Source organism: Pezoporus wallicus, unplaced genomic scaffold, assembly GCF_028554395.1.
Source record: "Pezoporus wallicus isolate ANWC-B61680 ecotype Strahan unplaced genomic scaffold, APGP_CSIRO_Pwel_v1 contig_4264, whole genome shotgun sequence".
Taxonomy (NCBI): domain Eukaryota; kingdom Metazoa; phylum Chordata; class Aves; order Psittaciformes; family Psittacidae; genus Pezoporus; species Pezoporus wallicus.
In genome coordinates, this window is record NW_026637102.1 from 589468 (window position 1) to 646506 (window position 57039).

General features: G+C 47.3%; 3 protein-coding genes across 3 annotated transcripts; 2 read left to right on the top strand and 1 right to left on the bottom strand.

Moving 5' to 3' along the window:
• Positions 1-361: 361 nt before the first annotated feature.
• On the bottom strand, positions 362-11224 carry TACR2 (tachykinin receptor 2). The gene is made up of 5 exons (XM_057403291.1): positions 9980-11224; positions 5968-6162; positions 2680-2836; positions 1868-2064; positions 362-557 (listed from the first exon to the last, which is right to left on the bottom strand). The coding sequence occupies exons 1-5, from the start codon at positions 10381-10383 to the stop codon at positions 362-364; spliced, it is 1149 nt and encodes a 382-aa protein (XP_057259274.1). The 5' UTR covers positions 10384-11224.
• Positions 11225-15172: 3948 nt separating this feature from the next.
• On the top strand, positions 15173-34009 carry TSPAN15 (tetraspanin 15). Its single transcript, XM_057403292.1, has 8 exons — positions 15173-15443; positions 20716-20901; positions 23103-23177; positions 25584-25679; positions 27246-27362; positions 31084-31131; positions 32476-32592; positions 33074-34009. The coding sequence occupies exons 1-8, from the start codon at positions 15348-15350 to the stop codon at positions 33224-33226; spliced, it is 888 nt and encodes a 295-aa protein (XP_057259275.1). The 5' UTR covers positions 15173-15347; the 3' UTR covers positions 33227-34009.
• Positions 34010-45246: 11237 nt separating this feature from the next.
• On the top strand, positions 45247-46076 carry NEUROG3 (neurogenin 3). The gene has a single exon (XM_057403222.1). The coding sequence runs from the start codon at positions 45269-45271 to the stop codon at positions 45809-45811; it is 543 nt and encodes a 180-aa protein (XP_057259205.1). The 5' UTR covers positions 45247-45268; the 3' UTR covers positions 45812-46076.
• The last annotated feature ends 10963 nt before the right edge of the window (positions 46077-57039 follow it).

The following is a 57039-nucleotide window of genomic DNA, read 5'->3' on the forward strand; positions in this document are numbered from 1 at the left end:
GATTTAAGTGTCTTGGTGGAACAGAAAGGAGGTCGCCATCTGGAAGAAAATAATTGATCATTCTAGTGATTGGCAGTGCCTCAGGTCTGCTTTGCTGCTTCTTTTGACCTCACGGGCAAGCTCTCTGTGTTCTGTATTGCAGTTGGTGGTGTAGGAGAGAGCTGAACCTGTATCCATAGCTGGGTGATATTTGGGCCCATGTGGATATAAGCATTATCAGTAGGGTGCTTTCAATGCTGATGGCATATAAAAACATCCTGACAGAAACACTTGCTCCAGAAAAAAGACCAGTTTCAGGCTTCTACAAATCTGCTGCCTTGGAATTCTGAATTAGGATAGAGCCAGAAACAGGAGGAGAAAATCAGAGTGTTAGCTGGGTGGGGGTAAATGATGTCTTCTCCTTCTCATTCAGTTGAGTTTCTGTATCAAAACTTGTTGTTCTTGACTTCCTGTGGGTTGTCTGGTAAAGAGATGGGGACGTGAGTTTGAGTTTGTCTTTCTCAGTTGCTTTTATGCATGGACACCACCGGAAGGCTAATTTGAAGCCAGAACGAAACCTGTACATGCAAGAAAAGAAATGAAATGGTGAATTCATCTTTTTAATTGCACAGAGGAAGAGCAAATGCATGACTTGGTTTTACCTCTGAATGTCCATGCAAATAAAATATTTCTATTGAAATCAAAGAAGTGAGATGAAACGCTAAATGTATAAAACCATGGAGGAGGAGTGCAATAGTTCATGATCAGATTTCCTTATATTTTAAGTAAATATATATGATCAGTGGAATGGCAGGATGTCTGATGTGCTCAGTAGACGGTGATGACCATGCTGATAGCAGCGTTTGTGAGAAGTGTAGAATCTGAGGAAAATACGTGTGCTTTCCCACTGGAAGCTTTTTTAAAAATCATGAATAATTAAATGAGGAAGCTCTCTGCTTTCTGAGAGGAGAAGGATGTGTTTGGATGTTTGGCCTTAAGTGCAGATCGGCTGAATGGGCTGCAAAGCTTCCGCCTTTTGTGAGTTTATGGGCAGGATGCTGTTAGAAATGCTCCTAAGGACTGAGCTTCCTTGCATCACCCTGCAGTTAGGCGTTTTTTCCGGTGAAAACGCGGTGAAACTGCACTGGAGGTGCTGGATAAGGTGTATAATAAATACCCTTAAAGCTCACTGCTCACTGCCCACGCAGCTAAGCTAAAGAGAGATGCAGATTAGGGAGAGGTCTGTCAGTAGGATGCGCAGGCAGGATCTCGCATGGAGATCCGCAGGGCAGCCAGAGCAGCTCCCCACACTCGACTTCCTGCCGCGCCAGCGCCCCGGGAGCAGCCCGTCCTTAGCACGGAGCAAGAGGGACATCTCTTGGCACAACGGGGTTGTGCTCTCCCAGCCCCTCGCTCGCGGCAGCATGCCGGGATGGGACTCCAGGCAGGTCACCCGTGGGCTGCTCCTTTGCCCACAGGAGTGAGCCCAGGCCCTGTGTGAGGGGCACAGGGCTGTGCTGGGAGGGCGGTGGTCTGGGAGGAATGGTTGGCCAACCCAGCCCAGCGTTAGGTCAGCAGATGCGTGGCAGGGGTTACAGATTCCTCACTCCTTCCTTGGAAATAAGGGAGTCTGTGTGTGGAAATGTGTACAACAGTGGCTGTGCTGATCATATGCCTGCTGCCTGTGCTTTGTTCGGAGGCTGAAAATCTTAAGGGTTGAGTTAAAATCTCATGGTGTGGCTCATCTCACATTATTAGCAGAGTATAAATTGTCTGTTTAGCCTATGTACTGCAGTTGAAAATCACAGTTGTTCTCACCTCCAGAGATTTTTGCTTTTTCAGATTGAGATTTTTGTTTTCTCTGCTCACTCACATGCACACTACTCACCTTTGGTTAAGACAGCAGTATATGATGGGGTTGTACATTGTTGAACTCATGGCAAGGAGAAAGACTGCAAGATAAACCTGTTGAATGTATTTCTGCTGGTAGATGTCTTCCTTGAAGCTTCCCAGGATGAAGTATATGTGATAGGGCAGCCAGCAGACAGCAAAAATGATCACAACTACCACCATGGTCTTCACAAACTAGAAAAACAAAACCACTGTGTTATTCCTGGGCCTCTGGGTGATCATATGAGCCTTCTGGGAAAATGGGAAATGCTGCATTTGGGTTGGGTCTGTTTTCTACTGCTGAAGTGCTGCATATGGTATGTAGACCTGAGCTGATAGGGCAAAAAACCCCAGCACTGATGGTGGAAACTAGGAACAGCCTGAGAGTTAGAGCAAATGATTCCTGGTGCACCGAGTGGACTTTCTGCAGAGGAACTGCTTGCAGCTACATCAGAGAGCTATAGTAGGAAAATGAGATAACTGCTGTTGAATTGAAACCTCTCCCACCCTGTCCAGAGTTTTGCCCTGGTTTATCCTGCACTGTGTGGCTTCATTCTCTAAGGACTGCTGGGAACTGGCCTCCTGCCTACTGATGTGAGCCTTTCTTCCTTGGATGATAGCTGGCACATGTAGATCACAATTTCTTTTCATACTTGCTGGGTGATGCCCTTTACCCCCAGCCCAAAACACTTTGTCAGCCTTTCATGCCCAGTCCCACAAGAGTTTGTATCAAACGCAAGCTTCATTTTGGAGTTGGAGCCAGCAGCACTGGTGTGTTGAGGGTAATTATTTTTAAGTTTCACTTCTGACCTTTTTTTTGGCATTAACTTGGTGTTCATAGCGGGCTCTGTTAAGGTGGTTGCCTGGAACTGCACTGCTCCACAGAGTAATTCCTATAATGCTGTACGCAACAAACATCACCAGTAAAGGCAGTAAATAAATCAGCACGATCACTGCAATGTGATACCTGAAAAAGAAGAACAAGCACGTTTTCATAGTCAGTACGTCTCTTGAAGGGCTCTCAGAAATTGCCATTTGGACATGTAAGCCTGGCTCCCATTAACTTCAACCTCAAAGCATAAAGAAGCAGAAATTTTGTCTACAAACATCATTACAGGGACTTCTGTAAAGAGCAGAAGCTCATCTCTCTTGTGTTGTAACGATTAGTGCTTGGACTGGGTTCATTGTTCTTTCAAGATGAAGTAATATGGTTTATTTTTTACCAGAGAGCACTGAACTTTGCTATCCCTCTGCAGTCGAGAAAGAGACACATCTGAGACTTGTGCTGTAAAGATATGAACCTTTAAATGACAGATACTGAAAAGGGATATTCTGAAAACCACAGAGTAACTTGACAAATGCAATGGTGTCAACAGCTCAATTTGGCAACAGTGGAAATACCTGGATCGGGGACTGCAAGACGTAGCTGGCTGCTAACAGCGTGCACAAAGCCATCAGGTGAGACTCTGCAGATAGCAAGGAAGGAATATTGCCTGCTTACAGCATGCAGAAAGTGAATGGCAGTTATTGCTGTATTTGTGTTGCTGGCTGGTTTTGTTTGTGTGTGTGCACAAAATTACGTATCACCAACAGGCTACTTACTCAGTTACTGCTCCAGCCAAAAGTGCTGGCACCTCCTTTGGCTGTGTTTTAGCTCAGCCCTTCTTAGCCTTCCACGTTACCCTGCAAGCTTCTGCTGATTCCTTCATGCTGGGGGTCAATTATTTTAAGCAACCACCATTTATAGGGAGGGAACAACCTGCTCACTCAGTTACAGCAGCTGTCAAATTAACATAAACAGTGTAAAAACTAGGATTAGGCAGGAGGGCTCTGGCATACGCTGCTGGCAATGGCCACAAAAGGCTGGGTGCAAATGGTCTTTCTCAGCATGACAACACCCTGGAGTTACTTGCTGCCTTAGCGAGCGGGGTCCACTGCTTTGCTGAGGGCTGTCGAAATGGGTGTTGGGGTGCACGGAGGTGTTTGTTGCTTGGAATGTTTGCAGATATCAAAGTGATGGCTGCATATAGAAAAGTATTGTATCTGTGAAACATGGCAAGTCCCTGCCTGTTTTCCACCTCTCCCAACTGTCCTCAGAGCAGTACCTCTTTTGAAGGTCTAATCAGCAAAGCCCTGTTAGAGTTCCCATCCTGTGAGGAGCAGGATGAGATAGGAGCCTAAGTGGCACATGACACAAAGAACTTTTAGTGTTGTAATTGTGCTGCTTTGCTGCAAAATTAACCTGTCACGAGTTAAAAATAATCCTCTTGTGGTTAAAGTTCTTTATTTTGGTTAAAGTTCTACAGATTCAGTCCCTTTGCATCCAGTATTTCTCAGGCACTGGCAGTCACAGCAGTACATTGTTTGGGTCTTTTTTTACCTGTTTCTATCATACTTATACACATTTTTCCTGCAGAAAAGGATTTTCCTTTGTTTGGAAGTCTAGAAATCTTGAAGGCTGCTTTTACTCAACTATGAAGGATTTTGAGAACCCACAGTCAACAGAGGAACCCAGTTCTCCACTTCTGATTTTTTTTTTTTTTTTGGGTTTCTTAATATTTCTTTCCCTCTGTATTTGGACTAGCACATGAATGGCATATGGCTTTTTTTCTCAGTGGTCTATATTGCAGGCATCTGTCCCAACAGCTCCATCACTCAAGATGATTTCTGGGGAGCACTGCTTCCAACTTCCTCTTTAGGAGAACTACTGCAACCTGCAAATCTGAGGCTGTTCAGGGAGAGTAAGCTGGTGAATGAAGTCATGTTCTGCGTTCAGGAACTGCTGCTCCTAAGCTGGGGATCCCAGAAAGAACCTGCCCCATTATTCACATTCAGGACCAGCCTTTCCAATTTGCAGAGGTTTTGTCACTATACTGGGAAATTCTTGTTTCAAACCATGGCTGTGGGAGAAATAAACCCCACACTAAGTTTCATCTAAATGAAAGAGTCATCAGTGACTTACATAAAAGCAATCGGCTATTACCCCTCCTTCTTAATCGACAGGAGCTTGCACACTGTGTTCCCCAGCATGTGCCATGGGCTACCAGCCAAGGACCCCTGAGAGGAGCATCACCCAACATGACATGAGCCTGATTTTACTCTTTATTCTTCTGTGACTCTGGCAACTGGGGACAACTGGGCACCAGTGGCTGAATTTGCTGCAAGTTACCCAAACTTACATAGAGCTCCTGAAACTTGGCACATGTTAGTGTGAAAAACAGTTGATTTGGTAATAACTAACCATAGGAGGCATCCAGCTGTCTGCCAGAAATGAAGACTGAGAAGGGAAAAATGTCCCTGGTACATGCAGCTGGGCAAAAGCAGTTCACAGTGAAGAACAGGCACGGGGGGTTTAGAACTTTGTTTTGGTTTGAAAAATTGTTTCCATTTTGTTAATGGATTTGTTTCTTTTCTGCAGTTCTTCCATTACTTCTTAGTATAAATATGTTTTGCTTGATAAATTTCTCAAACTACTCTGTGTATCATGTGCTTTGAATAATAATTAATCACAGCACATCCCCTAAAATGCAAGGTATGGCTTGTTCCATGTGTCTGAACAATCACGTTTTAAAGCAGGAGGAAATTGCTGTGAGGGTCAGGAGCTTTTGGGAGCACAGATGTGTGCCCAGATAAGTCGATCTATAAAACCTTAGGATGTTTGAAACATGCTCCTCTTTCCCACCCCTCCCCTAACCCAAAGAGCAGCCTGATTTTTAAGCTACACATTTGTGTGGCTTTTCAGCATTAAAGATACCCAGTTTCTTCCTGCCTGATGGAGGGAGAAAATCCAAAATCCTTGGAACCAGGCTGTGCTGGTTTCTCTTAAATCCACCGAGCCCTGTATCTGGGGTTTCTAGATCTTATAACCAGTTTTCAGAGCAGGGGAGGATAGATCACCCTTCCCTGCCCTGAGCTGTGATCACCTGGCAGCTTTTTCCACAGCAGGCTTTAACTGAGCTTAGATTGCCTGCCTCACACCCACATTCCCCTGCTGTGTGGTTCCACCCTGCCCGCTCTCCCTGTAGCCAACGGTTTGGAGAAGAAATGAATTTCCTACTTAACATTCGCATGAATTAGGAGTTTTCTCATTTCTCTTACGTGAGCTGGTGTTTTGAGCCGACATCATCAGGCCAGACAACGATGCATTTTATTGTTCCATTGTCCATCATGATCTCAGCGTAGAAGCACTGTGGGAAGGCAAGCCCAAATGCCACCAGCCAGATTATCCCTATGATGACTCTGGTGCTTCCTGCAGAGAGCCTGGGCTTGAAGGGATGAATTATTGCCACGTACCTGCAAGAAAAACAGGTAATGCTTTTACAGTCGCATTGGTAATCTATACAACAAATACAGTGTAAGCAAGTGTGAAAACTCACCAGAATGGTGTAGTGGGCTTTATTTATAGAGAGATTTTGATAGGTTCCATGCTATAAATAATTTGAAGGGCCTAAATATCTTCTGAAGAGAACAGCTGCAAGTCTTGGGGAATAGTTTAAGGTATGAGGAGGAAGCAGCCATCTATGCCTTCTGGATATGGTCTTCGTAAGTATTCGCCTTTCTTGGAGTTTTTAATTTTTTTTTTAATTAATTTTTCAAATGTTTTATGTGCTTGGTCTGGAATTTCATGCTGTGAACTGTTAATATTAGTTTAGTGATATGTAGTGTTTAAAACTGTGCCATGTCTCCCTCCTCTACCAAAAAAAAAAGGCCCAAGTGCTCTTTTTTTCCCCAAAATTACGTCAACCTCCTGTGATGCCCCATGTTATCGCAACAGCAGACTGGGGTCTTGAGTATCCTTTACCCTGAATTATTCCCCACTGATTCTTAGCCGTGCAAAACTCTTGTGCCACCCACCTCTGCCTGTAAATGCTCAAGTGCTTGTGCTCGCAGAGGAAAGGAAAGGCTGACCCTTTTATCCCACACCTGCTCAGAGCCCTCATGGCACATCTGACTATTGGATTACATGCAAGCCTGCGGCGCTCTCTGGTTTTAAGTTCCCTGTGTAGAAATGCATGGTATCGTAATGACTACATAATCAAGTACGCATTTCTTGTCATGCTCTCTGTACGCTTTGACATGGTTGTTACAAAGGCAAAACAAAGTGGAAAATGCCAATTGCCTTCTTGTTTTCATAGCAAAAATCTGACAAATTCTGTGCTGTCTCTTGGCCAGGTCACTGGGAGGGAGCTCTGCCTGGCTGCTGGTGCAGGATAGAGGGCGGCTGCATGGACAGGCAGCACAGTAAGTAAGCCAGAGCTGCCTGGCAGCAGAGCCTTTTTTAGCTATAAAATTTTCATGTTGCCTTGCTTTTCTTTAGCTCATCGTAGGCAGTATTATACAGTGCTCAAATCTGGTCAGGGATGAATCAAGTGGTGAATATTCTCTAGAATTGATTTGTGGCTCTCAGTGAAACAAATCCTGGGTATAAACGATGCCACCCACTGTGCTTCTGAAGCAGCCTGAGTTGCAGGTTCTGAAGGTGTTACCTGGGCTGCTGGATGGAAGCTTTCCTATTCAGCCAGGGGTGCATCCCAAGGAGAGTTGGGCAAGCTCCTGCCCGCTGGAGTTGGATTTACTGAATCTGCTGAGGTCTTCTGGCCACTCTTGTGTGGCAGGGCTGCCTTTGCCCCCTACTGCTCATGCTCCCTCTACCCTCTCTCCAAGCCCTGCTCCCAGGAAGGCCAATAGTATCCTGGGATGCATTAGGAAGAATGTGGCTAGCAGGTCGAGGGAGGTGATCATCTGCTCTGCCCTGGTGAGGCCACACCTGGAGGACTGTGTCCAGTGCTGGGCTCCTCAGTACAAGAAAGATAAGGAGGTACTGGAGAGGGTACAGCAGAGGGCTACAGAGATAAACAGGGGTCTGGAGCATCCCTCTTACAAGGAAAGGCTGAGAGAGTTGGGTCTGTTTAGCCTGGAGAAGAAACAACTGAGAGGGGATCATATCAATGCATACAGATATGCTCAGTGGTGGGTGTCAGATCCTGGTCAGGATGGGGCCAGACTCTTTTCAGTGGTGTCCAGTGACAGGGTGAGGGGCAATGGGCACAAACTGAGACACAGGAAGTGCCATCTAAATATGAGGGAAAATTTATTTACACTGAGGGTAGCAGAGTAGTGGAACAGGCTGCACAGAGAGGTTGTGGAGTCTCCTCTGGAGAGATTCAAAGCCCATCTGGTTGTGATCCTGTGCAACCTTCTCTAGGTGAGCCTGCTTTAGCAGGGGGCTTGGATAATCTCCAGAAGTCCTTTCTGAACCCAGCCATTCCATCTTCTGTAAACCCAACAGTGAGCAATATAGCTAGGGCCTTTCCCACAGCAGACAAGGATGACTTACAGAGCTGTCACTTCTTAGCCTTCTTCCTTACAAGAAACCGCTTCAAAACACATTGTTTTAGCAAAGTTAAACAACGGAGCCCAAGTGGACGCAAGTTCTCATAACAATAAATGGAAGCCGTGAGTTTCCAGGAGACAGTGTCAGGATCTATTTTAAGGCTAAGCAAAGAATAGCTAAATATGGTTTGCAGCGAGATGCCAAGTTTTTGTTCTGATCCGTGCCATATGACTGTAAAGGTACTTTCACCAAAAGTCCACAAGGAATGAGAGTAGGGAGACATGAGGACAGGCTGAAACGGATTTTGTTTTGTTTTTTAAATATTTTTTGGCAGGCCACGTGTATAAAATAGCAGTTACCAGGAACTCATTACTAAAAGGAACAGCAAAAGAGTAGTTGAGTCTGAAACTGAGCTGTCATTACTTCTAAACGGGGATTTGCTTTCATCTGGACAACTGCAGGCTGATAAACGTATCACTCATCCCTGTTCTTATTAGCAATCCTTCCAGTAACCACAGAAGCCACTACTCTGTGCTGTGCCATATCCCCAGCTCCAGTGTGGGTCGCAGTAGGTGTCACAGGCACACAGGGCAAAGCCACCTTTCTCCTGCTAGTTTGTTTATCTGGTTTGATTTGTCTATCGATTGCTTCCTGCAGCTGGGCGTGCCGGGGTGAGCCAAGCTGTGAGCAGGACAGAAGTTACGAACGTGACCCCAATGACTCACGGAGCAACGCTTTTTGCATAGCTCCAGAGGGATGCTGGCTCTGCTCCTGAGGGAGCCTGGAGGGCCTTCTGTGGTTCACATCCTTGATAAGGAATGGGGGAAACCTGAAGAAAACTGCAAAGTCAACAGGAGGGCTTGATAAAGGACTGACAAGTTTTCTAGATTCAGGATTAGGCTGCCCCAGGGAAGACCTTTGCTGTCAGGTTAAGCAGAGACATAGGATGGGAAAGATACAGATGTTTCCAGCATCAGGCAGAGAGTGGAAGTAATGGACAGACAGGAAGGATAAGGGGAAGGAGGGCAGAGAGCCTAGAAGGGAGCTTAACCTCCTCAACTTCTTTCACATGCCATTGCCTTTAAAAGAGGAAATTCCCATGGACTTTTGGCCTCTTTCTAGTAAAAAGAAAAACAGCATCAGGCTGCTTAACAATGGACTGTAAACACATTCAGACTCCACAAATTTAAGCTTGAGTAAAACAGACTTGGCAGATGTAAAAGAGCGTGATGAAAATGCCAAATTACTTCAGAAGTCAAACAAAATCATTGTAATTACTTTCCTCCCTCTTGGAATAAGTCATTCTTGTGAACTCTTGGAGCAGACTGACATTTCAGATCCAATTCCCATTATTTCTGGTGGTTTGCTGGACTCACAAGCAGAATCTTGGATGCTGATACATTCAGCACTCTAATATATTCCTATCACTCCAGCTCTGTCCAAATGATGGGTCCTTCTCATGGTTTAAAAAAAAAATAAATAAAATGGTTTGCAGGATGACTGGGAAACAATTTGTGATCATAATGTGGGAACAACAAAACACCATCCACTTCCACTTGTTACGCATTTGGGTGTGATTCAGACCAGGGACAAACCAGAAGAGCCTGCCTTTCACACCATAACTAGGATCTAACCCCCCAGTCTGTTTGCTTGGCCCTCCTCCCACCTTGTTGATAAGGCACCTGATAGAGTAGGACAATTGCACAAAGTATTGTGAGAATTTTTTACAGCTTACAGTGGATTTTTTGAATCTTATCTTCTCCATTCGCCTCTTACCTCTCTGCAGCCACGGCTGTCATGGAATAAATGCTCACAAACATTGCGGTGATGGGAAACCAGTTCTGAAACCTGCAGAATTCCTCACCAAAATACCAGACGTTGTGACTGGCATAAATAAAGTTGAAGATGGTATTGAAAGTGGACATCAGCAAATCCGAAAGAGCCAAATTAACAATAAAGTAATTGGTAGCGGTCCTCATTCTCCTGTGTGCAAGAATAATCCAGATGATGGTGATGTTGCCAACGATGGATGTGATGACAATGAAGGAATAGGTGATAGCCCACAAAGCAATTCGCCAGCCTGGCTGGGTAAACTGGGTTACTGCTGTCCAATTGCTGCTGTCCTCAAGGGAGTCAGCTTGTGACATGTTGCTAGCATTTAAAATGGAAAATGTGCTCATGTTTTTTTTTTTCTTCAGCTAAGCATAAAATGAAATCTTCCGGCATCTGCTCATTTTCTTGCAGTAGACGCTGGTATTATGAACCCCCGTGCATATGACCTAAGTGCCATTAAACAGACATTGGGATGAGATGTCTCATGTCCTCTCGTCCTGTTTTCCAAATGATGCAATGTAGTTTCAGGAGATGAGTGGTACCGAGGGACTCTTCCTTGCCTGGCATTTTAACCTATGCTTGAAGAGCAAAAACTAAAGAACAGCTCTCTTCCTTTAGATTATTTGTAGGGCCAAGAAAATGTAAAAGGAAATATCAAGCCAGAAAAAACTTCAATCCAAGTGGAAATCCTTCTTTTTGAGAGCAGTGGTTTTCCAAGGCACCAGGTATTTGATCCTCTTCAGCGGGACGGAGGACATTTGGTTTTCTTTGCCGATCTAACTGTTACGGGTGAGGCAGGAGCTGTGCTGGGATAAATTCTCTGCAGGGTTTAAGGGGACTTTTGAAAGGAGGTGGAGTCTCTTGCAGGCTAAAACTAAACAACTGATTTGACATCAAATGAAACATGGCAAAATGGTACTTAAAGCTTCCCTCTCCTCCCCTCCCTCCCCCCAGCTTGTTTTGAAATAACCTCTGAAATGGACATGCTGCTCTGCCAGGATTTTACAGACTTAAATGCAAGGGTAGGTACTTTGCCAGGTTTATCAGTCCTGCAATCCTTGTATTTCCATGACCCTGGCTTCCTGCAAGCTCTCTGCACACCTAAGAATGAAACAAAATACATTCAGCACAGTTTTAGCAAGATGGTCTTGCTGTCTGCAATGAGTTGGAGGCTTATTCATATTTTTAATAGATTTTGCTTAATGGCGACTGCCTTAGGTCTCGACCAGCCATAATTTAATTTATTTTTACAGCAACAGTAGATTTGGTATGATTTAATTTATTTTCACCAAAAGCTCCAGAAATCCTTCTCCAGTTGCTGTCCAGCATAGAAACATCCAGAGAAGCCTCAGCTCCCAGACTCCATGCCCTGTGTTGCTGAGGGGCTTAATAAGGGGCATTGCCCCTTCATACCACTCCATCCCCTTTCCAGGACTGTGCTGTAGAAACTTACTGACCTCATGCATGCAAGAAGGAGTATCTGATCCTCATGGGAAAGTGGAACCCCTGGCTCCCTTCTCTGCTCAGAGCACAGTGCTCTTGCTTGCTGTCAGCTTCGCAGTAAAGAACATAAATATAAGCAACACGTCAAGGCTGAGATTTCAAAGAGTACTTGGCACCGGCTTGTGCCTGCTCTGCTGGAAGCTGAAAATGTTTCAGATATTAAAACCTGTTTTCAGGATTCAGAAAGTAACATAAATGAAAAACTCCCCCTGTGTGCACTGCCCTTGGATGGCAGTAGTTTTCCAGCTCTGGTAGTTGCTGGCGCTGCAGCTGTGCCAGGCACCCCAGCAGCAGGGCAGTATTTATCAGTTCAGGATCTTTTCCACCAGCTCAGCCTGGACTCTTTCCTTGCTTCATTAATTTCTGGAGGCAGTCTTCAGTTAACCCACCACCTAACTCTGCAACTCTTTAAAGCAGATCTTCTCTGATACTGTATTACCCCAGCTTTGGTTTTTAGAAATTAATACCTGTAGTACTACATACAGTATCTCCTTCTCATCACGATGGACTTCCTTGCAGGTAATCCCAACCCACTTCCCTACCCAGAAACTGCAAAAATACCCTTGTACGTGTCTTCTCATATGCACTGCAAAGAGTTTCAGGCTCTTTTTGAAAGTCTTCCACTGACACCTCATTAAACAGCTTATGAACCTTCCATTTTCTGTATACAGTCCAGGAGAGCTGTTCATGATTTGCAATACAAATTTAACATCTAATAGTGTTCTTCAGATTATTATATTTTTTTAATCTCTCTCAAATCTCTTCAAGTTCCAAGGAGAATATGAGCAAAAGCATCCAGCTGTTTAGCTGAGAATGCAGCTAAAGTGCTTTATCAGTCTTCGTTATAGAAAGTGGGACATTAGCAAGTGCTTAGAAAAACAGCTGTACTTTTTGATGTTTCAGTGGTGAAACACAACCTCTCTCAGCTGACTCTGAAGATGATCAGGATGCCCCTGTTTCCTAGGAACCTTCAACCCAACTGTCTGCCCTGGTCAATGATCTGTTACTTGGGTGTTAGTCGGAGAGCAGGCACCCTTTGGTCAACATTTCCTCATATAAGTCAGCAGAGACTTGCTTTTGTTTATACACACCCACACCTTTTATTCATTTGCTGGTTGTGCATTAGCAAGGTTATCATCCTGGAGCCAGGCCAGCAGTTTAGCGTGTGCTGTTGGCCTTTTCACTTGCAAAATGAAATGATTTTTCACAAAAGCAGGCTACAAATACCTCAGAAAAGCCACACTTGCCTGGGACTATTGCAAAACTTGCCTCTCCAATGATTTTGGAGTTATACCAGGGAAAGGGACTATCTGAGAGCAGTGGTTGGGTTTGGCTGGTTTCACTGTTCTTGTTACTGGCAGGATTGTTTGAGGCCATGCTGAGTCACTGATCCCAGTACCGGGCACAGGGTGAGAGATGCAAACAAAAGATGCAGGTCTGGAAGGTCAGGAGGGCGCATAAAGTGCATTTTGTGTTTTGGAAAAACAATACAAGGTAACTCGGGCAGTAGAGGCTTTAACAGTATTGCATGCTGGGCTCTGCTTTGGGAGGAAGGATCTTTGTCTAAGGAACAGATCTGAGAAAGGGATGTGAGGACCATCAGCGTTCACCTTGGGTGGGGCAATGCGCAGCCAGACTGCAGCTTGATCAGCCAGGCTTGGGATGGAAGAAAGCAGCAAAAATGCTGCTGGCTGCTCTAAAATGCACAGGGTCATCCTGATACTCTTTGGTGCAGGGCTAGCTGCAGGTTCACTTTTCTGCAGATTTCCTAAAGACCGGGGCCAAGTGCTCTGCAGACTCTGCTTTTGTTCATGGGATCTACCAAGCCTTGTACACACTTGCAACAACCAAGCAATGGAATTCCAAGCCATGGAATTTGAGCCATTGGATGGTCTTGGGATCATGTAATACATGATCTGTCTGGATGCTGGTAGAGATGCCATACTCTTGGTTGGAAAACTGCAGCTCTGTGCTGCTTGGGGCTGAGGTGGAGAGGACCACCAGCACTGCAGGCAATTCATAACATCTCACTTTAAACAGCTCTTTGCTGCTAAACTATACTAATTGTGTCCAGAAATCTTGCCATTTCACTGTCTAGACAAAATCTGGGATTCAGGCAAAGGATTGTTCAATTATATTCATATGGCTTTGTAACAGGAACCTGTTTTTATGTATTGCCTCAGTTCAGAGTGACAATATCAGGAAAATGGACACTCCTTTTAATCGACTTCTGCATCCAGCTGGTTTTACCCTGAAATTTTATTTGCAGAAATCACAGCACAAATGACAAGGTGAAACATTAGGAAAATCAAACCAAAACTATTAACTTAGTTAAATGCATAAACAAGGAAAATGCATAAATGACAGGAACACACTTGGATGTGAACAACGCCCAAGAGACATAAAGAATGCGCAGCGGACACTAATTCCCTGCACTTAAGTGATGTGATTTCCAGCCTGCATGCTACTGGTAGATATTTGCAAATTTGTCTGAAAATTTAAGTTGTTGATATTTTAGAAGATGAATGCCCTAGGACATTGTATCATGCGTTATTGCCCGAAACCTAAGAGGTGAGGAGCTGTTCTGTTGCGGGCAGGGCCCTGGGCGGGATTCTTTTTTTCCCAGAAGCAGAATTTAGCACCACATGCAAAAGCAATGGCACTTTTTGTAACAGAATTATCTAGGAATATACTTTAGGCTTTATAAGAGAGGTTTTGGCACCAACTGCTATTATATGATACGTACCTAATGAAATGTTGTGTGACTGACCACTTTTACATATACAGCTCTGAGGTTTTCCACAATCTCTTTGCCGAGTAATTTAAGAATAAATGCTGCTGCACTTCATCTTCTCAGATACCAGACACTGATTTTCAATGCTGTCTGTCTGCTCTGGGCCAGGATGCAACAACCAACTCTGTGACAGTTGTCTGCCACTTTGAATGAGACTTTTTTTTCCCTGAGGAAAATAGCCCTTTGTGGGGCAGGAGTGCAGCACTGCCAGCTTGAAAGGGGTTATTTCATCTCGTAGGCATGAATGGTGTTTGCAGTTCATGATCGCTGTGTAAGACCCAACACTGGCCCACTGTCACGGCAGAGGCATGTGGATAAACGCCGGCATAGGCAGAAAATGGGGCCAGCCCGATATGCCCATTAACTGTTGCACTTCTGCTGTGTTACTTGCAGGATGGGACCCTCATTGCACACGCAATTGCCTGGGTGTTGTAATTAAAGGTAAACGCTCTGGTACTGCTTAATCGTGCCCCTGTAAAGTGTAGGGATTCTGCTTTGCACTGTTTATGTACGCTTAACCAAAAACCCAGCCTCTGTGTTTCTGTCCACGCGGTTTTCCCTGGCAATTGCCGAGGTCTCTGGATGCGTGAGCCGCTCCGGCAGCACTGTGAGGTGGCCGTTTGCGTAGCGATACAATTTTTTATGACGACTCCGGCTGTGGGGTTAGTCCCGAAGCCGCAGCCCCTCGGCAGAGCGGCGTTTGCCAAGGGAACGGCTAAACAAAGAAAAGAAAAAATAAAAAGCCGCAGCCGGGAGCGCTCCGGAGCTTTTCATTCAGCTTCCGACATCCTCCCTCTCCCCCCCGCCCCGTGTTCTTTGTGTTTCTCGGCCGTGCGCTCTGCTACCACCCTCCGCATCCCCAGGCACTCATCCCCACAGCCCCCGAGCCGGTCCCGCTCCCGGAAGCAGCGGCGCCCCCGGACCCGCCCGACGGGGCGGCCGCTCCCTTCCGCCGGGCACGGGCCGCCGGGAAGGGGAGGGGACGGGCGGCGGCAGGTGCGGCGGGGCGGGAGGATGGCGGCGGGCGACGCGGAGCAAGTGCGGTACTGCGGGAGGCTGTCCTACCTCTGCCTCAAGCTCACCCTCATCACCTACTCCACCACCTTCTGGGTGAGAGCGGCGGCTGCCCAGGCGGGGGTTGCGTCTGTGTGTGCGGCGGGAGGAGAGCGGCTGCCGCCCCCGGTTTGGGGTTGTGCAAGCTTGCGGTGGTCCCGGGGCGTCCGTGGGGAGCAGCCGTAGGTCCCGTGCTCGGCTTTCGCGGGAGCGCGGAGTCCTTCGGGGTCCCTCCTGCGCAAGGCACCGGGGTTTTGCAATAATTAATGGTTCCGTCGCGGAGCCGCGGGTGGCACACCTGTGTATGTGGGTGCAGCTCCTCGGCCTTCCCGAGGCACCGGCAAACTAGTTTTGGCGGATGGGGACCTGTAAGGGTTGAAAGTTTGGCTGATAAAAATTGTTTATGCGTGTATTAAATACTGCTTTTCGCCCCAGGGGAGCTGGGCAAATAAAGCCTTTGCCCTACACAGCCGGTGATCAGTGTACAGAGTAATTCCTTTTCCGAGATACTGTAATGCTTTAAAACTTAAAGGTGTGGCACACTTGTTGTCCTTAGCCAGGTGTGCTAAAAGCCATGTGCTGTCTCCTAAAAGTAACAAAGTCTCGGAGGATGGGTCCGTGCTGTCACTGCTGACGCCTCAAATAACGGCAGATTCACCCTAACCAGGCACCCCCTGTGCTGGAAGGAGCTCCTGGGGCTCTTTGTAAGGACTGTGTGATTCTAAAACGTGGTTTTTCAGGCTCCGGGATAGTAGCGTGATGCTGTCTGGCTATGTTGGCTCCAGGCTGTACCGATGTATGAGATGCTCTTAAGCTCGTTTTGCTGGGCTGTGTTTCTGCCTTAGTAGACACCGTGTTTATAAGGTAGGAACATAAAGCTTTTGGCATGTTTGCGTGGCAGAAGAGGTTTAGATCCACCAGGTTTGATAGTAGGTGTCTGATTAAAGCTATGATTTAAGGATGAAGAAAAATTGAAAAGCAAAGTGCTTGGGTGTAATTCAGACTTTTTTGGATCCTGGGAATCTTATATTTTTTTTTAGCAGACTAATCAATTGGTTTAGGTTCCCGAAGTTTCCTCTGTTACTCCATAGCAGCTATTCCACAGGTGCAATTTTTGGAAAAGGGAAATTTGTTGCATTATCTTTCAAACCCTTTTCTTGCAGCATATCATTGTGAAGGGCTGTGCATATTGCCTACCCCGCATTTTCCGTTGGCAAGGGCCCTTGCCGGTGGGATGCAATCATTAATCTGGTACGAGAAAAAGAGCCCTTCTGATATGTTTCTCTGAGTGTCCGTGGAGGACAAAGCCCCTTTTCAAGCAGCCTGAGGATTTTATTTACTCTTTGTAGTTGCTCGCTCTGGATTTTCAATGCGCTGCCCTTGTTTATAGCCAAGGGCTTCTGTTTGTCAGCTCTGCTGGGGAGATGGTTTGCTCAGGGAGGGAGAGAGGGCGGTAAGCAGGACGGAGGCTATGGGAAGGGGAAGGATGGGAGCTGATGGCGTTTGCTCTCAGGAAGGCTGGCACTGGGCAGTGTGCTCCTGGTATTCCGGCTGAACACATGCTGTATTGTGTGGGGAACGGCGAGTGGGTTTCTCTCTCGGAATTTTCTTTTATTCTGGCTTAGCAAAGCAGATCTCATCAGCCATGAATGTCAGTGGTGTGGTGGTTTGCCAGCTGTGTTTTTTACTTAAAATAATTAAAAAATACTGTAAATGGAAGTAAAGTTTGGCCGTGGAGTGTTGGCCCGCTTAAATTTTGGGTGATTTGTGTTCCTTTGCTGCTTTTTTGGGTTTTGATGTACAGGATGCTGCAGTCATTCGTTTCCTCCCTGATGTGCTGTTCCTCTGGTACATCTGTGATGATGAACACTCGGATTCAATTACCCAGGATTGCTTAAAATCACCAGGAACCAAATATCAGCCTTACCCAAAAGCAGAAAGGAAATGAAAGCATCGCTGGGAGTGCCGGAGGGGGTGTTTGCTGCAGGCCCAGTCCTTGCTGTGTCTTCCCATGTCACCTGGGGCTTTTTAGAAAACTTCTCCAGGCAGCTGTTTTGCTGGTGAATGGGGCTGTAATGTGGTTTTTCTTGCCTGGCTGAAACAACATCCAGCGTTTTAAACAGAAGGTGCTGTTGTTGAGCAGGCACTGTATTTAGGTATTGTAAGTACAGGGTTACGGCCACTGCTTATAAAGAAATGGATTTCCTTTCTCTTGGGAAAGCAATTTCTGTGCATGGAAAAGCCCCAGAGAAAGTCCCTGGTATTTGCTGGTGGATACTCATTTAATGTGAGTCAAGGCCAGTTAATTTTTCCCGTGTGAATTGCCAAACTGGGAGCTGTTGTGAGGGATGCAGGATGTAAACAGCATGTATATTGGTGGGCTGCCTACGTAAAAGTTGTGTTTCCTCCCCTAGTCACAGGAAAGGAGAGTACAGTCCCGGAGAAGAGACTCGGGTGGCATGGTTCCCAAGTCAGCACATCTGCTTGGTGTAGCTAATTGCTGCTGTTGGTTTGACCATCCTAAAGGTTTCAAATATCTTTATGAAATGCTTATAAAGAGAGGATAATAAAAGCATGAATCTTGATTGTAAAGAGTGAGGGTTTTAATGGTGTACTTAGCTGAGCTTTTTCCCCCTGTAGTAGATTTTATGTTTCAAAATGGTGTAAAACTTGGAATTCCCGTGTGTCTATTAGATGATAGGTTGATCAGAGATTTTTATTCATTAGCTGATGCTTTTTCCCTGGCATAGCAACTGAGCTGCTGAATGCAGCGTGAAGCGTTTCTGTGGCATGTGCCCTCTGCATGCCGGTTTGCAGAACTGTTAATTTGGGATTGCTTGAGGGAGTTTTATTGTATGGGCATTTGTTGTAGTCCTCTTCCTCGGGAGTAAACTCAGTTGTCATGTGTGAAACCTTCCAGAACAAGTGGCTTGGTGCACCTCTAGAAGAGATCAGAGGGATGGTGAGAAATCCCCCGTGGGTCACAAGATAGCTTTAATCCTGTCATTTGTCTGGGATGTGACATTAACCACCGTGGTCCTTGGGACACTAAAAGCTGTAGTGGAGGGGAATTTGATGAGGGGAATTGGGGCTTTTTTGGGGACCAAGCTGGTGTCAGAAAACAGAAAGCATGAAGTTTCTTGTACGTTTAGAATACTAGAAGTGGCCTTGGATGATGTGTGAGCAAAAATCCCAATAGAAAGGGGTGAAGATGCATATGTATATGAGGATCACTGTATGTGTCTATATATCTGAAGCTCTTAAAGTGGGAATGTGTCTTGTATTTCTACACACAGGCATCTTTGAATCTTTAAAGCAGAAAAAAAAATCTTACATTGAATGTTTTGATGAGAAAACTAGGGCTAAGAAAAAGATGTCAGTAAAATGTTCTAGTCTTGAAACCACACATTTCTGAAATTCAAATAATCCCTGTCAAATCTGAATTCCTTTGGTTTATGTCCAGATGGTGGTTTGTGTTTTGTTTTTTTTTTCTTTATTATTTTGGGGGTTTATTTTAATTTTTTATTTTTTTTAAATTTATTTTCTAAGCAAGGAAACTGCCAAACAAATGTTGACGTTGTTAAATGCTCCCTTAGCATGTTGTTAAATGCATGAGAGCCTGTCTTTAAGTTGTATATCTGCTGCTTTCCAAGCAGGGTAAATGCAGTTGGGACACGAAGGTATCAAGTTTCTATTTTATTTTTATATTATTGCAATTCTCTTCATCATCAAAGTAGAACTCCTGAATCACGTGTACGTGTGTGATCACTAGTTTTATAAACTGTAATTGTTTTGTATGGTTCTGAGATTTCTTTCCTCGATTGCTGTAGCATACTTAAACATTTCTGAGTTGTTTATGTTGTCCCCTGCTTGAAAAGACGTTTATAATTTGTTACCCAAATAACTGATTTTTTTTAAGGACTAAAGCTAACACTACAAATCAACCATTTGGTAATAAAAAACTGTAATTACAGTTTTACAGTAGAAGTGTACAAGTGGTAAATTTGGGTACCTGTTGATTGTCCGCTGTGTTTTCTTTTCTGTAACCTTACAGCACAGTTTCTGAATTTTTCAGAGAAGTTACTCTGAATTTGGTTGTGTAAAATTTGAAGTTGCTTTTTAAATAGCTGTGGTATGTTTATTGTTGTGGGTGAATCCTTCTGAGATTTTTAAATGATAACTTGGTGGCATTTCCCACGTATTGTCCTTTGGGCTTACTATAAGTTTCTGTAGAAAATCACAGATTTCCAGTAAGTTATTATTTGTTATAAGATGTCCCATAATTAAAAAAAAACCTAAGTCTTTGGCTCACAGTCTTGCAAGTTGAGTATGTCTTATGTTTGTCTAGACCTTTGTCTGTAATACAGCATGTGGTAACCAAAAGCCTGGTATGATTAAGAAGTGTGCTTTCCTTGCCGTTGATGTGTGGGGAGCAGACTTGGGGTTCCTGTGGAAATGTTGCCAAAGCGATTGATTTGAATCTGGTCTCTTCCCTGGGGAGGTGCCTGGCAGCTGGAGTTGTCAGTAAAGTCTTTCCATTGCAATTTTCATGATTAAGTATTGTGGGATTTGCTTTTTATCGTAATTTAGCATGATTCAAAGCGACTTTTTCAGCATGCCATAGATTTAATGCCAAATGATTTTGACTGAGCATTGATTATTTTGATCAAAATATCTTTACCTTGTTAAATGCAATGCATTGTTTTGCTTGACAGCTTCAGCTGGTGGTTACTCAAGAAAATGATGTAATTTCAAACTTGTTCTTTTTAAAGAATATCAGTGCATTTCCCCTGGTGACAGGAGTGGAGGCATAGGATCCACCTGGCTGTATTTGCTGAGCCTAAATAAAAGAGGACGTGATCTGAAGGGATGTTCAAGCTGTTCGTTGCAGGCTGACTTAGAAATTGTGTTATGTTTGAGGCATATATGCATGTTCACACACACAGATGTGCAAAGAAGGAACGTCAGAGCTGTGGTATTTGCCAGTATATGTAATGTATGTGATCTCAGATGGGTAATAAATTACATTTCAAACAGTGGTGTGTGTTTCAGTTTGTTTAACTTCCCCTGTGTTAAAACTGTATTACGTATATTTTGAAATGAACAAATCTCAGTTTTTTTCTAACTTAGCTTTTCTCTACTTTAGTATTTTTGTTTGGTTTGTTTTTTTTTTGAATTTTCTTCATCCAAACTTGTGGTTTGAGGTTTTAATTGTTTATAATGAATTCTGAAGTGAGTGGTCACAGGTACATGTGTACTCGCAAAATGTCATCTCTGTGTTTACTGGGAGAAGGAGTAACATCTGTGCTCTTCTCTTTTTCTGTTCCAGGTGATCGGAGCCCTTGTCCTTGCGGTTGGGATTTATGCAGAAGTTGAAAGACAAAAGTACAAAACTCTAGAAAGTGCCTTTCTAGCCCCAGCAATTATTTTAATACTTTTGGGCATTATAATGTTCCTGGTGTCTTTTGTGGGTGTGCTGGCTTCTTTAAGAGACAATTTATGCCTTCTTCAAGCAGTAAGTGTTGGGTTTTTTAATCTTAATTTTTAAGGCTCATTGCTTTTGCTTTTCAGTGCCACCTAAATCCAAACTAATAACTGTGCATTGGAAAAAAAAGATTTAATAATGTTGCTTTTTTTATTTTTATTAAACATAAAACTGGTTTATGGCAGTGGTCCCCTAAAACTGTGATATGTGGATGTCCTTCCAGCAGGGAGAAGCAGTATTTGATCTTGCCAGCGATAGGACAGACGAGGGTCAGAGCCTAGTGCTGAGCAAACTATTTTCTAATAGTTAAGGACTTTATGGAAAACAACCAGGAATGTGAATTATTATCAGCCAGTGTGGATATTGTGCAAACTCAGCTGTTGACATACCATTTAATGCTAGCCTGGCACCACAGTGCCTGCTCTTTCTCTGGTCTGGCCATACTGTAGGTACATGCCCTGCTTAGGGGAGCTGTGTTAGGGAAGAGGAAATCTTGCTGCCCCTTGGCTGAAGGAAGAAGCGAAGTCTGGCAGCGGCTTCTCCCCACCAGTAGGGGGGCATTTCCTAAAGCTGGGACCTACTTGCTGGGACAGTAAGTGCAGAGATGAGTTGTGGTCTCTGATGTTTCTCCAAACACTACTTGTTTCAACCCAGAGGAGGCTACTAGAGAAAGAAACCTGAGCTCAAGCTGACATCTGTCAGGCTGGTGGTGGCTGGGGTCTGTCTGCCTTTGTCTGGGAAGTGAAATATAGGGAGGAGATGTAGAAATGCGTGCTACAGCGTTAGCTATGTAGCACCATAGAGCTTGGAGAGAAAGGGCTTAAGGGAGAAATGAAAGGGACATTTTTTTTCTCTCCAGTTCCTCTGAAAGGGTAAATTTTAGGGAAATTCCTATGTAACATTGTGGTTGCAGATGGAAGTTGCGCATACGACTAATTAAAAATATAGCATGAAAACATGATTTTCACCTTGATGGCAGTTCAGTCTAAAGGAATGCCAAGTGCATGGCATGTTATGTCTGAAAAAGCAAGAGGTAACTGTGGATTTTGAAATTATGCTGGAATTTTGCTGAGTTGCACTGGTCCTTAGGCACTGGTGGCTTCTTTCACTCTGAGCGTGGTGGTGTGTCTTCATCTGATGCCAGGGCTGTTTTCTGTCCCCATTGTGGCAGCAAACTTGGTAGGCTATTTAAATGAAGAAAGTCCCTGGTATCTGGTCTTGGTCTGATTCCGGATTTAGCAGGAGCAAAGATATGTCTGGTGAATTCATGACACTGATACTGGGTATTGAGAGCACAGAAATTAAACCGTCTTTGGGGGCAGACCATTAGAGATTATTTTCAGATGAGAGATCGTAAAACTTTGCTGCTGCTGAAGTTCATTGATAAGAAGCAGACCTAAATTCACATAACAGCCATGTTTTATGCCTGAAGAATCCTTTTGGTTGGAAAAACATTTCAAGTACTGACGCGTCACAGCCATCTCATGGTGTTGCTATGGATTTCCTCATATTATTTATATTTTGCATGCATTTTGATGAGTAGTCACAGATGCATATGGTGTGGTCGTGTATGAGTGCATTTGTGAGCTTGTGTATATACACACACACAAATAAATAAGAGCTAGCAGATGCAGTTTTTCTTACTGCTGAGCACTGTAACCCTGTTAGTGTCAATCGTGCAGCCTCTCTGCTCAGCTGGCTTGGTAATGCAGTTCACTCTTATGAAGCAACACACCAAAAGGTACTAAGCCCAGAAATTTGCTTTGATTTGACAACAGCAATATAGTAGAAGCTGGTTTAGATTATCCTGAAGCATTGCTTTACCCAAGAAATGAAAGCTAACGGGTAAGTACTGGTTTTGTAGGAAGCATAAAAACGTCAAGTTTGGTGTGGTTTGTCCATCCCATTAGTATGCTTCTCTGGGATGCTGTTATGGAGAGAAGTATCTTGGCATGATAAATGCATCTGTTGGTTTTGAGTCTACTCAAAGCAGAAAAATAATGTGTTTGCCAATTTGGCAAAACCCAGAATGACTCAAGTGTGGAAAAAGGGCTTCCTTGTGACATGAACAGTTTTATAAAGCCGTAGTTTTATATCTTTTTTGAAACGAGATCTCATATGCAGAAAGCCGAGTATGTTGGCAATTGAATGTTACACACATAAGGACACTAACTGAAAAAAAAAACGGGTTTGTTCTGTGGAAAGACTCATTTGCTATTGGTTTTCTGCAGTTCATGTACATTCTTGGTATCTGCTTGCTGATTGAGCTGACCGGTGGAGTGGTGGCCCTGATCTTCAGAAATCAGGTGAGCTGCTTGTGTTTAGGTTTTGATCACCAAGAACATAACTCGCAATCCATGATGTTACACCTATGCTGCTGAGCAAATAAAAGGTGTTAAAATTGTCACCTGAGCACTAATGGAAGGAGGCCTGAAGGCAGGTCCTCATTTTTCAGTGCCTTGCAGGTTTGCGGATGGGTGGGATTTGCCACCCATTCCGGAGATGAATTCCAGATTAAATAATATGAAGAAAATCTGGTAACTCTGAATGTACAATTCAGGCAAAATGAGTTTCCAGCTCTTCAAGTGTTGCAAAGTGCTTTTTTCTGATTTGCCATATGGGCCTGAAACTGCCAATATGGGAAGTTTCCAGCTGGATTTGGAAGCTGTTATTTTGTAGTGGCCAAAATATTTTATGTTACCTGTAGGACAGCTCTTCCCTGCCTCATCCATAAGCAACATAACTAATTTCTGTAGGTGACCTCATCATTTATAAGCATGCTCTAACTGTATAAACCTCTTAGTTTTTTCTAAACAGAAAGAAGCAGACTTTTTTTTTTCCCTGTTAGAAATGCTTTGAAACATAAATATGTTAACTATGGCAAGTACTGAATTTCCATGCTTTGATTTTTTTTTCTCATCTTGCAAGATATGAGTATTAAAAGGATGCACCCTCTTCCCTCTGCACCCCAACCTACTGATCTCATTTCCACAAAAAGAAGTCACACAGACTATGTTACACGTTATTAAAAAAAAATAAAATAAAATAAAGCTTTCTTTTTTTTAAATAACAAGTGATGGTTATTTTGAAATGGTATAATGTTCTCCCTAGCGTTTTCTTCTCACTCCATGCTGAACTGGAGTTGTGAACTTGGCTGGTGAGAGCAGAGGATGAGGTATCTTTGTTTCTAGAAGCCATCATTAGCCATTGCCATAGGTGTCACCTTAGCCCTGCACAGATTTATTCTGAATTGTGGTGGGAGCACCAGCCTTGTCTGAAGGGAACAGATCAGCCTGCCCGGTGTAGGAGCGTGGGCCTCATGGGATACAGAGAACTTGGTTGACAGAAAATGAAGTAAATGCCAAAGACGGTATTTGCTGAGAGGGTGAGGAAGAGTTGCTGTTGACTTTTGGACAAAGAAAATGTATTGTTGGGGGTTTTGTGCAGTAAGCATTTTCCTGACTCATGTATTGGCTGTCTGTGGAGGACATCCATGTTTAGGTCTCTACTTGTTTTACAAGATAAAGGGGGAAGTTCGGGCTAGTATGAGGAGGAGAAGGAAGTATTGAACAAAAGCTTTAAATGCTGATTGTTTTGCATGTCTCTAATTTTCCTAATTTCTTTCTCTATTTCATTCTCAAATCTGTATAGTCTAAATGAGGTGATAGAGGTAGTGTGAGAGTTGTCGGTATTTGCTGCTGTTTCTTCTTTGCCAGTTAGGCTAGTCCTGAAAAATCCCATGTTAATCCTAAACAACAATGTGATAATTGATTTTGTTCTGCTTTGTTTCTAAGTGTTGCAGTTTGTAATACTGAGAAAATGAGCAGGTGTATTTCAGGTTTCTTTCTGACCTGTAAGGATTTAACTTGGATCGTTTTAGCCACTGGATTAAAAGGAGAGTTGTTACATTCTGGTTATGATTCGTCCCAGTTTTTGCCATGCTGTGATTGTGCTGGATGCTGAAAACTAAATACTCTTTTTCTGGAGTATTTCTTTTTTTTTTTTTTTCCTCATCTGCTGAACTTAAAAACATTTTGTTGATTTCTAGTCTGCCAAGCTGAAGAGACATATTTTATATCAGCCACTGATACATCATTTTATGTCAGCCACTGCTCCTCTGCCATAGTTCTCAAAACAGTCACTGTAAAACGCACAGCTGCTACTTTTTTTTTCTGCTTAAGGTGGAATAAAGCTCTTTATGTGGCAGTTATGGAGTCCTTGGAAAATTAAATGGTGAAAAGAAAACCAATGGAAAGGAAAATTCATGCAATATGGGAGCAGGGACACAATCAGCTCTTGTTGCCCAGGGCATGGTGAAGAACACTCACGGTGCCAAGACCCAAAACCACCTTTCTGTCACCGAAAGATGATGGGAATCCCCAGTGTCTAGTGGGAGGGATCCTTCCTGGGCATAACAGGACCATCACTGGGAGATGCTTGGAGAGTCTCAGAGAAGCAGCACCTTGCTGAGGAAGTGCTTATACTGTTAGTGCCTCTCCAGCAGTGAGGCTGCCTCCTTAAAAGAGAATGGATGGTCAGGCCCTTCAGGACTGATTTATGATTTATTTTAAACTGGTATTTCTTTTTTCCTTTAAAAAAAAAAAAAAAGGGTTCCTTTCTTTTTGTGCTTATCAATTGCACTTGTCACTTTAACCTGCTTTTGTAGTTTTGTTTTGGTGGGTGTAACCTGTGAATATTGTTTTGCCTTCCAGACAATCAACTTTTTGAATGATAATATTAGAAGAGGAATTGAGAATTATTATGATGACTTAGACTTCAAAAACATAATGGATTCTGTTCAAAAGCAGGTTTGTTTTGTTTTGTTTTCTTTACTTTTTTGTGATTAATTCAGTGTGGAGATGCTGTAGGTTGTTGGTGACAGCTTTGAGCATTTTGAGTCCTGAGATAATCAAGTTTTTGTTGATGAGCGGGATGAGATCTCAGATGTCATCTGTTACGGTATCGCTGTGGTCAGGGCTCATCCAGCATCCCAGCTGCCATTTGAAGCACTCAAGATCACTTCAAGAAGGGTGCAAAATGCAGCTTTGGCTTGGTAGGTGTGATTCGGATGCTCAAGGCCAGATCCTGCAAGCAGGTAGGCTTATAGGGGCCTCACAGCTGGATTATGACAAATTCAGCCTAAATTCCACCCAAGGTCTTGTGCTCAGTGTTTCTGCCTGCCAGTCCAAGGCATTCAAAAGCATCTCATGAACAGGAGGCTCCGGGTAATGAGAAATTAGGTGGCAGTTAGGCTGTTTGAACCTGGGATGTTGTATTTTCACTTGAGGGCACATAGCAAGCTCTTTAATGAGGTGGTTATTTAAAGGCAATGTCTGTGGAAGTGTATATACCTGTAATTAAAATTCAGAAACTGTGTTAGGCCCAGCTGAGCATTACTTAATGGCACGTGTAGTTGACTCACAGCCTTTTTTTTTCTACTAAGGCTGGTCTGTTGAAATGTTTATTGGATTATTGAAGAGTTCTGCCACGCAGCTCAGAGGCTATAGAAGCAGCAGAAAATGTTCAGAAATGTGATGTCAGGGCTCATGTGATGTCAGTGACCATGCCAAATAATGATTAAAAAGAAAAGAAGTTAACTTAGGAAGTGATACGTGCATTTTATGACATCGTTATGGAGATGGCAGCCTGCTTTGAAAAACAAAATCATCACGGAAAGTCTGTCAAAGGCAACCAATCCTGAGGAAATGTTGTCATTAGATTTCATAATGCTTTAAAGTTTCCATGCACTGCCCAACATTATGTGTATGTACAGCTAATATACATTTCACTGATTAAATATACTGCTTCTTTCCCCTTCATTTAGAATATAAAGTGAATATTTGTAATATTGTCAGTGTAAACTCAATGTATTTGTTTGCAGCTTTCAGTTCTACTAAATTACACCCAAAATGTTTTGGTGAAATTATTTTTGTGCCTTATAGCAACACCTGTCTTTTAGACTCATTCAGAAATGTAGTCACAATCCTAGAACAGAATTGAAGAGGTGTATTACAGCTCGAGATGGAACAAACATAAAAACATTGCTTAATGATGTCTAGAACTGAAAGGATAATTTTTCAGCCTGGAAAAGATGGGAGGTGGAACGTAGCACCGAGCACTTTGCTCTGGCACCATGGGTAATAGCTCGATGAGTGACAGAGGAATGCTACCTGTGTCTTTAGTTCTTTTCAGTTGCATCTGTCATATACATTCATATGTACCCTGCTGATAAAATGACAGAATTGCTGGGTACCTCAGTAGTCTTAAGATTATTTTATTCTTACTTTGTTTTTTTACTTCTTAGAAGAGGTTTTATCTATCTATCTATTTATTTATTTATTTTTACCTTTGCCTTTTGTGTCTTTTTTTTCCAGTTTAAGTGCTGTGGTGGAGAAGATTATAAAGATTGGTCACAAAATGTGTACCACAACTGTGCAGCACCAGGACCGCTGGCCTGCGGGGTGCCCTACACTTGCTGTGTCACAAATAAAGTGAGTCCCAGTATGTCAACATTGTGGCTATCTGCTGGGTCACCACTGTTTGCTTAAAAAAGTACCTTACTTTAGAAAGTCTGAGAGAAGAAGTGGAGGAAGAGGGTCCCTCCTCAAAACATGAGCTATGGATCCGTTGGTCTTGACAGCCTGAAAATTAAAAAATAAAGAATTAGATGTGTTAGCTCTGGTCCATCTTCCTGTGCCGCTGCGCAGCGCAGTCCTAGAAATGCAGAAGGTAGCTGGGAGCTCCTCTAACCTCATGGGTCGCCTGGACCAGGGCTGCTTAAAATGAAGTTTTGCTGGTGTTTCCCCAAGGGTTTGTGGCTCCAGCTTTGCCAGGAAGCCTGGGCCCCTATTGCTTCCATGGGTGGGGGTTGGAGTGATGTGCACCAGCTGCTGTATGAAGTAAAAACCAAACAGTGACCACATCTTCCAGTAAAATCCAGAAATGTGGGCAAATTACCTCCGCGTCAGTGCGTCCTTGTGGGTGCACATCTGGACTCGAGCTGCTGCTCTGTCTCTGCCCTAACCCATCCTTGAAAACTGCTCATCTGCCACCCTGTAAGTCCTTCCTGGAAGGACACCTTGTCAGCTGGAATCTGGACCAGTTTCTCAGTCTACGATGAACTGGTATTACCTGGTGCTGGCAGCACTTGAGCAGGCGTGAAGTTCCATGTAAAGGTGTGTTATAAAAATGTTCACACTTTCATTTCATTGTTCTTCATTTGAGGGATGGATGTAATCCTGAATTTGATAAAGAACTATTCCTCCACTTAAAACCAGTATGGGCAATCCCTGCCTCACTGGGTTTTGGTCTTTGATCTGAACGTGAGACAGAAAATTGAGTATGTGTAAGAGCAGATTCAGTAGAGCTCATGATGGATAGCCTACTGGTGCCTGTTACGCGCTGCCCTTTCAACATCTGTCTTGAGCATGGCTCTTTCGTTAAAAAAGGGAAAATAAATGCAGTAATTATGTATGTAATCCTGCTAGGTGTTGCTGAGAAATGTGTATAATATGAAGATGTTTATTAGGTACGCGTACACATTTTTTGTATATGAAAAAAGTCTGTTTAAATCTCTGATGAGCTTTGATTTGTTCTCAGAAACCAAAAGTAAACAGTTATGCTTTAAGTCTTAAGTGTTTGAGAATAAGAAAGTCGTGTATATGAAAATAGTATTTGCTGAACCACAGCTGAGTGGAAGAGCTCAGGATTTTGCCCTCAGTTGATGGTAAAGGAAGATAGAGCTGGCTAGTAAAGAGCAATCTGGCTTTTTAGTGGTCATTCAAAATACTGCTTGTTTTTCTGTAGCTCTCATTTCTCTCTTGAAGTCTTATTTTAAAAGGTTAGTTCATGTGTGGAAATGCAGCAGTACTGTGAAGGTGAAGCACTGCAATAACCAGTGTCTAACAATACCAGGTGCCTTTCCAGCGGTGGCACAAATAATCAAACATGTTGAGGATTTCACATGCAACCTGTCTGGCAGGAAAGTGCTAAAACAAAAACATCTCCAAGGAAAACAGGATATTCTCTACATGCTTCATTGGCGACAGGGGAGCAGGGGGTGAGACTACTTGCTGCCTAAGGTAGCCTGCAAAGTGCTGTGCTCAAGAAAGTTAATCAAAAGGTGGGGAGAAGCCCCAAAATAACAAGTAAACTTCTTATTTAAGAGCAGGCTGTTCAGCAAGATGCTGCAGTGCTGCAGTATGTTAGGGCTTATGGCTTTGCCTCACTGGGATGCCATTGATGTGCCTTGTGAAGTCCAAGTGGCGCGGTCGTGTACTCGGCAGGATGATACTAACACTGTAGCTGTATGGCTAGCTGCCTTGTGAAAACAACCCAACCAGAAGATACATAAATCTTGTATGTTTGACAAATGCTTCCAAATACAGGCAGGTTTCTCTCCTGGAAAACTGCAGATACGGTTTGTGATTACTCATTTGCTTTGTAGTCATGGAAAACTCCTGCTAATGTTGGAGGTTGGATTCTGAGCCTCTGAAACGCTAACATGGGCCAAGCTCATGCTGGGGAGGTCTGAAGGGACTATTTTTTAAGTCAAAGTGTTTATTAAAGACTTACACTAGTATAGCAGATAAAAATGAGTCCCCAAATGCCTATGAATATCTGTTTCTAATGTATTTATCTCCATTGCATTATTTTTTGTGCCCTGTTAGCAAATACTGTGGTTAAACTTAAATTTTGTGACTGTATTCCTTGTGGTCACACATTTTGGGGATGGTGAGGATGGCTGTGCATTTGTCCGTTAGGCTCAAGTGTTTTGTAAACATGAAATCACAGCAGACGCAGCAACACGCTGATGCCTAGTATCGCAACCTTTGACTTCCAAGGGTATTTATTACCTGTGGTTGACAGATGGGTACCACTCACATTTCCCCAAAGGTCCTGTGAAATAGTCAGAGGATCTCTTTAGGAATACACTGACCCTTTTTGCCAGCCAGTTGTGTTTTCAAAGTGAGAGCCTGGCTTCTGGGTGGAGTCTCTGCCATTCTGTAAGATACGTCTTCCTTCCATCTTTGCAAACATCCCTCTTACTTCCTAGGGAGGTGGACTGGGCACCCCAGGCTCAGAGGCCAGGAGCATTTACAAGTCTCATTTCTACATCTTGTTTTAATTTTGAGGGAGGTTGTATCAATGCAGCAGAGTTCATTCTGCCTTGTTTTCCTCATTTGCATGTTCTTGTTTTCTCTCATGTCTTTGGCTTTGTTCATTGCTTCCTTTGATGCTGGTGGGCTTTACACTGGCTGATTTGCAAGTGAAGGATGGTATTTTCAGGTTAGCTTTGCCAGACTAGGTAATGCTTGTTTCACATGGGATCCATGTGAAACATTAAATGGATACACAAAATGCATTAGGAGTCTGTGATGAATGCAAATGCTCTGTCTTCTTTTTTTTTTTTTTTTTAATTAATGAATTTTGTATTAGTATGTATAGAGATATATAAAAATATATTATAGAATCATAGAATCAGAGAATAGTTAGGGTTGGAAAGGACCTTAAGATCATCTAGTTCCAACCCCATGCCATGGGCAGGGACATCTCACACTAAACCGTATCACCCAAGGCCAACCTGGTCTTGAACACTGCCAGGGATGGAGCATTCACAACCTCCCTGGGCAACCCATTCCAGTGCCTCACCACCCTAACAGGAAAGAATTTCCTTCTTATATCCAACCTAAACTTCCCCTGTTTAAGTTTTAACCCATTACCCCTTGTCCTATCACTACAGTCCCTAATGAAGAGTTCCTCGCCTTCATAGTATTGGATGTTATTTGGGGTTTAAATAGTTCTGAGCTTAAATTTGTCATTGTGGTGGTATGATGGCTATGTTAACCCCCAGTTTTCTGAAGAAGATGTGTTAGTTTATTAAGACCTTAAAATTAAAAGCAGCTGTTCTGTGGAAACAGCTGTTACATACAGCTCTTGTCACAGCTAGCTTTGGTTTCTTATACCATGCTGGTTTTGCTGGATAGAGATGGTTCAAACATCTGTGTCATGATGTACTGACAGTACTGGTTTCTCTAAAATAATGTATAGCTCTATTTAAATCTGACCCTGGAGCTTAAAAATAGACTGGTGTTGGACTGAAAATTAACCATGGTGGTGTTTTATATGAACTGAGTGAACACAAGGAGAGTAAAAATAATGTTTCTGTAATTTTGGTTTTCTGCTACAGTTTATATTTGGTTTTTTTTTCAGACTGGCATTATCAACACTATGTGTGGATACAAAACCATTGACAAAGAGGTAATGTAACCAGTGTTCATCCTATTGAGGGAAAGGGTGGTGCTTCTCTGTATGGTTTAAATCAGTTATGTGTCTTCTGCATGCTTTAATCTACCAGACAGTTAAATCAGCAATTAGAATTATTTTATCTGGAATAAGTTTCATATATTAAAAAAAAAAAAATCTTGATTGATTGTGTTACCTTCCCTTCTCTGAATCTTCTGCAACTCCTTGTTTGGTGTCCATGGAGCACGTCTTCCCAAAGCTCATCCCCTTACGCTAATTGCACAATTAATGCAAAGAAAGCTGCTTTCATACTTTCAAGTAGTGACTTGAGTTGAGGAAAGTTTTTAATAATTAAAAGCGAAAGTTTCTCACCAAGTAAAATTGGCTTCAGTGAAGCCAACTTAGCTGGTTTTAAGTGTTTTACATCCCAGTAGTGGGTGTTTTATATTTAAGCCTGTAATAGTTATTCCTGGAAGAGGAGTGGGACTTCCAGGTAGCGTTGGCAGCCCTCTCCTCCCTCCAATCTTCCCTCTTGGGAGCAGCCCCAGTGACTCCATAGTAGAGACTGCCCCTTCAAGGCACTAATTGCAGGGTGATTAAGAAGGGAAATTGGTAATTGGATCTGCCACAAGTTCTCCACTCTTAGTTTTGGAGTGCTGGTGCAGGGGGTAGGTCTGAAAAAGCCCCCCCCCCCCAGCTCATTTGAGGCACTTGGTGCACAATGCCAGCTTCAGTTGTTGGTCTTTGGGATTACCGGTTACCTTTACGTGTGACCTGTCTCCATTTAGATTCATTGATTTATAGCTTAATCACCTAAATGCTCCAGTCTGGCTCTAACGCCCAAAGCGCTTAAGCATATTCTTAACTTAACCCCATTCATCTGCTTAGCACTCTTTGTAGCCTCGAGTGTTTTCTGTATTATGGGTGGGGGTCACGGTGCAGCACAGCTTGCAGGGCTGAATCTGAAATCCTCTTCTTCCTGCCTTTTTTAGAGTCTGTTGCAAAGCACTTGGTTCGTATTTTCACACTGCTGTACTCGACTTGGAAGCAGAGATAAAAGCTAGAGAAAGGCTTCTCTGCTTTCCAGGTGGTCTAAAATGAGGATTGGATGTATTTCTTTTAGAAAAGTATTTGCAAAAAAAGGTTGGTCTCTTTTTTTAAACAAACAAACAAACTTGCTCAGGTGTGGAAGAACTTAAACTCAGAACAATTAGCGATGAGGACTTTGTGGAATTCAGTGGGTTTGAAGAGATGGAAAGGAGGACCAAGTTTGCCTCCCTGAATTCTGAGTTATCCTGTGCTACTTTATCATACACCAGTGCAACTGCCTGTTTGAACCTCTGCTCTGTTATCTTGCAGCGCTTGAGTGTTCAGCATGTTATATATGTCCGAGGATGCACAAATGCAGTGCTTATTTGGTTTCTGGACAACTACAGCATTATGGCTGGTGTGCTGCTTGGCATATTGCTACCCCAGGTAAGAAGGGGTCAGTGTGTTAACCATTAAAGGGCGTATCTGATTTGTTGCTAAGTATGCAAGATCCCATTTGACTATATTTAATTATGATTTTTTTATTTAAATTTAACATAGCTTACGAGCTGAGGTGGCGTTCCAGTAACTTGGTAGCTTTACTGCAATATATTGCAGGATTTGGTGGGTTAATTTGGTTTTGCTTGGGTTGTTTTAAGTCTTCTCTGCCTAGCTGCTGCCACTGAGACTTTCTAATGCTCTGAGGGCACAGGAGTGGTAATTCTTCTGCTGTATTAGCTCTTTACAAAAGTGATCCATTTGTACCCCTATATGCAAAGAAGAACAACAGTCACTTAGTTTCTGTCTGTATATATACTACATACCTGCCCCCACAGATGCGTGTATACATAATTTATAAAAGCTGCTGTGAGAAGCATTAGATAAGCAGTATTCGATCTCTGACTAGAGATGCCACTTCTTTCCGCAGTTCCTGGGAGTGTTGTTATCCTTGCTTTACATAACTCGGGTGGAAGATATCATCACCGAGCACAAGCTGAGTGAAAGACTGTTTGAAGAAGCGCAGCAAAGCTCTGCCCCGGAATTTGCTGGAGCCGGCTGCTGCATGTGTTACCCAGGGTGACTTCAGGTGTATTCAGCTCCAGTGTAGCTGAAAAAAAGGGCAAATCCGCCTGTTGTGGTTTGTGCTGACTGTTACAGACTGTGGGTGTAATGAATCAGCCAGCAGACCCATGGTGGGTCGGCAGCGTGCCGGTACCTCCGTAGCCTCGTCCCTCTCAGTGTGTCTGGACACACCAGAAGGGCTCCGTGCTGCCGACGACGCTGCTGCGGTATCATGACACTGCTGGAAGGTGGGCTTGTGGCTCGTTAAATCTCTTTTGAATGATTGCTGAGTGATACGCAGCCGGGAAAACTGTTCTGGGAAGATTTGAAGGTAGATTTCTAGGAAGAGCCTTTGTGTCTTGGGATGTCATATTTAAATGTTTGCCCTTCCCAACTTTATTTTCTTACTCTTTCCAAAAAGGATTTCTTACTGATCTACATGGTGAATATTAAACATGTGTTTAATAATATTTTATGCTAATCTTGATGAATTTACTGACAATAATGGATGTGGTGCTGAATGCTGTCATTGCTCAGTCTTTTGTGCCTTTTAATAATGGGGCGAATGCCAGTGTCGAATCAGCCAGGTAACGCTTGATGTATTTTTAATGCAATTTATTACTGTCTGTCTTTTGTATAAACTTACAGGATGTTTGAGCCTTGTATGTACTGTATTTTTCCCTTTAGTAAATTAACTAAGTGATTTATGATTTCCTTTTTTTGTTGGACTTCTGTATGTTAAGATGTTTCTAAATTTTATTCTTGTCAAAATAAAAATAATATTTTTTTTAAAAAGCACAAAGATTTTTCTTAAAATACTTTTAATTTTCTTATCTAAGTTAAGCCTGTCCCTCAAACACTGAATCAAAAGGTAGAAATGCCTTGGGTAATATCCTGTCTTTTTTAATCTATTCTGGCACTCCACTAAGCTACACAAAGCAATATTTGATATTGTTCTCTAATTGCTGCTTTTCTTCTGTGCCTCTCTTTTTTTATGATTTGTTAATTAATTTCTTTATTAAATTTCCTTGTCCTGTTTCCTGCTTTCTTCAAAACTCAGTGTTTGCTGCTTAGGTCTCTGACTTCACCAAGGATTTCTGAGGAAGCTTCATGCGTTTCCGGAAGCCAAAGATTGACTTACCCACTTCTTCAATGTTTCTGACAGTGTCTAGAGAGATCCTGCAGTATTATCAAGCCCATCATCCACAGTGTGAGGTTATTTCATACACAGCGCACTCTAGCGTTGGATCCTGCACATGGTTACATATTCCATTCTTTCAGATATTGCGTAAATATTCCTTGTCTCTGTCCTGAATAATGTATTTGGGTAAATTAAGAAGCAAAGTGTGCTTGAGAGTGGATTTGTGTGCAAAGAGAAGAAAGAGAAAAGGAGGGAGCAGCTTTGGAGGATCGAGCTGACTGCTGGTGAAGGGTAAGAAGATCGAAGCCAAAACTGGTTTATTGAGGAAAGTGGGCTGGGAAGATGGGACCCGAAAGCATCAGGAGCTTAAAGTATCACCAGAGGCAGAGCTGTGCCCTGCCCTTTAGCAAGAGGGAGCTGTTGCTCGAATTTAAGATGGCAAGAAGGCTGTATTGAATTGTGAAGGAGGGGATGACCCAGGTGATTTTTCTTTGATATCAAAGGTAATTTTATTTTTCTTTACTAATAGTGCCTTGTAAAAGTTGTGGTGGCTTGAAAGGAAAGCAGGAGGTGATGGAAGCATGGTTAAAATTTGGGTGTTTAAATGGAACAGGGAGAGTACTTGGGGGATATCAGGGACCCATTCTTTAGCAAGGAAATCCGCAGGCTGTACTGAATTTTCAGCCATTCTTGGCACTTCCTGTCATGCACAGTGTTTGGGGGTGGGCTTACCTGACAATCATGAACTAAGAGTGTGACATTGATTAATAAATGATTGATTTAAATACTATTGACCATCGGATTCTCTCAGATATGAGGAAATTAACTCTTGGCTTCACAGGTCATGGTGGCTTGAGGGAAGGATGATGCTGATCAGGAGGCAGCTGGGGAAGAGGAACACAGTGGGTCTCTGCTCAGCTGCCTCCAGGTTACCTGAGCTATGAGAGATGATGGGGAGCCTGTGATGGAAGGGTGAATTTGCTCTTCAGCATGAGGCTTGGCTCTTTTCAGTGTGCCATGCTCTGCCCTGTTAGTAGATTGATTTTTTTGAATGGGTTTGTGGTACGCACGAGGTATTTTGTGTACTTTAAAGTGACTGTTTTTATCCTGAGCTGCTGACCCTGCAGGGGTGCACTCAGTCCTGCCTGGTTCATCTGCAAGAGTGAGGCCTGGAGGGGATGTGGTGTGGTGTTAGTGAACTTGTGGCTCATCTCCAGCTGGTGCTCCACACACATCACTGACGCAGCTGCCAGCATCTTCTATTTAAATATGCATGTCCCCATGTCTGTGAGCAAATCAACTGGAAACATGTGAAGAGCTACACTCAAAATGTTGTCCTGGTCTGATACTTGCATTTGGCTGTAAGTGAAAACCTCTGCAGCCAATCTAGTGAAGGTCATCTGGGCTTTTCCATCCAGCTGATGTGAAAGTTGACTTTAAAATGGGTGAAGAATGCTGATCTAATTCAATCCCCGTCTTCCTGGCAGAAGCAGCCACAGCTGGGCAGCTCCTCACACATGCATCCTTAACCTGCTTCAAAAAATGCTCCTTGCCTGCTGTTTAAAAGACTGAGGCAACTCTGCAAAATCCCAGAGCTGTTACGCATTTTCTTTGGTGCGTGTGTAGTTTTAAAGTGCTCTGACAACTGTGAGCTTCCCATGGTCCATCCTCTGAATGCTCCTGCTTTCCCTGTGCCCTGCCCTCCATGGATGTTGAGTATCTGTTTGTGCTCCCTGCCTGCAAAAATCACCCCCACGAGTCCTTGCTGCCTGACCCCTGCATTGCCTCTCTCCTCCCTGTATCCTGGAGCTTTCCTGCCTGTCATGGGGTGGCTGTGTGAAGCAGCTGCCTGTTAAAACGATTGGGAAGCAGAATGGTTGCAAGAACTCCGTGTGGGCTGCCTGCCGAGCCACTGGGCAGTGACACCCACTTTAAATGCTCTCCCTGCCCTGTGAGTTCAGGTAGCAGGGTGTCACTGCATAGCTTCAGAAATGTGGGGGGGTTTTGCACTGAGACTCAATCGCTCACCATTCAGCTAGAAATAGAGATTTACCTCTGTATTTCAGATAATTACAGGCCATCCAGGCACACTCTGGGCACAGCACTTGGGTAACTCACACTGGTGAGCTGAGGGCCTGGCTGGAATATCATGCACGGTGTATGCTGTACGGTGATGTTACACGATAAAAACCTCTCTGGATGAGGCATGGCGAGCAGCTCTCCCTCTGGTGGTGTGGGGACGCCGAATCACAAGGCACTGATTAAATCTTTGCTCACCGTGGATAAAATCTCCACTCAGCCCGTCCACACGGCACTGGGGTTTCTCCAGTGACTCTATCCCCTACCTTGCTTCAAGACACAGCTTCCACTAGCTTTGTCTTCCTTAAAGATGGAAATCCCTCAGTCGCCCCAGACCTCCACAGCAGTTAGTATCTGTTCATGAGACAGACAGGGGTGCTCAGGATATGGCTGCTCCTTACAACCTAGCCTGGAAAACCAGCTTTGGAGGCGGGATGAGCTAATTTCCTCCTGAAGGGGAAAAAAGTTGGTGTTAAAGATCTAAAAAACTTTTAGCTTAAAGTTGTTTTGCAGATTCGTATTCCTAAAGCCCTTTTCTTCATTAGGACTTCTCAGTGCTTGTGACTTTTCTGTACAAGCTGATTGTTAAAAGGTGCTTGTGTGGGTTGAGGAATTGGTTTTGGTAAGAAATAATCTTGTGGGTATTCAGCTGCAGAGTGCAGGTGCTCCCGCTCCTCAGGATCCTCTGGACTCCACTGGGCCAGGGGGGCCAGCTCATCCCTGAGCACACTGGTAGCACATAAAGTTGCTTTGGGTCTGCATCTTCGTTTGATGTCTGTGCCTTTCTGTGTGGGGCAGAGAGAGGGTGGCATCTTCATCTGTGGTGGTGAGAGAAACTTCTGCTGTTCAACTTGTCAAAATTACGTTCAGTTCATTGTGTTTCTTAGAACTGTCAGAGCCAGAGTGTGTTGTTGCACTGGGGATGGGAGTACTGCTTTCGTTTGGGTTCAGCGCCTGGCCTGAAATCTGTCTCTGCAGCTATAAAGGCTAAAATTTTGCCTCACAGCAGTGATGAGCCCTCGGCAAGCAGCTGTTAAATCCCTTTGGGAAAGTGGGTGTCCTGCCCATTTCCAGCACACTCCTTTGAAGGAGGTACTTTTTCTTTCATGGGTAGCTTTTTTCCTTGATGAAGAGGTAGAGGCAGGTGAAAGCTGTGGTCCTGGAAAGGGGAGGAGAAAAGCTGATCTGCTTGGGATGTGCACAATGGGGCAAAGCAGCCTTGTGCTTCCAGGCATTGAGTACCAGTTTGCAGATCACATCCCTGTCTCAGTCCTCAGCCCTCCTAGGGCTTTCTCGTGGGTCAGTGCCACAGGTGGAGGTCTTCATGCCTGCAGCAGGTTTTGAGGATATAGAAGGGTGAGGGGAGGGAGTGCTTGGAAGGTGCAGTGATAAAGCTGCTGGCTGAAGGGGAAGAGCCAGCAGGGAAAATGGACTGGGGTGTCAGGCTGGCAGATGCCTGACCGAGAAAGGAGCAATCTGTGAGGTCCCTGGAGCTATGTGCAGGCACTGACAAGGCTGTTGAGCTGCTGGAGAACAGTGGCTTTTGGGGAAGTTTGGGTGCAGGGCTTTGGAGTTTCTGTGTTTTTATAAATGTAACTGGGTTTTGCTGACTGGGACATCTGCCTCCTCCCCATCCTCCCCAGTGGGGATGATGATTTTCAGTCCCCTGGCTGGCCGCAGCATCAACCATATCCAGGGTTGATGTAGCTTTACTGACTTGCTTTCCTTGTAAAATGGCATTGCTAAGCATGGCAGTGAACAGGACTACAGCTGCTAACGGTGCTAGCAGCCCTCCCAGGTGTCCCTCTCCCTGTGCTATGCTTGGGAGACAGGGTGAGCACAGCTCTGGGAAGATGCCTGTCCCATCAAAGGGGACAGATGCTGGTGCTGTGTCTGTGCTCACCCCAGCTAACACTGGCTTAGGTAAAAATGGTCCATGCCGTGATGGTCCCCAGTTTCCTGGCATTTGGTATTTACTAAATTAGTGTTCATTCTCTAGGAAAAGGAGGTGAAATATCCAGTCTCTGGGCTTAGTTCAGTTCCCAGCCAGCTGTTAATTTCCTTATAAAATGTTCTTGTGCCACTGAAAGTGTTCAGTCCACCTAAGAAAATGAGCTTTGTAAGAAATACTGTCTTAGCCTGGGATGTGTGTAAGTCATGGGGTCATCCTGCAGCCCCTGTCCTAGGAGTGGGGACAAAGGGACCAAGACAAATGAGATGCACCTTTTGAGCATCCTATGGAAAGGGGCCCCATTGCCCAGCAGTGGATAGAGAGGCTATCAGTGCCTAGGGGTGGCTGCAGTATTCCTGCTTCACCTTGTCCTACCTTCCCAACCCTGGTGCCATGTGAGCGGGGCAAGATGCAGCCCTGCTGCCCCCAGCCTGGCAGCAGCAGCCGCGGCATGCCAGCCCCTCACCCCAATTATTGCTGGGTGTCGAAAAGACATTGAAAAGCAAGGAGAAGAGCTGTGAAGAGGGTCACTTCAGTGCCTCTTTCTCTCTTTTTCTTTTTTTCCTCCCTGAGGAGGAAGTTAGAAAAGCAGAGCCCTCAAAGCCGCATTGAAAGGGTGACAGAGACAGGATAATGCATAAGACGGAGGGAAGGAATCTCAGGGCACTCACCACGGTGTTTTAATGATCTGTTAACAATTACCCCTTTCAGGGCAGAACATATGGTAGATGGTTTGCTTTAAAAAAAAAAAAAGGCACAAAAAAGAAAAAAGAAATTACTTCAGAAACTTAAATGGTGGTGGAAAACGGTGGGGATTGTGGTGAAGAGGTTGGGGAGGGAAGTGTACTCCCCAGGGCAACGGGATGTTGGATGGTGAGAGGACGTTGGATGATGTATCTTTGAGCATGGGGGCTTTGCTGGAGCCATAGGTGCCTGAAAAGTGCACAGGAGCTGCTGGGAGTGCTGGGGCAGGGCACCTGAAGGAGCCATAGTAGGTTTGAAGAAATGTAGTAATAAAGGAAACTGATAAGGGTGATGATAAACCCCAGGAAGCTGCTGGGACATGCGTGTGCACATGGGGGAGGCAGCACTGAGCCCCCCCAGGTCTCTGGTTCCAGTGATGTGCTACTGACCAACCTGCTGCAAGGTCGGGACCCACCTCAGACCCTCGCATGGCTTCAAAGGCTTAGCAGTGCCTCATGGGGTGGCTGGGGATGGTCTCCATCCCCGAGGGGGTTTGTGGGTGAGAACCCCATCCCTGCTGTCTGTCTGTTGTGCTATGGGCTGGAATATCTGCCCTGGCTCATGCTCAAGCCCGGCTGTGAGGGCAGGGCTGATACTCCCCTCCTTGCAGCTGGAGGCTGGTGTAGCCACACAAATAGCTAAAATACTCTGGATGCACACAGGTGAGATTACTTTGAGGTTTCCCTGCTATTACCTGTCACGAAATCGCTTCCTTTTTACCACTGTCACAAGCTTTTGGCATGTTAGATCGTGCCTCACCCAAGTCGCATTGCCAAGGACTGATACAGGCTGCGGTAAGTTGTCTTGCAAAGCTGGGCAGCAGCTAAAATTATGGGTTAAAACTGCACAGTGTTTTGTGTATAAATATCCAGATTCCCCCCCCCTTTTGTTGCTAATACATCATTTTGCATTGAGATACAGAAAGCTGTCTGCTCACCTTCCCAGAGGACCTGGCATCTGCTGGCAGGAGGGGCTGTGCTGCTTACAGGCTCCTCATTATGGGAAGAGGCTTGAGGAAGAAAATGGTCCCTTCTGAATATAAAACTGTCTTCTCAGCACTGCAGTGGTGCAGGGCACCCAGATGGCTTCAATTCAAAGGGCTTGGCAGATAAACTGTGTGGCTAGATGAAGGGTCAGGAAAGGGGTACCGGTATTGGGAGCTGGGGTGGAGTGTGAGTAGATAGGCAGGGGCAGCAGGGGAAAACTGGGATGGGGTACCAACACTGCTTGGCTGGGACATTACTGCAAGGTGTGCCAGGAGAGGGGCATGAAAACACAGGGATGGGAGCCAGGGAACCGTGAGGCTGGGACAGAGGAAAGTGGGTGAGGCAGGATACTCTGCAGCAGACGAAGTATTCCTGACATACCTTTGAGTTGCATGCCTTCTGCCACCAGTGGTTTGGCTTGAGCAGTGGTCCAGCACCATGGAAAGAGGATGGCAGTCTGAGATCAGTATACCCATGGTCCAAGACTACTTATGAATGGCCAAAGGAGGGTTGGTGTAAATGAATACTGAAGCCTCAAGTCTGTGTTTCTGTGTTTCCCATCTGGTAACTGAAGATGACCATTGCCAGCCAGTCCATGTGCTGGAGATATCCTGCAATGAAAGCTGTTGAATTGTAGCTGTGGAGACAGTAGATTTCTAATTACAATTATTGAGATTTCCAGGCAGGCAGATACACAAGAAGTGGCATACCCTGGACCAGTGATGCTGCGGAGTTAAAGATGGATGTGTGCTTGAACACCTGCTAAGTCCCCATTTTGTTTCATTCAACCACATTGTAGGGGTGGTGGCTTCTGCAAGATCTTGCCAGAAACTTGCTGTAAAGCTTTAAAGCACTCAGAAAAACAATGAGAGAGTGTGCTGGATGTGTAACCTATCCTGTCTGCCCATGCTGTCATCACAGTAGAGGAGAAACCCTCTTTTCTGGCAGGTGAAACAGGCTGAGACAAGGAACCACATGTCATAAGCCAAGAGGAGATCAAGACTCACAGAGGTGGGAATGACTGGAGGTGGCCAGTTCCCGGAGAGGTGAAGATCATCCTTCCCTACCTGGGACGATACTTGAATGGCTGAAACAGATTTCACAGCACCCACCTATAGCCATCACACCCCAGTATCTGACTTTTGTACTAGGTATTCGTTCCCTGTCTTTCCTTTCCATGGTATTTCTTTTCCTTTCCCTTGTCCTGTCCAGAGATAATCCAGGTTTTTGCTATGCTCGTGACTTGAATTCTGACCCAAAATATGTTTCCGTGTTAGAATTGCTGTCTGCTTTTGCAGCCTTATAAAGCCATCTCCTGTCAGGCTGTGTTTTAAGGGCACGTAAGCATGGAGGGAGGTTTATTGTAGAGTGGGTTTGCACACTGGAAACTGTTGGTCTTTCTTTCCCCTGTGTACTATATCAGGGCTTCTCCTCTTCTGGTCCAGTGATAGCATCCTTCACCCCAGGCCTCTGTTGGCCTTTTCCTGCCCCTGAGTAGCCTTAGCCCTCAGCTCTTGTAAGTCAGAGCATGTGAGGTGCAGAGCCCAGCTTCCAGTGGAGCTAAAGAAAAATCCATCAGCCCTGGCATGGATCAGGCTTTTGAGACAGATATCTGCAGCACAGAGACAGCGAGGGCTGCTGGTTGGTTATGGAGCGGGGTGGTATTTGCAGCTGGTGGGATTTGTGCCAGCCCTGTCCATGGCACATGGAAGGGGCTCTAACCCTGGGGAGAGGTTTCTCCTTGCACAGCCCCGCCTGCCTTGAGCAGAGCTCGCTTTGCCTCCATGGCGAGACACTGAAGGGGAGGACATCATTCCTGGTAGCCCTGGCCCATACGAGGAGAGCTTTTGCTAGCCAAGCCCTCAATGCATGTACTAGCTGCTTTCTCTTGTATCGGACCCTGGCCACAAAAGATGGGAAGATTTAGCATGGTGAAATGGACTTTGCCATCCTTTTCCCAAGCAGCCTTTGCTGCCCTGCCCGTTCTCGGCCCTAGGAAGCCGCTTGCTCAGTGCTCGACGGGTAATTAATGACTTCCCGGGGGTGATCCTTTCTCCCTGGCGGGCACCGCCGGTCCCCTCCCGCTCTCCCCGGGGTCGCGACGGGGTGTCCCCGCGGCGCTGAGCTCTCCCAGCCCGGGGCCAGCTCCCTCCGGGGGCCGCGGCGCTGCGCCTGGCGGTGCGCACCTTCGGGCTGCTCCAGGGGACGCGCTCCCAGCGCCGCTTCCCAGGACTTGCCTTTCTTGTCCTATTTTCTTTTTTTTAGATCTGTTTTCTTTTAGAGCCCCTTCTCCTTTCCCTCTCATAGGAAGAGGAGCGAGGGGGGAGGAAGGGAGAAATATTGTTTGAATTCACAAAGGGGGGCATCTGGTGCACCTTGCGCCTGGCATCTGTGCTACTTGTGTCCCGAGCACCGCTCTCGCACCGGGGCGAGGGGCAGGAGGGGCAGGCGTGCATCTGTTGGGCGCCACAATAAAGTCACAAAACAGAGGCGAGGAGCCGGCCCAGCCGCGCTGCCCTCTCAAAGGGGGACGCGGGGCTGCGGCTCCCAGGTATTATGCGCCGGGTAGGTAGGGCCGAGGAAGCAGCTGCTCCGGCTCTGAAGGGCTGCGCTCCGCCGAGCCGCTCGACATATGGCACCGCAAATCACGGTACCTCCTGAGCAGCCCCGGCCGCGGAGCAGCGGGGAAACGAAGGAAAGGCCGGCCCCACCGCGGGTACCTCCGCCGTGCGCTCCCCGCTGCCGCAGCGACCCAGCGGGGAAGAGGCGCGGGAGCGCACCAGGGGACCCAGGGCAGACGAGGGGCGCAGAGTGGCCAGTGGACCCTCAGTCCTGGTGCAGAGTGATAGAGAGCTGGCCCGGTCTTATCTGCCAGCCCCTCTCCTGAGCAAACAGCCCCTGGCGGACAGGCGGGCTGCGGCCGGGACCCTACTCGCAAAACGTCCCCGACGCCTGGCAGGCGAGAGATGCTCCAGAGCTGGACTGGTTACCATATGTTTTCAATAAAATAAGACAAATAGGACCGGGAGATAGGGATTGCAGTAAACCTGTTATAAATCAGCTCAAACTAGGCCAATGTAAACGGCAGAAGGGCCCCTCCTGGAACGGCCGTTGTGTGCCAGCTACGCGTCGGGGCGCCCTGGCCAGGTGTGAGCGGGAGCCCGCTGCAGTACCCCCGGAGATTTTTATCACGTTTGTGGTAATATGGTGCTTGTTATGCTAACCATGAGTAAACATACCCGGCCGGGCTTTGTGGCGACGGGAGGGAGTTATCGGAAAGTGGCAGTGGGAAGGTGATTTAACAATAAAGTTGTCTTGTTTGCCAGCAGGTGATGTCTGCCCCCAGTCCCATGATTAATGCTTCCCAAAGCACTCCACTTTACAGTCTCTTGTAATTATTTATTAAACGAAATCTATTTATTATTATTTTAGCAAACAGCGGTACCAGGTGGGGCTTTCTTTTCCTCTTCAGCTTTTGTTTGAAGGACGTTTGAAGTGGGCAGTCTGAGGCTTGGAAACTCGCTCGCCAGATTTTTTTGTCATCCAATTGCACAGGCACAAAAAAAACCCTGCCGGGCCCTTCCTATTCATCCTCCCCTGCCCTGCGAGCCGCCCCTCAAGAAGGGGCGCCCGAGTCTCCGCGGGGGCCGCCCCCCCTCGGCCCCACTCCCCCGCCCTCTCAGGGCCGCCGCCGCAGAGAAGCGGAGCCGGCCTCCAGCCGCGATGCGCCTATGGAGAGGCAGCGCGCATCGCACCGCCCCGCACTGCCTCGCACCACACCGCGCCGGCCGCGGCTGCCCCGACGGACGGGAGGCCGGGTCCGGTCGGTGTAGCTGCCCCCGCCTTGCTGCGGCCCGAGCGGACCGCTCCGGCCACTCCTAGAACCGGTGTCCCCCGCCGGGATCCGCCGCGACACTTTGGTGAAGTAGCGGGGGGGCCCCCGGCCCCGCCGGGGCTGCGCCTACCTAGTGACCCTGCACGCACCCCCGGGTGTGCCGGGCCGTACAGAGAAGGGTCGGCCCCGCAGCTCCTGGCTCCCTGCCCTCCGCCGGGGAACGGTGCCCCGGGCCGGGCCATGTCCCCACAGCCCGTCGCAGTCAGTGCGCAAAAGTCCCTGGCACGTTTTGCGCACCGAGCCCCGGCGGCAGGGCTGCCCTCCCCGGGCCCAGCGCCGGGTTAGTAGGGCGGGGGTAGCTGGGGGCTGCTGCCGGGCTCTTCCTCTGCGGGACCGAAGCCCCGATTCCCCGTAGGGAGCAAAGACACAGAGGTGGAGGGGGGCTGGAGAACGGCGTCCCGCTCGCCACCCCCCGTGCTGGCGATCGCCTCTAGCAAGGCAGCTCGCGGTCGGTACCCGGGGCGCTGGGCTGTCCATGGCCCTGCGGGGCCGTAGGGAGAGGTCGTGGGAGGCGGCGGGGTCCTTTCGCTCCCCTCCGGGGTCGGAGGAGGGTCTCGGGAGCGTCCCGTAGCGCAGGAGCAGCGAGAGGCGCTTTGTTGCTTTGCCGCCGAGCCGAGAGGAGCCGGAACGGGGCCGACGGTACCCCCCACGGCTGGCACAGAGGGAGACCCCGACTGTTCCGGCTGTATGGCCCCAGCATTTCGAGGCGTGGGACCCGGGTCTGACCCACTTCGCGCAGCCGAATCCTCGGGAGACCCCTGTCATCGCTAGAGCCCTGGGCCAGGGCCGCCCGCCCCGACCCCCTCCACGGCCACCGCGGAGTATCGGTGGGGGCGCAGCTCGGGGTCGGCGCTCTGCCCGGGCCCTGGGGAGGGCGGGCAGGGGCTGGCCCGGGGGAAGGGGCGGCGTGGGAGCCGGTGGGGTCTGGCAGGGCCGGGGGCGGGAGGTGCCGGGCTCAGCACGCTTCCGTGGGCTGATAAGATAAAAGCGTGCCAAGGGGTGGGTGCTGGTGGGGGGGTGCACACGCCGCCCGGCCGGGAAATCCGCATTGTCTGCCTGCCCTATATATATAGGGGCTTAACGGCAGTCGTGTGCCAGCCACGCAACCTTTCCTGCCCGCTCTCGAGGGAAAGCGGGGAGGGAGGAGTGGGGTGTGCGGAGCAAAAGCCGCTCTCCTGCCCCGGAGACTCGCCCGGGCTCAACAGGTACACCCGCAGGGCAGAGGGCTTTCTCCCCGCCGGCCAAAGCAGGTTTGGCTTCGCAGGATGGCTCCGCAGAGTGACCGCTCGCCGGCTGAAGTGCAGCCCTATTTCGGTGCCGCTGAGGACGCTCCATCCGCGCCCGGCGGCAGCTCAGGGAGCAGCAGGGGTGCCTCGCCGGCCCGCAGCGCCCTGACCCCGCGGGAGACGGCGGTCCGCAGGAAGGGGAAGGCGCGACGGGGCCGCGGGAAGGCACGGAGCGAAGTGCTGCTCATCAAGCAGAAGAGGAGCCGGCGCATGAAGGCCAACGACCGGGAGAGGAACCGCATGCATCACCTCAACTCCGCCCTGGACGCGCTCCGCAGCGTCCTTCCCACCTTCCCCGACGACGCCAAACTCACCAAGATAGAGACGCTCCGCTTCGCCCACAATTACATCTGGGCGCTGACCCAGAGCCTCCTCCTGGCCGAACAGGGCCTGCCCGAACCTCCCCCGCCACCGCCCCCCGCCGCCGCTGCCTCCCCAGGGCCCTGGGACTCGTCCTGCCCCGCCGCTCCGCCGCCCACCACCCTGCGCCGCGGCCCCGCCGCCTTCCCCGCCTTCCTCTGAGCCCGCCGCCCGGCTGCTTTCCCCCCGCTTTTGGCCTTCAAATCACCGGCGGAGAGGAGGGTGGGCTCCCCGCGCTGCGCGCCGGGGGGCGGCGGCCGCTCCTGTGCCCCCTGCACCGTCCCGCTTGGCTGGAGCGCAGCGGGAGCGGGCGGGCAAAAAACAAATCGCGGTTTTATACACGGAATCGGTAAATTATATTAATTTGTCACTATTGGTATTTATTGATTATATTTAGTAACAAATATGTATTTTGTACATAAGAGTATTTTTGGCAGAGGTGGTCCAGCTGTTTGTATCTGGGAGGACAGCAGCGGCTGTTTTGAGTTTGTTGGTTTCGGCTTGGATTTTGAAGGAGAATAAAGTGTGTCGCGGTCAGACCCGTGCAACACCGTATTTTTTCCACCAAGGGCTCTCGGAGGGGGTGTCTAAATACCGCGCAGCAGGTGCCGGGGCAGGCAGCGCCTGCCCTGCGGAGCCTTGAGCGGGGACCCGGGCGGTGAGCCCGGTGCCTGGGCCATGTGCCCTGCGCGCGGAGGAGCGGCGATGGAGAGCTGCGCAGCGAGTCCTGAACTTGTGCGCACGCCGGTATGTGCCCGTCGGGGTCCACGCGTGCATTTAAACCGGCCTCTTTTTGCAGCCGCAGTGTCCTGCAAGGCTGCAGCCGGCCCGTGTGATGCCGCCTCCCGCCGTGCATCCTCCCTGTTCTGCCAGCCGCGTCCCGGCAAGGTGAGCCTGCAGACGGTTTAGCCACCCCACGCAGACGGATTTCCAGTGCCAGGCTCGGCCCTGGGGCCCTGTCCCCAGGACACAGCGCTTCCGGGCTGCGTTGCCCCAGGCCGACCCCATCCTCTCCGGGGGAGGGTTTAGCCAGAGCAGGCGCGGGTTGTGGGAAGCGCAATACCTCCCACGCCACGGAAAGAAGGGAAGAGAAGCCGCATAAATCCCGCCAGCCCTTCCTGGTCTTCTCCTCCTTGGGACTCAATTTGTAGCTGGTAGATTTATGACCAGGCTGCCTCCCCTCTCCGCGCTGCCCCAGCGGGGCAGCAGTCGCTAGACAAAGCGGCCCGCGAGGCCAAAAGCCCATTGTGATGCTAATTGTTCTCAGCTGAGCCCGTTTGCCCACGGCAAAGAGAATCTATTGAGGCAATTTGTAGAACAAAAGAAATTTGGTTACTGGAAAAAAAGACGCACGCACAAACACCCCTAAGACCCCTCTCCTGCACCACAACAAAAGAGGCGAGAGTGAAACCTGACCGGGTGAAGGATCCCGGGGCCTTATTCTGCCGTCCATCCCCCGTCCCGCCGAACTGGGAGGGACCGCTCGGCACCCCCTTCACTCCCCCCCCACCCCCCTTCGTGCAGATCCCGCTTCCACGGAGCCCTGGGGTGAGCTCGGGTGGAGGTGAACCACTGGAGTGAGGAGCGCTTGAGTGATGGTGGGTGCGCGGAGCAGCGCGCGATGCGCGGAGCAGTGCTCGGAGCTGCCGCAGCGCTCAGTCCCGCACGTGCGCCGCGGGCTCTGGCCATGGTGCTGAAAGGCGGCGGCCCGACAGGGCCTGGGCTTCCCCCTCCCCGAGCCTCTGCGCTCCGCTGCCTCTCCCAGTTTGCCCCAGCTGGGGTTCATCCTTCGGAGTCTGCCTCGGCGGGGCGCGGGGTCATGAGGAATCTCCCCAGGTGCGGATCCTCGACGGTGCGAATCCCCGCCCTATGCATCTCTGCTCGGACTTGCTGAACTCAGCCCTGGAGCTAGCTGAGGAGTGCTGTGCATGCAGGTGGGCTGTGAGCAACATTGCCTAGTTCTGTGGTGAAGGGAGAGGTCAGCTTGGCCTTGGTGCTAACAAGACACTTTGCAGCTCAGAAAACACATGAGCTTGGTGGATTTTGGAGAAGCAGTGATCTCTTCTTGTGCAGTTGATCCAGCCTCAGTCAATGGACTGTCCCACAGAGAGGAGCTGCAGGTGCCCCATGCACCTGGGAGAAGGGAGTGAGGGCACCGTGGTGCCAGTGCCGACAAGCAAGGCAAGCAGGTGTCAATTCCTTCGTGACCTTTTTGGGAGATCTGCTCCTCCTGCTTCGTCTTGGGACCCATTCATCCATGCAGAGCACCACTACTTTGCCTATTCATTGCTTTGAGGAGAAATACCTACATTTCTGGTGAAACACAGGCCATGGGGCAAGGCTGAGGACTAGGAAAAGGCTGTGTGTGCCTATCTCTGTGTGTACTGTTATAGTCCTGAACGTGATCTATCTGTGTCGTAGATCAGATAGGCAGAATGAAAGACCTAATAGTATCCCTCCCCCTTCCCCCCTTTTCTGTCTGAATTGCGTATTGTTTTCATACTCTAACAGTCTGCAGAGTGCTTCAAGGCCTCTGTGTGTGGCCACAGGAGAAACACTGTGATTACTTGGGTGATAAAATCATTTAATGTTTTCCCTGCTAGTCCAGCTCCACTCTGGTATCTCCCTATGGTAGGTATCACCTTGCCCTAATTATCTGTGTGTGCTGCCGGACTGAGGAGGGTAGCAAACACACTCAGTCTACAAAAGTAGCATTTTTGAAGAAAAAAAAAACCAACAAACAAAAAACAAAATTGTGAAAGGGAGCTCAGTGTCTCTATAGGCAAGAAAAGAGGCAAGAAGAGCCTGAGAGCCCCAATAAGCGCAGGTATTACAAAAGTCCAAAAGGATGTCTGCACAGCTGTATTTTTGGAAAGTGGTCACTTTAGTGGGGTTTACTGCATTGCAGATTCTTTTCTCTGGAGGCTTAGGGTGCTTCTGGTCTTCCAGCCATGAGGCTAAATGCTGGGGGCGGGGGGGCGTGGGGGGGGTGGTGGAACGGGCAGGCGGATTTACTACCTCTGGAGAACTAGTGACTTCTTTAGGAGCTTGAATGCTTTTTTTTTTTTTTTTTTTCCTTTTTTTCTTTGCCTCCACATTATTAGGTTAATCATTGCTTGAACTGGTTGCTATGGTTTTGGCAAACCCATGGAAACTTGATAATGAAGACTGAAAGACTCTTTTTCCATTTATCTTTTCTCTATGTTTAGTGCATGATGGTCTCATTTCTCTTGACGGGGCTGTCCCAGAGCCAGTGCCTGGCCTTTATAACCATGGCTGCTGTAATGGCCTAGGGACTTTTTGATGTGGAAGAAACAGGTGGCTGCTGGGACCATGAGCGTTTCAGAGACAGAGGCTTGTGCCCTTGCATACATGCAAGCAACAGGTTGAAAACAAACTTAGCCTGGGTGCTGCCACATTTGGTTGCTGAAATCCCATGCAAGGTGTACTCAACTTTTATTTTCACAGCCAGGGGAGACTCCCTCACTACAAGCTGATGTTTCCATGCCCCCGACACTCAGTTTTAGGTTTTCTTCTCCGTATCTGCATCTTACTGCTGAACCCTACCTGTAGGGATATTCAGTGAACTCCGGCCATGCCTCCGAAGCAGAGCCTCCTGCAACTGCCTCACCAACGCTCTGTTCTGAACAAGGTTAAAGGGGATTGAGGATAATAAACAGTTGAAAACAGAGCCTGTAAATGATTTGCATGGCACAGACAGGCCATGCTCATTGCCAGGGCCAGGGAAGAGGGAACATCAGGGTCTTTTCCTCATTGACAAACTCATCCCCCTCCTCCTTGATCTTGGCCGGCTCCCTCCTGTCTGAAGACTATGGAGAAAATGAAGGTGATTCCCATAATCCCAGGGCAATTCCTTTGACCTCAGACCTCCACCCTGCACTCTAAATATGGCTTTAAGTGACTTGCCTCCTGCCCTCTCACATTGTCTGCCTCTGACATTGCAATCAAGTTTTCTGGCAGACGAGGCAGCCAGGGCTGCTAGCCACTGCCTGTCCCCTCCATGCCACTGGGAATCATTGGGGCATCCTGCAATCAGAGCGAACCCTCTTGCCTCCTCCAACTTACATCAGGGTGCCCTGGGGTCCCCCAGAAATGCTCCTGTGCCAGGACATGGCAGGATGCTCAGCTGTGGCTGCATGCCTGTCCTCCTGCACTGCATGCCTGTCCTCCTGCACTGCCAGCATATTTTGGTGTAGCCACACTCACTGACAGAGAAAAGGCAAAGAATTGGGATTCTTTCACATGGTCAGCCCTCAAAAGTCTGCCTTTCCCCCCTCCTCCCAGCTATAATGACAATCCAAAGAGTTCCTGATAGGGTTTTAAAAGATGCTTATTCATTCACTGTCCACCAAGCATGAAAATCCAGCTCATTTGTTCATTTGTTGCCATTCTTCGCCCAAACGACCCCACAGGGGCCGAAGCCTGTTGCCGAAAACTTGTCACTCACACTTTTAACTTCTTTTTGTTGTACTTCTCTTTATTTCATTCTTCTGGGTCCCCACCTCCGCCACCACCCCACCCTCTCCTCCGGTCACAAAGGCAAGTCTGGGAAGCTCTTTAAAGCTGCAGTGCCCCCTTTTAAAAATCAATACAAAAAAATAAAAGCAATAGCTGAAAGAAGATCCCAAGTTTGTGTAAAGGAGGGGAAACTCCATCCCGTCTGCACAGCACAGACGGGGAGGGTAAGAGGGGGGAGGGTGCTGAATGCCAGTGCCCCCAGGCTGCCTTCAAGCCCTGCTTGGGGTTCATATTGCACACTCACCAAAAGAGTTGGGCCTTTCTGCATCAAAGGAAATGTAACCTAAAGGTTTAAGGGTTTTTTAAGGAGAGGGCAAAAGCATCATCCAAGCAGTAAGCTCTTCTAGGAGCAGAGGCTCCTCTCTCTGCAGCATCCCCTTCTCCACTCAGAGGCTTTGCAGCATATGACCTGTGTGTCAGCCCTGCTTTCTGACAAGGCTGACCCAGTGCAGATTGCCTCTTTGGAGTTATGGGCTTCATAGTGCAGAGGAAAAGGACAAATCAATGTGTATATCTATTTAGAACCGGGCTAGACTGTGCTAGCTAACCTCTGAGCAAGTCCTATCTGCTTGTGGATCCAAGTCCCTGGCTGTCAAGTTAGACTCTCCAGCTTAGACTATGCTCTCCCTCCCTGGAGGAGGAGGAGGAGTGCAGTAGCACCACTTACTTCTTCATTCCTGGACACACTGTGTCTTCAGGTGGGATTTACAACAAAAGCTTGGTGTTGGCTTTGCTTGTGCCATCCTGCCTCTCTGGTTATTCTCTGAGCAGGGATGCCCCTAGAAAACCTATGCCAGGGCAAGCAGGAGGAATGAGTTTGTCCATAAGGCACTTGCTGGCACCTCTACAGCTCGATGTACACTCATAGCAGTATTCGCTAGGACATGGGCAAGATCATGTTGCTGGGCATGAGGCAATTGGGATGACCTCAGCCTGCTGATCATCACTGGGGCTCCTGCTCTGGTCAAAGCATGGGGCTTCCCACCCTGAAGGGACTCACACGGATTTTGTGTTTAATGGTCCCCATGGACATTTTTCATTGCATTTAAACTTTGCAGCCAGGAGTTGCAAAGCTGTAGCCATGAAGAATCGCTGCCTTTTCTTTTCTTTCTTTTTTTTTTTTTTTTTCATTTTAGCCAAAGCTACAAGTATTCATCTTTTTTTCTGGAGCCTCAGATGTGATTTTTGCCTGGAGCAGGTGCTGGCATAAGGAATTGCATCTCCTGAAGAGAGATGTGGTGAAGACGGTGTGAAACGTGGGCTCCTTGCTCAGCTCATTATTTCAGGTAGCAATTGCAGGGAAATTATCTCCCCTTCCTTTCCCACCCTGTGTAGGCAAGTGGAACTTGTTTCCTTTCTTCCTCAGGGCACCACATTACCAAGTCTCCAGTACCCAAATTTCAGCGGAAAACACTGCCACTAATATGCTCAGGTATAAAGGCACCTGCCTGCCTACAGTCCCCTCCCAAGGGCAGAGGCAATGGCAGGAGCTAAAGAGAAAGAGCAAAACTCTCTCCCTGTCACCTCCCCGGTACCAATTGATCATCCCCAGACCCCGGGCACCAGTGGCCCAAGCCCTCTCATTCCCTCGCCAGGCAGGTTGTTTCAACCACCAAGACCTTGGTGCATGTGGGACAGGGGGAAGATTAATAGGGCAGGTGCTGGTGCCCAGAGCTGGCCCTTGCCCTGATAAGGTGGGAGCTGAGATAGCACTGGGTCAATACTCAGCGGTGGCCACCTGGAGCTGCAGCTGGAGCCTCCTGAGGGGCTCCAGGGAGGAGAGGACACAGTGGGTCCTTCCCCCCGTGTGGCCCATCTGTGTGCCATGGGAGACAACAGCTACCGTACCTCATCACAGCCCCCTAAGCTGTGCTGGCAGGGACCCCTTGCTCCTGACTGGACCCCCGCCTCCCATGGCCATCTGCTCCCCCTGCTTGCTCCTGCCCATCAGCTTTCACCGTGCAGCCTGGCTTCTGGGGCAAAGCCAAGGTTTCAGCCTCCCCCACCGTTAATAATTCCCGAGGGAGTACGGCATTCCCATTTATCACCCTTCCTTTAAATCCCAGCTGTTATTTATGTGCAACCCCCACCTCGCCTTTCCCAGGACAGCGCTGCTATGCCCTTGCTGCATCCTGCGATGCCTCAACGTTCCCGCATTTGGGCAGGAGAGGGTTTTGCACATGCAGAGGTTCCACCATCAGTCCCCCCCCCGCTTTAGGCAGCAGAGCCTGGAGATAAATGGTACTACTAGCTGAATGTGTTAAAACTCTGAAATGGCACCTGTTGCTGGAAAAACTGAAACCCAGGGTTAGCTGAAAGTTTTTGATGTTTGAAAAAACTCTTTTAGTAATAAGCCCTGACGTGGTTCATCTTCGCCTGCTCCTGGATCTGGGTTTTGTCGAACACTTCGTAGCAGGTGGATGCCCTGTAAGGAACCTGCCAAATTTTATTAGTATTTAGTTTGAAGAGCAGCATGCTCCTGGCTGCAGGTTATTTACCCCCACTGTCCTCAGGCTCTGTAGCTGGGATATGCCCCTGCCCTACCTGGCTCGCTTTGGGTCACTAGCTTTATATCAGTGACTTGGGAGACTTAAGGACCATGGGGGTGTAAGCATCACTTTTACAAACTATAAATTGCAAACTACAAACCACAAATAGAAAAACATAGCTATAAAACTATGTATTTATAATCACATATTCTGGGTGCAGTTCAGCAGCCTTGCCATCCTGCAGTTTGGGGTTTGCGATATCACAAGAGGACTTTTTTTTCCGAGGGTTTTCTTGTTTTCCTATGGTCTTCCCCTGCTCTCCCGCAGGATGCTGGGCCGTCCTAGCTGCCCCGCGCCGGGCTGCACGGCCGATTAGGGACCCCTTTTGTCCCCTAATTGGATTTTTCTCCCCTTATTAGCCTGCAATGAAAATGTCATGGGCGGCAGGGAGGTGCCCATTCATCTCGAATTAAATTCGGTCGCCTCTCGGGCGCGCCGCGCCGCTATTCACCTCGCAGCCGGCAGCTGCCGCTCGCCGGGGGATGCAACTGAGAGTCCTCCGCCCGCAGCCACGCCGGGGCCGGCCGTGATGCCGCCAAAGGGGAAAATACCCAGGCTCGAACAGGCACGGTAAAGACTGGGGTCCGTACAGACCCCGGTTTCTCTCTCCGGGTGGTCCCCATAGCTTGCTGGGGGACTTTCTGCCGCCGGCGGTATGCTGCCGTGCATGGCGGTGCGTTGCCAGGAGGTGGTGCTGGGATCCTATGCCCTTGGCCTTGGCCGGACACGGGCCAGGATGCCGCGCTTCGGGCACGCTGCGTTTTGTAGGGAGCCATCGGCTGTGGGAAGCTGTGAGGGGAGAGAGAGGAGGTGATGGTGGGTCATGTCTGGCAAGGCAGGAGCCTTCTGCAAGGTTCGGGGGGAAAACCAGGGAGCCATGGACTAGACCGGGAAGGATTCTTTCCCAGGAGCAGCAGACTGGAGAAGCCATGGGAAAGGACAGACCACAACTTGGTCCTAAAAAGCAATGTTTTGGGGAGGTTTTTGATCTCTTATTACTCTGACATTACCTAAACCTGCCCTTGAACTTCCAAACCCCACTGGGGACCCCTGGGCAAACCATGCTGCAGCCAGCACAGGTTAGAGATGGTTTCTTAGCTGAGCTTTTGCACTCTGGGCTGTGGCAAGGTGTTTCATAAACGGCAATTAAAGAGCTGTCAGCCCCATAAATGCAGCCGCAGAGGGGCAGTTTAGCTGTAAAAGTGGGGCTCAGGTCAGATCTTCTTGGCCACAAGGCACAGGGAGCGAGAAAGCAATGGAGAGGTGATGGGAAAAAGGTTCTGCTGTGGAGTGGGCCTGAGCCAAGCCCTCGGGGCCAGCCAGGGGCTAGCCCAGCTATGTAAGCACTACGTAGCTGCCAGTATGTGATGTTAGCTAAGAAAGAGCAGTGTTTTTTTAATGCATCATATGACTAGAGAAGGTGAAATTATTTGTGGCAAACAATGGTGTTGATAACTTTTTCCGTTCTTCGTTTTCCTGCGAGTAAACATCTATTCTTACTTTTACAAAGCATTCAGCAGCCAGGATTGTTTCTGTCCTGACTGGATGCCTCCCAGCCGGGGAAAGAGCTTTCCTGTTGCCTGCCCAAATTCCTCCTCAGTGATCTGCTAAAGCCCAAGGCGGCTTTGCCTTTCCCTGACTGCGCTTGCATCTGAAAACCTCACTAACGTAAACTTAGCAAAAATCAGATGAAAGAGATCTGGGGCTCCCCACGGACAATTAATGATCTGTAAACAGATGGATACTTGCAAAATGTTTTTTTTTCTTGCTCTCCTCCCCTCTTTGCTGCTGACATATATATTTAGAGAGACACTTGGAAAAACGTGGCTCTGGGCATAGGGTCTCCAGACGAGCTTTTGGAGTTTGCAGGGGTCAGCTGGTGCCATAAGCAAGTGATGGGCAGGGAGGATGAGGAAGAGGGGGTCTATGGGAGCATCAGGAAGGGAAGGACATAAATTTCCTTACTCAAATGGCTTTTGCCAATGCTGCCTGTAAACTGAGGTCCTCAAAATCCACCCTATAGGAAAGCAAAGCCAAGCAATGAAGTGAACTCCCCATTGCTTTGGCCCACAACCTGATTCTGTCAGTAGTCGAACTGTAAAGCTGGGACTCCTACTCCAAGGCATTTTTATTGCCTGGGATGGGAACCAGGCTGAGGAAAGTTGTGTCCTGGGCATTTTTTTTAATTATTTTTTTTTTTCCTAGCCTTTATTTGGCCCAATCCAGGAAAACGCAGGGGATGGCTTATGTTTTGGAGCAGTGCAATGGGCTCTGCTCTGCAGACAGCTCTGGCAATTCACAGGAATGCTGCTTACCATCCTCTTTCCCCCAGATTGTTAGTCATCACATCCCCTGACAGTGTTAAAAATGAATGCACCTGGTTCCCCAGGACCAGAAGGTGGGGGAACCCTGGGGAGCCTGGTGGGGGACCATGCTTTCCCTCCCCCTCTGGCAGGAAGAAGCTGCTGCTGGCAGCCTAAAAACAAGCTGGTGTGTCATGGCTGCCGTTTCTTGGCACACTTTGGGAAACCCCAAATATGTTACCGGACAATACATCAAGAGGGCAAAGGAAAACAATAATATCTCAGGAAGCAGCTCGGGATACTGCAGGGGAGAAGACTGATTTAGACCATTTCCTGGACTGAAGGTCTGTGCCATATTATAGCCATAGCTGTCCTCGCCGTACCAATCACTGGTCGACTGGCCAAGTGACGCCATTTGCAGGTCACTGTACACTTCTTAAGCTACTTATTTGCCAATTATTTATTATTTTGTCAAGTTGCTATTATTTTTTTTTTTTTGCATTTGCACTCTTCCCAAGCAGCCTGGCCCAGTCAGAAATGGGAGCTGTTAGCTCCTGCTGTTAATGGGAGGTGAAAACCTGGAAGAGGCATATGAGGGAGGAAAAATATGCATTTCTTATAGCACTTGTCAAATTTACCTCCTGTGGCCACTTGCCTGAGCTTGTCCCCTGACAATGCTGTCACCTCTCTTTCTACCCCTCCTGGCTTTGGTGTGGGATGTCCCATGGGAAGGCACTGTGGCTGGTCCCTCTGCTGCAGGCACTACCCTGGTCTCTACCAACTCTCATCTCTTGTTACTGCACCCAAACTGCTGGCCCTGGTAAGACTAGCAGTGACTGGGCTTTGCTGCAGAAGCAGGGATTTGCAGAAAGCAAATTACAAACACAAGCAGGTGGGAGGGGAAGGGGCTGCACTGCCTTCCCCACTGCTGTACTTTTCACCCTGGCCAGGTCAGCCCCATAAAACACAGATGGGGGATCCCTGCAGCTTCTTGATTACTGTTGGTGTAACCCCTTGTAGGAAAATCTCACTGGTGGAAACAGGGTTTAGCAAGGCCAGAAGCAGGGTCAGAGAACAGCGTCTATAGAGGGTTTTGCTATAGAACATTTTAGAGTAAAGCGTTGTTTCTACCCTCAGACCCCTGTGCTCCTCTGGGATACCCCAGCGTAACACTGCTGTGTAGGAGGGGCACTGGCTGGGTAGGGACTGACCTGGCATTTTCATATATCTAGAAGCCAAATTGTTTTCCCAAATATATTTATGTATGTAAAAATTAAAATATACAAAAAACCTCTTGGCCATGGGGCCCAGCTCTCCATGGCCAAACCATGTGGCCTCTGCCACAGAAACCTGGGATGGGTTCCCACCACAGTAGAGCTCCCCAGGCCAGCCTAGAGTGCAGCCTGCTGGGCAGGGTTTTGAAGCATTCAAGGTTTAGAAAGAAGAAATCAGGAAGACTGAGTGTACTTCTGCCAATAATGCACAGCAACACGCTTTTAATCTAGTATTTGTATTAAAATGGAAGTTGAAGAACCCTTTCTCAACACTTAATACTCTTTATATGGCTTTCTTGACTTAGTAACTTCAGTTACTGAAGCATTCCTGAGTAGCTTTTAAAAGTTATTTATCAGCAGAAAAATGTTTTCACCTGGCCTAAATGGCTCCACTCCTGCTCTGTGGCAGTCTGGGGGATTGTAAAGGCTGGCAGTCCGGGTTTTAGGTCTGAGCAGCCCATGGTAGGCTGCACCAAGCCTCTGCCAAGGGCTTCCCACTGCACCTTTGCCTTGGGTCTGTGTGGAGGGGCTTTGCCATGTCCATGAAAGGCTGAGAAATGCTTATTGGCTAGCCAGAGACTTTTCCTGCCCCACTGAGATGGGATGGAAGCTCCTTCCCTTTGAGGAGGATGTGCCTGAAGAGGCCTTATGCATTCCAGTAATTCTCCCTAATTAGTTTAATTTCCCTCTCAACCCTTTTTCTGTAACTCTGCTGTGCTGTTTGC

What these genes read in the sequence shown, in the direction of transcription:
- TACR2 (XM_057403291.1), bottom strand. Translation starts at nt 10,383, where the DNA reads ATGAGCACATTTTCCATTTTAAATGCTAGCAACATGTCACAAGCTGAC. An exon ending in ACAGCCGTGGCTGCAGAGAG is followed by an intron (nt 6,163 to 9,979) that starts GTAAGAGGCGAA and finishes TTTTTCTTGCAG; the next exon opens with GTACGTGGCAATAATTCATC. An exon ending in GGCTCAAAACACCAGCTCAC is followed by an intron (nt 2,837 to 5,967) that starts GTAAGAGAAATG and finishes CTTCTTTTTCAG; the next exon opens with GTATCACATTGCAGTGATCG.
- TSPAN15 (XM_057403292.1), top strand. Translation starts at nt 15,348, where the DNA reads ATGGCGGCGGGCGACGCGGAGCAAGTGCGGTACTGCGGGAGGCTGTCC. An exon ending in ATTTATGCCTTCTTCAAGCA is followed by an intron (nt 20,902 to 23,102) that starts GTAAGTGTTGGG and finishes GGTTTTCTGCAG; the next exon opens with TTCATGTACATTCTTGGTAT. An exon ending in TGGATTCTGTTCAAAAGCAG is followed by an intron (nt 25,680 to 27,245) that starts GTTTGTTTTGTT and finishes TTTTTTTTCCAG; the next exon opens with TTTAAGTGCTGTGGTGGAGA.
- NEUROG3 (XM_057403222.1), top strand. Translation starts at nt 45,269, where the DNA reads ATGGCTCCGCAGAGTGACCGCTCGCCGGCTGAAGTGCAGCCCTATTTC.